General features: G+C 44.1%; 4 protein-coding genes across 8 annotated transcripts; 3 read left to right on the plus strand and 1 right to left on the minus strand.

Moving 5' to 3' along the window:
* The first annotated feature begins 10181 nt into the window (after positions 1 to 10181).
* On the plus strand, positions 10182 to 34455 carry LOC102565514 (SUN domain-containing protein 3). 2 transcript variants are annotated; one of them, XM_014596342.3, is made up of 13 exons: positions 10182 to 10513; positions 11628 to 11737; positions 12758 to 12853; positions 15700 to 15784; positions 16905 to 16975; positions 18017 to 18066; positions 19953 to 19993; positions 20678 to 20837; positions 24481 to 24565; positions 25088 to 25203; positions 26900 to 27067; positions 30304 to 30387; positions 31240 to 34455. In XM_014596342.3, the coding sequence occupies exons 1-13, from the start codon at positions 10386 to 10388 to the stop codon at positions 31357 to 31359; spliced, it is 1314 nt and encodes a 437-aa protein (XP_014451828.2). In that variant the 5' UTR covers positions 10182 to 10385; the 3' UTR covers positions 31360 to 34455. The 2 variants fall into 2 exon arrangements, with proteins under 2 accessions (XP_014451828.2, XP_059580618.1); XM_059724635.1 differs by having other exon boundaries at positions 11631 to 11737.
* Positions 34456 to 37834: 3379 nt separating this feature from the next.
* Positions 37835 to 42767, plus strand: NDUFB6 (NADH:ubiquinone oxidoreductase subunit B6). Its single transcript, XM_006265460.4, has 4 exons — positions 37835 to 38093; positions 39495 to 39587; positions 40603 to 40647; positions 42604 to 42767. The coding sequence occupies exons 1-4, from the start codon at positions 37914 to 37916 to the stop codon at positions 42670 to 42672; spliced, it is 387 nt and encodes a 128-aa protein (XP_006265522.1). The 5' UTR covers positions 37835 to 37913; the 3' UTR covers positions 42673 to 42767.
* Positions 42768 to 42890: 123 nt separating this feature from the next.
* Positions 42891 to 46216, minus strand: LOC106738082 (tigger transposable element-derived protein 4). 2 transcript variants are annotated; one of them, XM_059724639.1, is made up of 2 exons: positions 46133 to 46216; positions 42891 to 45815 (listed from the first exon to the last, which is right to left on the minus strand). In XM_059724639.1, exon 2 carries the CDS (start codon positions 44887 to 44889, stop codon positions 43345 to 43347), a length of 1545 nt encoding a protein of 514 aa, XP_059580622.1. In that variant the 5' UTR covers positions 44890 to 45815; positions 46133 to 46216; the 3' UTR covers positions 42891 to 43344. The 2 variants fall into 2 exon arrangements, with proteins under 2 accessions (XP_059580622.1, XP_014451818.1); XM_014596332.3 differs by lacking the exon at positions 46133 to 46216 and adding an exon at positions 45886 to 45985.
* Positions 46217 to 46238: 22 nt separating this feature from the next.
* On the plus strand, positions 46239 to 59409 carry TOPORS (TOP1 binding arginine/serine rich protein, E3 ubiquitin ligase). Of its 3 annotated transcripts, none has more exons than XM_019490793.2 (2): positions 46239 to 46397; positions 55920 to 59409. In XM_019490793.2, the coding sequence occupies exons 1-2, from the start codon at positions 46239 to 46241 to the stop codon at positions 58989 to 58991; spliced, it is 3231 nt and encodes a 1076-aa protein (XP_019346338.2). In that variant the 3' UTR covers positions 58992 to 59409. The 3 variants fall into 3 exon arrangements, with proteins under 3 accessions (XP_019346338.2, XP_019346339.1, XP_014451848.1); XM_019490794.2 differs by lacking the exon at positions 46239 to 46397 and adding an exon at positions 46414 to 46603; XM_014596362.3 differs by lacking the exon at positions 46239 to 46397 and adding an exon at positions 46679 to 46799.
* Positions 59410 to 61434: the final 2025 nt, after the last annotated feature.

Consider the following 61434-nt stretch of genomic DNA (forward strand, 5'->3'; position numbering starts at 1 on the left):
AATAAGCTATTTTTCTCTGTTTTCTCTTTACTTTTGGCTTTCTCTTCAGAGTGAAACTTTTTCTGCCTTCACAGCACTTCTCAGGACATACAATTCCTATTTGCCCATGCTCTCTAGGTTCAGCAACTGAACCTGTTCTGCAATTGCTCCAGTGCCAGGAGAGCAGGAAGAGGTGGAACGAAAGAGTTATATTCATTCTCTCTTTTTTATTATTCATTTCACATTTACTTCTTCCTCTCCAGTGGTGGAAACCCACAAGTTCTGAAACAATGGGCTAGATCCTTGAGTCTGGCTGAGCTGATCAGGAATCAAGGGAATAGGGAGAGATGTACCTCAAAGGCTTTTTTCTGCTTTCCTCAATGCTGGGATAGCCATGGACTAATTTGCCCTGGCATAAGTTATCGCAGCCTCAAGGTTGCTTGACTTAGTCTACCTGCAACTGTTGCATGGGGTAAAATGCTGCTGGCTAAAGATTCTTGACCTCCAGGCATGTTTCCTTCTACTCTTAACATTTTTCCTACTCTGGGTGGATGATGTGAAGCTGACTTAGACTTAGGGTTTGTCTGCACCACAGTGAAAAGTGTGGCAACCACTTGGATAGATATACATGACATAGCTTTAACCTTGTTAGCTCAGGCTTCGATAATTGTGCGCCCACCTAGCCCACCAAACTAATGCTGCCCAAGATAGCTAGCTTAAAGTTAGCCTAGATATGTCCACATGAGCTTGTCACACATTTGATTGGACCTTAGACTACAGCATCTTCAGAGTCACCGCAGCTTGTTTTATGTCAATTAGGAATTGCCCTCAAATGAAGGATATTTTAGAACACGTGACACAGTCACTTGGGGAAAGACATCTGGCTTGTTGAACTGTTGCAAGTTACCTCATTTCAACCTCTGCTGACTTATATAAGACAGACAAGTGGAAGGTGACCATACAGTTGTATTTCTTTTGCTACATGTTTCTGTCACTTTCATTGACCCATTCTGAGGCTTCTTTGATCCCAAACAGCATCTGCTTATTGCACTGAGCATTACAACATGGATGTAACAGGGACCATTTTATTCAGCTGGTATGTAGATGTGTATGTGTGCATGTGTAATACAGGTAGAAAAACCTGAGTATCTGTTAAAAAGCCTTATCATTAAGACTGATGCATCCTAATGCAAATTAAACTCATAATTACAGAAAAGAGAACACGTGGGCTTTTCAAAAAGTCTTGTCTCTTACCACACTACTGACAAAAATACACCAGATGAACCCAGGTACTCTTCAAAGCATCTGAATGAGAAACAAAGAATAAAAGGGAAATGCGTCAATGAAACAAAGAGGAATTTCAACAGCTGTAAACAGGAATCACAACAGTATTTGTACTATATGAGAGAAACTGGAGAGATACTAATTAATATCCTGGTTTACTTCCATGGTTTATTAACAGCACTCTGGTCTGCTTAACATCAGATAGAAGTATACAAGCTTAACTTTCAAAACAAAATGTACCAACCCCCTGTAAACACTGAAAAATTAACAAACTCCTAAGGGAAGGAAAGATAATCATTGATCAGAGAAATGAGAATTCATGTATTGTGTTCACCTTTAAAGAGGAAAAATGTGCTGTATATATAATTAAAACTTTTTAAAAGACTGACTGGGCCTGAACCATTCCTGACCTTTAGGCCGTAAATTTGCATGGATAAACTCATTGGAATTAATTTATTTTAAAAATGTATTGTACCACATACAAGAAAGTCAGATTAATCTGTCACTGTAAGGAGTTGAGTATTAATGACTAATTAGTCTTTGGTGACTAATTATCAAGAGTTAGCCATTTTGAAGCATTTTTGTGAGATATATTTTGCAGGCCATCTTAAGACACCGAGAAAAATGATTTTTGACAATATAAAAATGGATTACAGGAATTACTAGTGAAAATTGTATGCATTCTGACTTGCTATATAATTACATAATTGCATTATTTACAAGAAATAATGGCCACAAGCTAGCAGAGAGCAGATTTAGACTAGACATTAGGAAGAACTTCTTCACAGTTCGAGTGGCCAAGGTCTGGAACGGGCTCCCAAGGGAGGTGGTGCTCTCCCCTACCCTGGGGGTCTTCAAGAGGAGGTTAGATAGGCATCTAGCTGGGGTCATCTAGACCCAGCACTCTTTCCTGCCTATGCAGGGGGTCAGACGCGATGATGCATAATGAAACAGATAAATGCTTAATGTAACATTTCTTACTAAAAATTCAGAAATTTTGATAGATAAGAATTACATGATTATGATGGAATAAAATAATCAGAGAACTGTTGCTTTGAACTCTTACTTGCCTATAGAAGAGGCATCACCAAAATAAAGGGTAATTCTGCAAAATGAAATAGCTGATCATCTATGTCTTGTTGACCCAAGGAAAACTGAAAAATATCCAGTACTTTGTGAGTATCAGTTGGCTTGAGAGGTGCTATAGAGGACACTTTCTGGGTTGATTAATTATCGGGAGCAAATTCAAATTGTGATTTTGTATGCATCTTCACTTGAAAATTAATTGTCACATCTCAGCAGGTAATAAATTAGACAAAGTATTTGTGTACAAATCAGCAAGAATCTGACAGGGATTTTGTCCCTCGACTAATTAAGATCATAGTGATGAGTTATTCCTAAAACTAATTAATCCAAAGAATGATCTAAGGATAAGACCCATTCATTTTAATCACACATACTAAACAACTTTGTAGTCCATAGTAAGTTCATTAACTAACTTCTAAGGAGTGTTTCACCTGAAGATCTCACGGCACTTAAAAATTAATGAAAGTAAATGTAAAAACCCTATTTTACAGAATGTATGTATCCTATTTTACAGGTGGGAAAAGTGATCGAAATAGCTGTTAGTGTCAACATTTAAAAAAGTCTAAGTGCTAAATAAGCTCTAAATATGTGGCTTGACACTGAAAGCCCTTGTTCCCCTACTTTATCTGTGGCAGGTTAGGGTGGTATGTCTTATAGCTTTGTAAGGCAAGGATTTTTTAGGGGGGTTATCTTTTATTGGACCAACTGCATGTTTGACATAAGGTTAGGTGAGCTTTCAAATGCAAGGCTGGAGTTGAGTGACAGGGTTGATTGTGTAGTTTTAATAATAGGTTAGACATGGATTGGTATGGGATGATTTGGATAGGGATAATCCTACCTCAGGTCGGGTGTTGGACCATAAGACCTCCAGAGGTCCCTCCCAGCCCTACTTTTCTATGATTTTTTTCCCCCACAGATGTTGAGCAACTGTTACCCTCACTAATATCAGTGGAAGCTATATGTACTACTGTCTTTGAAAACCAGGCCACTTACATCATCCAGGGCCTGAATATGGATTTAAGTGCCTAATTTTAGACGCCCAAACTTGAAAATATATTTATCCAGTCACACGGAGAACACCAAGTGCAGTTCACTGGACAGATACTTAGTTTACCAGGACAACTATACTAGTTTAAACTAAGGTATGAATTTAAGCCAGTTTAAGCTGATGCAAACCTAGAGAGCACTTATAGTGACAAAAAAGCAAACATGCAAATGTGGACTACTTATTATCACAGGCAATAATTGTTTTCTGTCAAAATTGGCAAACTGGCAGTTTCGCAGAACTTGCTGTCCTATTACATCAAGTGATGCTTTCTAGGAGTTATTCATCCCTGGTTGTTCAGAAGTATGTTGATTAGTTTGTATTTGAATCCACACATAGGTGGTCAGCAGTCTTCAGTAGCAGTATATACCAGTAGTTCTCAATCTGAATGTCACAAGAACCTGCTAGGGGTGCTATGATGCCAGTACTACTGCCACCTTCAGGTAAAATTGCCCCCCACATCTCTGTTTTCAGAAAGGCACATCGAAGCCTATAAAATGTATACAGCATCCTTGAGAGTCATTTATGGTACGTACCTCTTTTCAAATGCTTGTATCCATCTTTATACATCTGTCGTCATGATCTAGATTTTACATGATATAAGGTTGTTGCTTTTACTGTTAATTTAAGGATATGGGTACTTGTTTTGATGGAAATATTACTGCCCTTAAAAATTCATTACAGATTTCCCAATGTTGCTGTTGCTGTTATAATTCTAGTCTTTGTCTGGTCTGATCTGCAGACTTCTATGATAATGGCTTTTATGGAATTTAAGTTCACTTTTACAAGATGCCATGCTTTAATGTATACATCTTTGTATTCCACATTGTTATGCACACTCAGGGATATGATCTTGTTTTTTTCTACACCAATCTCCATATCATAAAATGCTGCTGTAGTGTCTAGTTTCTGTTAAGTTGGACAGATCCCACCAATAAAACCATGTCATCTTCAGAGTTGAAGTTACAAAATCTTCAAGTGCATTTGAGAAAATTGGCTTAATAAACAGCTTGAAAAGAAAAAAAGAGAAGGGATGCTCTGGCTTCAACCAATGCTAACCTATATTCCACAATTCCCTGCCAAAACAGAATTGATGGTGCCACTGTAGAGTGACTAGATGTCATTAATAATCCCTGAACTGATATTATGTTTTGTCATAATAATCCATAAAATTTCATGCCAAACATGATCAAAAGCTTTTTTGAAATCTATAAAGTTGTGATGCAGCTCCATTTGGGGATCAATATACTTTTCAGTATTCTCAAATTACATATCTGTTTGGCTTTCTCATGATCTCCTCTGTTTAATCATTAGTATGTCTTCTATCTGGTTTCAGTTTACTCAACAAGATATGTCTCAGTATGTTATTCAGGTGACTGATCAAGCTTATTGTGCTGTAATTACTGAATTCTTACAAGTTTTCTGTAATAGGTATAGCTAACCCTACTGATTTGTCTGTGGCTCAGGCCTGCTTCCATTCTACCATAAAGTGTTACGTATCTTATACAGAACATCAACCATGATCTCTCTTGCCTAATTTAAAAATTCATTAGGGATGTCATGACCATTACTGGGGCAAAAATTTTCAAAATGAAGTTATTCAGATTTTTGGAAGCATGATCAAGATGAAAATTACTTATGCCTTGAAAGCTGCTGGGTATTTTACTGTTATCCCTGACTAGGTGCAAGGCATTAGTAAACAAGAGCAGTATAATAAGATGCACCTCCAGGAGCTTTGACAATTACCTTTTCCTTCCTTGTTTTTGCTTGGCCCAAGGGTCCTTTTCTTTCTTAACAGGGTCACTTTCTGTACACAGCCTTCCTAGCCAATGCACCAAGTTGTAATGAGTGCACCAGAGGCAGCAGTGGTGCCCCTAGTGGTCATACTACATCCATTCTCCTACTCCAGCTCACCAGTTTGGTCTTGCCCTCTCACCTGCCACACCTTGGTGTATGAGTTAGGATACTATTTTAGGAGGCTGCCCTCAGAGAACTGGAATTTAGCTGTCTGTGCCTTGTTCCACCTTTCTCATCATTAGGCTACCAGTCTGCCTAGTCCTCACATGCTAGCCTGAGCAGGGCTTTGTCTCTCCCTCCCTCTGCCTTCCTACTTCCCCTGGGCACCTTGCACTGTCTGGGCTTCCACCTGGCCCACTAACACTGAGCTCCCTGGCCCTGTGAGGGCTTCAGTCCCTCCCAAGATTCAACCCATCTTGCTTATACTGGGTCCCCTTGCTCATGCTAGGTCCCTAGCCCATCCAAAACTTCAGCCTCTCTCCCTAGGTTTTAACAGGCAGCCTATCAGGTCCAAAAAATCCTTGAAAAACTTTATTTGGGCTTTACCCCCCTGATAATATGGAGTACTTCCTGCCAAGCTCCTCACCCATGGCCTCATCTTTCTATTTAAGCCACCCTAAACCTCATAGTTAACATAAACCCAAAAAAGAACCAAAACATGTTACTTGTCACTCTCTCTATGTATACAACTGCCTGCACTTATGGGGATATGGGTCAAACTGCCCTCCTAGCTCTGTGCTTGAGCTTATATTGCCATGACTCCTTCCACTCTGGTCACCTGACCTGGCTCTCTGCAAAACAGGGCCCAGGTGCTGTCAATCTTAAATCTGCCTCAAAGGCTCTCAGTCCCGTCATTAGCTGCTCAGTCCTGCAACTCTGTTTTTTGCAGGCTGTATTTCCTAACCTTGTTTTCCGCCACACTGTTCCTACTTCCTTCTAGTAGCAGGGGTAAGGGTTTTCAGCTGCAAAAAATGATAGTGATGTTTAGATTTGCTTTCTACAGAAGAAGCAAGTGAGAATACAAGGTAGAGTTGCTATCAAAAAGCTTTGTTTGGCTTGTTGAACATTGTTTATTCTGTCAGCACTGGAATCACAGAAACTTTCCTTGAACTGTGAAAAGAAATGGGAATTGTATGTAGGCCCCTGGAACATGTTACATCTACAGCACAATTTATATGTTAAATTGTATAAATAATGGCATAAATTGCAATATGTTATATGCTCAGCCAATTTATGATGTCATAAAATGGAAAACCAGTAACAAAGATGTTATACACTTTAAACTAAAGGTGTGGCGTGTATCTCAGACCCAGGGCTGCCCCAGGCTGATGCCAACATTCATGTATTAAAACACGAGGCTGATTTTGTTATCGAACCCAGGGCAGCTCCAGATCCTGGGCTTACCCTCAGCCCAGGAATCAGCAGCACTGGATCCCAAAACAGTACCTGGGACTGCTTTGTGCCCCATCTGGACACTCAGCTGACACTTAGTAATGTGTTATTGTTATTCTTTGCTGGGCATCTTTAATCTTTCAGAGGTATCATATATATGTACCTATTATATACATATATATATATATATATATATACCCATTATGTAGACACACACACATACTCATACCCATTTTATATATTCTCTCTTCTTCCCCTACACATACTATATATCTCTCTCTATATATATATGGAGAGAGAGAGATGCCCATTTTATATGTGTGTGTGTGTGTATGTTTTTATTTTTATACACACACATATGCTACCCATTTTATACACCCCCCCCCCAAAGGAGCACCATTTTATATATAAAAGAATGTTCCTTCAGTTGCAAAATTATTTTCTCAAGTGATAATTGGGTAATATCCAAAACATAAGGGAAAACTTGGCTTTATAGTTCTTTTCTGGGTCAGTTAATAGTTCATCTCTGGCCCAGCTGAGCATCAGGATAGAACATGGGGCAACCCCAGAGTCTAGGCCACAGTTGCCCACTGCTCAGTCCATGCTATATATCAATCCATTGGATCAGGCTGGGGGCAGTGCTGGTTTGGCCTTGGTATTCATGTGTTTCAGATCTGAGGAATTTTATGTTCCGTCCCAAATATCAGACATCGTGCCCTATACAGTCTAGGTACTGATTGGCTGAACAGCAGCTCTGCAGAAAAGGACCTGTGGGTTACAGCGGACAATAAGATGGATCCATTGCCAAGAAAGCTAACAGTATACTGGGCTGCATTGGTAGGAGTGTTGCCAGCAGATTGAGGGAAGTGATTATTCTGCTCTATTCTACACTGGTGAGGCCACATCTGGAGTACTGTGTCCAGTTTTGGGCCCCCTAAGGATGTGAACAAGTTGGAGAGGGTCCAGCACAGGGAAATGAAAATGGTTAAGGGCTGAGGCATATGACTTCTGAGGAGAGGCTTAGGGAACTGGTCATATTTAGTGTGGAGAAAAGAAGACTGAGAGGGGATTTGATAGCAGCCTTCAACTACCTGGAGGGTGGTTCGAAAGAGGATGGAGCTAGACTGTTCTCAGTGGTGGCAGATGACAGAACAAGGAGCTATAGTTTCAAGTTGCAGCAAGTGACGTTTAAGTTGGATTTTAGAAAAAAAAATTCTCACTAAGAGGGTAGTGAAGCACTGGAACAGGTTAACTAGAGAAGTGGTGGAATCTCCATCCTTGGAGGTTTTTAAGGCCTGGCTGGAATCTAGTTGGGGATTGGACCTGAGGCCTCTTCCAATTTTAATTTTCTATGATTCTATGAGTCTATGTCATGGTAGTATGGAAGATTTTTGGGAAGGGGCATAAAATTCCTCTGATCTCAATTTCACCATTATCCTAATGTCTGCTAGGGGGAGAGAAAAAAGAACAATTAAAAGAAAAAAGAACTATTAGAAGAAAGAGAACAATTAAGAGCAGCAAGTGTTTATTTTTCAGGTTCTTTGTTTCAGACAAGCATTCTTATTAATAAACAAAAACAATAAATCAGATTATATTAGCATTTTATTGGGGATTTAGTAAATTAGAAAAGGGTGGCAAAAAGCACTCCTGCCTGCCCTGATCTATAAGCTACAGCTGCCACAGACTGTCATCGATCCATTTGCCTCTACCAGGCAGTTTGTCTCTCCACCCACACAGACAACCCACTCTTAGACCTCCCAGGGAAACACCCTTCCACTTAATACTGCCACATGCCCACACAGTCACAGGCAAAACACCCTGCACTCCCAGGCTGCCTCCTCAGTACACATACTCCTCCACCCATAAGCAGCACTCCCCACCCACATCCCCTCCTTTCCAGACCCTTCTAGAGTATTTGCCACCTATTCTCTGGCACTCAGGTACCCACCTTACCTGTCACCCACAGCAATCCAGAAGTCAGTGTTGAAGCACCCTGCTCACTATTGCCTCTAAGCAATGGTTACCCAGTGCTCACAGGCACTGAAATCCAGTGACCCTGGTGTCACTTTTCATGCAGCAGCTACCTAATTCCCCCTACAGCCCTCCATCCTGAATAAATATCAAATACAGCAGCTGGCCAGTCCTGATCAAGCAGTCCATCAGAACTTACAATACTTGCCATCCCAGGTAGCCCACTTATGGGAACTGACATCTGCATCAAAAAGGAGGTGTCAGTAATTTAGCATTAGATAAGTGCAAACGCTAGATCCCAAGGAGGTTCATTGTAGAAGCAATGTCTCAAAGACAAGTTGCAAATAACAGTAATTTTCCAGTCTTTCTCTGCAAGTGTTTAAGGCATAAGGGGTGGCTGCCCTCCAGTGGTAAGTTTCAGAACTAGGCTAACTTCTTTAAGTGCCAGAAGCTGTTGCACCTTGTGAGGTCTTTTGGAGGACTTGTACCTTTTCTAGCTAAGCACAGGGCTGGACACAGGCATGGGTGAACCAGGCAGCTGCTCAGTGCCTGGACAGAAAGGGGGCCCCAAAATGAAACAAAATGCAACAAAAAAATTATTATCTCTGGCAAAAGTGGGCCCAATACTAAAAGTTTGCCCTGGGCTGCCAGGAGTCTAGGTACGACCCTGGCTAAGCACCATACCATGTCCTGCTGTGGGCAGTAGCAAACAGGTGTGCCTCACCACGGGATCCCACAAATGCGCATATTTTTTTCCCAATGGCATTCAGCTCCCTGGAGGACCATTGGCCTTTCATCTCCCAGCTGAACTGAATGGTTTCTGAACCTACCCTGCCTCAGGGCCACCCACCCCTGTTGGGTGCAGCCCCTCTAGGATGCACCCAAGCCCTTCACTTTCCCCCTTACCCTGATTCCTAGTTTCCTTTGGTCTTGCCTGTGGCCTCTCTCTTTCCCCAGAGGCTGCCTGTTTCCCTGTTCTTTTCAAGGCTTCAGATTCCCTTTTTTCACCCCAGTTCCCAGCACAGACTCTACTCTGGGCTCCACTCTAGGCCCTGCCATTCCAGGACAGCCTCTCTCACATCTTCCTGGCTCCCTGCTCTTTTGGGTTTGCTAACTGCCCTTCACTTTTTTCACTAACTACTTACGTCCCTGTCCTTTCTTTCTTAGGCTGCTTTCTCCCAGCCCACACGTTAAGTTCATCCACTAGAATTCTCCAGCACTCTGTCAGGGAATTCAATTCCTTCAAGACTGCCAATTAGCCAAATCCACATTGCATTTTTGATCCTGAGTCCTCATTTGTGGGTGACTTCAGGCTAAGTCAAAGCCCCTGGCTCCTTGTGGAAGGTTGGTGCCCCTGGTTGGTTGGTGCCTGGTTGGTGCCCCTGGTTAAGTATACAATGTGGCATTTGGGAAAAAGTTTTTTTTATCCAACTCAGTGTCCAAGAGGTGGTTCTGTTCAGCTGCAGCCTGACCCCCAGGGGGGTCTCACTTTAAGGTTGCTCTTTCCTAATGGCAGCCAAGCAACTCAAATTATGTTTAGTCCATTATGATGTCACTGAAGCAATAGCCATAATAGCGAGGTGCACAGGAAATACTGTGCTGTCTCTGACTGGCTGGCGTACATAAACCTGCCCAGATCAGAAAAGCGTATTGGAAAACCAAAATGATTTTTCCTAGAGTGCTTGCCTTTTGAAGACAAGCTTCTCTCAGGTGTAGCTTTGTTGATTTATTTTAATCTTGATTGATTTTAATATTGATTTGCAGTGTCCAATGTATCAGTACTAGAGAGCAGCTGTATTACTTCACTCATCACTGCTTCATCTCCATTGTAATGGATGGAAAAAAGAACCTGCGGAGAAGTCCAAGGCTGTCATCAACAGCCCTTCATGGACTCGAAGCTGACAGTGACATGAGTGATAATCCAAAGGGACCGGCAATGTCAGGCCTCCCGACAAACAGGTACAGCAACATTTGGGGTTTTTTTGGCTTGGACTTTTTTTTTACTGGTGTAAGGCTGCTTAAAGAATGCCGTGTGCATGACTACAACTCGACTGAGGAGGTCATAGCAACAATTAGACAGAAATACCGCATTCCTCAGCTTTGAAAAATAGTTTGGGGGCTGAGAAGAGGATCCTTTCTGTTCCTAGGGAGAGGTTAAAGTGGGAATTGTACTTCCAAACTGGCCCAGCAAGGGGAGCTGTTCATTGAAGCTGTGGTCAGGCCTGTCTGGGATGCATGCCAGCGAGTGAGGGCTAGGAAGCTGATCTGGGGTAGAGGGGAAGGAAGGAGTGGGAGCCAGCAAGGGTGTGAGGAGGCTGCACAAGCCTTTGGCATAAAGTGCGGGGGGAACCCTTATTACTGAATAAGCTGTTGGACTGTCAGAGAAGCTCAACCCAATTCAGCTGCAGAGCAAGGACTTGGTGCGGAGAGCAGAGCCCTGCCCACTAAGTTAGCATCTTTCTCCCTGGATTGGAAATTGTCTCAGCTGCTCCAGAGGCTGTGGAATTCATTGAGTCCATACCTGGCAGCCAGATATACTGATGTGTTCAACCTCCTTCAGCCTGGTGAGGCTGGCTTAGCTATTTCCAATTGATAGCAAGGCTGTCTGGCTAATTCTCTAAAGAGAGTTTGTTGGGGGCTAGCTTGCCTTCACATCCAGCCAGCCCGGCTCCCTTCGGTGCTAGTGCACTGATCCAGCTGCTGCTGCAGCTCTTCCCTTTGATAAACATCTCTGCACTCCTGCCTGCAGGCAACCCGGTTAGCACTCTAAGGGCAGGGCAGGGCTGGGTAGGAGATACCAATAGCAAAATACAACTATGCTACCACTAAACAGGTCCTCATACAAATATGAAGAGAAGCTCTGCTTTGTAAAAGCCAGCTGCTCATTTTTTATCCACAACTGAAACCATAATTGCTGTGCCCACCTTGTGGCAGACTCTCTTACTTCCTAAGGCTTGTATAGCCACATACTTGCGACAGATGTTTCCTCAGTGACTTCACAGTCTGGATGTCCCGTCTTCCTTTGACTAATGTAACTCAAGTCACGGGTATCTTATGTTTATCTTTCTGCCAGCAGGTATTTATATTCACAGACGGTACTTGGTAGTCATTCTACTGAATCTACTCTTACTGGATCCAGCCAAGGGCTTACAAACCCAAGTGAGAAAGGCCAGACAAGTGATAGTAAGTTCAACCTGCAAACAATGCTTTGTGTCTTTTTGTAAAGGCTTTGGGGTTGAGAATGTAAATATTCCTCTCATTGCTTCCAGCTAAAGGGAAATGTTTATCTTCCCTTAGGAAAAAATGGGCAAAATGCAAGTTTTTCTAATCATATCAATAAAGACTATAATGTAAGGCAGAAGCAAGTGTACATTTGACAGCAGCCTAAAAATATTAACTCCCTTCCAAAAATGGATATAGACATAGTTCTGCCACCCTTATCCATACCTGTAGAAAGGCAGGAAGGTTTAGAAGATTGGACCCTATGTTTGCATTTTAGCACGCATCTTAGCATGATGTTGTTGTTTCCTGAAGGTACTGTACAAGCATATAGCACAACCATAGCAGATAGAATAAAGGGAATGTTCTACCAAGGCATATTTTTGGACAGATCAAAACTTCACTGGAGCACCTCCTGGCTTTGGTTTCCCTAATGGTTTCAATCACACTGTCTAAAATTTTTTTGCTGGGCTTTGCTTTCTCTTAGTATTCCTCCTCTAATGGCTGAAACAGCCCCTAAGTAAGCTGGCTACCAGACCTTTGTCTCCTCTTGTAGAGCTTCTTGTACATCTTCACAAGACCTTCAGTGAAGAGGAGCACCTAATACTAAATTACTAGCCCATGCACTTTGGACAAAAGCCCTATGCCACTGCTAGCAGCCTGTAAAATCTGGTACTATCAGAAAGCATTTTGTTTGTCAATCTACTTACCTGTAACAGTAGAAAAATAAAAAGAAGAAAACACATGAGATGCAAGTGCTTAAACTGAGGCAATTAAACTCATATTTTTGCTCCTAAATAAGTGGCCTAGTTTTCAGAAGGATTGGGCTCTAGCAGCTTTCATCAAACCACAAAGTATAGATGTAGCAATATTTTGGATACTGGCAGCATATGGACTCTGTTTGAATGTCTAGAGTTAAATTGAAATTGGGCATGAGGGGGAAGACAAATTGCCTGCCTAAATGATGTGATGTTTCTTTGACAGGTGAGGTGTTCACCAGAATGTCATACTTGGCAATGGAGAACAACCGCCATATTTCACCAGCAAATGAATCTCGGCCATCCCAAAAAAGCGTGCTAAGTATGTAGGGTAGACATCTGCTTCTTTTAATGTAGATTGCTGGTTCTTTATAGCCGTGACATGAGGGTGGTTGCCCACAAATCTACTTCAAAGATATTTGGCCTGACCTGCTGAACTGGAGTTGAAGCACTGCACATGATCGCATTGATGCAGCTGGCAGCATTGTATAATTTCACTGGCAAGAAATACTGATGTACTTCTTAAAATTTCATCTATTTGCTTATATATTTTCAAAAACCAATTTAAGTATATCTAGGGTGAAGGTCCTCATCCACAGCCTGCTGAAGGCAATGGGAGTCTCTTCCTATTGGTTTCTGTGGGCTTTGAATTGGATCTATAGTCTGGATACAGTAGCTCTTGTTCACATTCCTTCCATCATTTGCTAAACCTAGTTGTACATTATCTTAAATGAGCTTGTAAGTGATCCAGAGCAAGGACTGCCTATTGGTATATATTCATACAGTGTAGTGAGCATAACTGAGGCTCAACTCTACCACAGTCTCTGAGGCCTAATACAAGGTACATCAATGACAATGATGAATTACAGCAATGTGAATAGCAACATTATCCTATGGTTATGTCTGGATAGCCAGCTATTAGCATTGGGACTTTTTCATATCCATTTAGTTGTCAGAAGAGGTATGTTGAATTAAGGTCAAAACAGGTGCCAGTCCCAGAAAAAGACTGTTTCCTGGATTGGGTCAGGACTCACTTCCTTCCAGAGAATTGGCTCTGTGGACAAAGTAACCTACATGAACAATAGCATCTCCAGTCCTACCCTTCTCCTGAAGCATGGCTGTACCTATAGTTCCTTCCATTGGCTCCCTTAGAGTCCTGTTCATTCTCTTGAGAGTATTCCCACCTCCCTTCCCTCCAGGGTGGTTGTACACAGTAGCCACAGTGAGTAGGTGAGACTCAGCCAGCTTTTCCCTGAAGGCTGCTGAAGCTGCCAACATGGTGGCTCCATCGGAGTAGCACAGACTGCTTGTTACACAATTTCTCCCCCCGCAAATCTGAAATAAATAGAAATGACTCCACAGCTCTTGTAAAACACCCATAAAATCATATTTTTATTTGGGTGTTTTACAAACTTTTTCCCAGAAGTATTAACCAGCCACCATGTGCAGGTGCACATCAGCCACTTGACACAGACTGACTAGAAACAAAAGTGAAGCCATCTAGTTTGTTATCATTATTCAGGCTGAAGGAAATGTATGAAAGCAAATACATCACACATGTACCAAGAAGTGTTATGGGAGTTGCATATAAAAAGGAATGTTTTCATGTCTGTATTTAATACCCCTAAAGATCACTCTCTACTGGCATACAAGAATAATAGCTTCAATGACATTATTCATAGTGTGTAGGTTCAATAGAATTGCTTTTTAACCTGCCAGTGTTCTTTTGATGTAAAAGGTGGGTTTTTTACACATCTGGAACTGGTGTTTTCTATTCACAGATAAATGCAGGACAGGTTACTCTACCTTTTTAATACATTTTATTGAAAACAAAAAAGAAGGCCTTTATGAGCCTGAATATTACCACACATTGTGCACATTGTAGATAACAAGGAAAGCACAGAGACAAATGGCTTGTCATAAGCATGTGAATAGACAATAATAATGAAGTTAGCTCAGATGAATTCCAAGCAGTTTAAAAATAAGAATGAACAAAGTGAAAGGGAAACAATATGAAAATAAAATAAAAGCAAATATTATATAACCAGAATTGCTGAAGTCTGGTATCTAAAAAGCTTTACTTTGTAGCTTGATCAGAACTGCCAGTGTACAACCCTTCTAAAAAAACAGACCTATATTTAGGATCTCAAATGTGAATCTAGATGCCTTACTTTAGGCACTGATAATTGAAAATTTGGACTTCAGTGCTTGAGAGAGTAGTACCAGAGAGAAAAACGTGAGTCCCATGTGCACAAGGCCAGTTTGTTAGCTAGCATAAAACTGGCATACCTACATTTAAGTCAGCCCAACTCAGCTGATTTACATCCGCAGAGGAACTAAGCACGAGCCTTCAATGAAAGCAGGAAACCATGAGCTTCTCTGTCATCAGGGATCAGAAATGAGCATGCTGGCCCAGGTGGTACTGATTCCAAGACTGTACAGACTCTTCATAAATAAAAGCAAATACTTAGTATCAGAGATGAGCCTTAATCAAAGCTCTGGATCTGAGTACCTGTTTGTGATGTTTATAGTCTTGATCCAGGTCAGCATCTTTGGGTTATGTGTACTTTTACACCTTTTAACTGCTGTATGAACAAAACTAATATATGATTTGTTAAACAAATGGCAATGGCAACTATAGTGTTTGTTGCATATGGGGGGAAGGATTCATATTCCCTCTACTCTATAACATATTCTCCCTATAAGTCCTTGAGATAATATACAATCTGGTAAATTCTGTACACCTAGTTCATTTTGCATGTTACATTGGGAAGGTTAATATTCTCATTCTCTTTTGGGCAGGTATTGTATCTTCACATTTTCTGTAAAGAGTGTGGCACATATTTGGCATTATTTTAATACTTATGATAGTAATAATAATAACAATAGCAATAATAACAACAGTTTACTTTTTAATATAAAAAGTTGTAAAACCCACCTACCCACCATATATGCCTATGTGACCCTGAGACTGGAACCTTTGTTGCAGCCAAAATAATAGTGTAGGAAGTCCTAGGTATGCATTTCTGTGACGTTCCATTTATAGAATTAGGAAGTCGTGTCTGTAGGGAGGTCTCTGCATCAAGAGTCTTATCCAGAGCCTCCATAAGTCAATGGAATGACTCCCACAGATTTGGAAGGCTCTAAGAGCTGTGCTTGCTTTCACAGGAATGATATTGAACATCCCATGCCTCCTGCTAATGGCCTTCGTCTCCCTCCCAAGATATTTGGTAAAGGCTTGCATCTCCTCAGTGTAAGTGAGCAGATAAAATTCTTCGCAAGAGTATATTGGGAATGAAACTGGATCTTTGTGAGTCAAAACTGGAAACAGGGCAAGAATGACTGGGAACAGCACCTTAATCAGTGGTTGAGCTGGGTTAGAGATCAGTAGCCCCTGGTTCACATTTGGCACATGCTCATATTGGTGCTGTGATAGAATCTGTGCAGTTCTTTCATTGCTACTTATGAAAGCCAGCAGTTACAAAGTCTTCTGCAGTCTTGCTACCCAGAACCTGCCACTGGCTTAAATCCCAGCTCCTGCCCACATCCTGAGTAAATGAGCTCTACATGCAAGAGGGCTATCAGGCCAGGGATACAGCATCCATGGTTACTGTCACAGCCTCTGGACCATGGGAAGTGGTGCTTCTATGCAGTTTGATCAGTGGCTTCACTTCATCACAGATCCAGCAACCACCTTCCCCTCTTTTGTCTCTCTCCTGTTCATCCTATTCCTAATAAATTCCCTGCGCTGTGAGTGAGGGCACCCAGCACCTTCCATGGAACACAACACATGGGGACCCCTCTGTATGTTCCCTGAAACTCATTCCCCCTAATTTGGGGCAAAACCTAATCCAGTACCAGTGCATGTTGGATAGTATAAATATAAGCCTTCAGTGATGAGGGGGAAAGGATATTTCCCAAGCTAAGTAAACATCTTGTTAGAACAAAATTGCATGGAGGCATATGAATACTCTGATTAGATCTATGTGAGTCACTGATTTTTTTCAGCTCGCTGATTGAACTGGGAAAAGAAATTCAATTTGTGCTGCCCTAAAGTAAAAATATGTTTTTCTCCTCAGTGAAATGGGAAACAAAGAAAAATGCTCAGTTAACTGAAATGTTTCATTTAGTTTTCTCAGGTTTTTTTTTTTAAACCCCTTTTAAAAAAATTAAACTTAGACAAATGTCAAAATAAAACATTGAAGAGTTTTGTTTAAAACAATGTTGAAACAAAAGGCTCTCTTCAGATTTTTGTTTTTTCTGCTGAAGGAATTCATTAATAGTTTTGGTGGATGCAAGCCCATGTTTTTCACCAAATAAATGAATTGCCCAAAATTGCTACCCTGCTCTACCTGTGTTTTTTTCTTAATTAGAGAACTAATCACCCTGCAGAATGTCAAGATGATTTTCAAGATACTGTTATTGCTGATCCCAATGATTTCAGGTGTGTATTCATAGAAAAGCATCTTGGGTAAGGTCTGGGCATACTTGATTCTGCCCCAGTGCAAGAGGTTGGACTAAATGATCCCTTATCCAGCCCTTCATTGCTATGAGCCTGTCAGTTCAGGGGACATGCAAAGGGCTGAACTCTGGCACACTGAATTATATTCAAGTTAAGGACCCTTAGGGTTAGAAGCCACTTTACTATTTTGTTTATTCCTTTTTGACAAATTGCTTAGAGCAGCACCTTAGTATCCAAGTGTCTCCCAAACTTTTCCATGCACAAATAATGATGACTATCACCCTTTCTCTTTGCCCTACCAGCTTGTTGCAATAAATAGCTTGATTACTTTACAGGTTTGGGAGGGTCAATTGGGTGTTTTTGTGAGCGTGGCATATTCTTTTTGTCTGCATAGGTGTATGTGGGTGAGAAGAACTCCTTTACAGAGAGCTAAGTTTGGTGCTGAATGCTATGAGGTCTGGGGACTTTCTTATCACCTGTAGGAGAGAGTTCAACAGCCAAGAGCCAGCTCCTATGCTAGTTCTGCCTCTTGCAATCAGGGACTTCCCATTGAGCTGTTCAGCAGTTGCATTGCTTGGGAGGAATGTTGTGGGAGGTTTATGCATGAAAATGGACACAATCAGACATAATTAAGGCTGGTCCTGTAGCCAGCTTTGCATATCAGGAAAGAGACCTTGAACTGAACTCTGTATTTTAAGAAAGCCAATGCAGGGAGTGGGGAATGCAGATGGTATGCTCCCAGCAACAGGTGTTGACTAACATACTGGCTGCTGCATTCTGTGGCAACCAGAGCTGTCAAAGTATGGGGCATCATTCCTAGATTTCATGAGTTGCAGTCATCCCTGAAGTTCATGAATGTGTGGATCAGGGGACCCTGGTCAAAGTCAGATAGGCTGTGGATGTGGTTTTTGGGCAGCAGTGTGCACCCTAGGCTTCCCAACTTTATGGATAATGTTCTTATTTGGGCCAAGGTGATGGCTAGACATGCTAGTAAAGTATTTCTCTTGTGTGTATCTTCTGCAGCAGGGTTCTACTGCATTGACTGGTTCTCATCCTGGAGACTAAGAGAAGAGGTAAGTGCCCTTTGGCCAGGAAAACAAACTCATAGGGCCTCAAATGAGAAGCAGTTATAGCAGCTGCCTTCTGAGAGACAGTTGTGACCTGCAGCCCCAGTAGCACCCTCATGCAGTCATCAAACCTCAGACTGCCCACCAGCTCCAGGGAGATTTTCACCTGTAGATGGACAAATCATGGCATGAAGGTTTGGCCTCTTATGTGCAATAGGAACAACTTGTGTCAGTCCAGGCCACAAGTGAAGCCTGATCACATCACAGGGGAGAAAGAAAAATATCATGGCAGCTCTCCATTAAATTAAACCTTATTTTCAGGCCTGAATGATTTTAATAAAGAAGCAAAGATTTTATTGGAGCATTTCCTGTTGGCTGTTGAGGCCATTTACTGAGCCTCTGTTGAAGAATGTTATGGCTGCCGTAAATCATATATTTAGGCAAAATACCCTTAACTGGCCCTCAGATGGTATAAACCAATGTAACTCCACAATGGAGCCGTGTCAGTGTACACCAGTAGATGTTTTGCAAGCAATGATCCTGTTTGTGGGACCAGATCCTGAGGTCCTTAGGTACATATCTTACTGAGGTCAGCAGGAACTTTGATGGATTAAGGCTGTCTCTGTTAAATCTGTCTCCCTGCTGGCAGCAACCTCAGGCATACCATGGTACTCCAAGCAGATTGCCTGTTCAACCAGGAACACTCTAGCCACCTCTATACAAACTAATTAGCATTGCTGATGATGTACCCAAGTAGCTTGTCAGTGCAGCTACACAACCACAGTAATAGTGCTCCCCATTTTGGAGGCAGCCTGCTCAGAGCAGTGAAGAGTGCTCGAGGGCAAGTAGACCTAGCTTAAATCCCTGTTTGTGCAAGCTGTTCCATGAAGACTGGCTCTTTTGTGATTTAAAGCTCCCCTGACTTAATGGGAGCCTGAGTAAACAGAAACAATCACTACTACTGTCCTCCACTCCTTGTCTTTCTTCCTGAGGGGTTTAGAGTAGTCACAATGACCACTGCTTGGGTTAAAAGCCTTCAACTCATCCAGCCTATAACTAGCTACAGAAAATGCACAGCCTGCAGGTTGTGACTACTTAGACAAAATTCCTGCAAACAAGATTTTATTTCATTTTAAAAATGACTCAGTGGAAAACCTTTGGGTCCTCAGTGTTGAAAGCTTGAATGAAAAGCAGAATACTCAGCTGGAAAGCCAGAGCTTCATTCTCATCTTTCTAGTAGGTTTCAAATGAGGTAGAGCATATTGCTAGTGGTAGTTCAGTGTCTTTAATGAACCTCTGCATTGCTGCTTTTTTTTATTAAAGTACTCAGCTCTTAACTCAGAAGGCATGACTGGCAGCTCCTTAATCAGACCAGATTTAAGGAGTTCAATCTAATATGAACCCAGAGGGATTGCTCAGTATCTTTAGCACATCACAAGCCCTCAGTGAACTGATGGAGGTCAGCTGGGAGAGCCTTATGGGTTATTACTTTCAGAAAGGTTTTAAACTTGAAACAGCTTTTTGCCTGTCCCCACAGTCCTCTGAGTTGGTGCAGACATCTAGTTAAGTAGTCTGTATCTTAGGTTTGACATGCCACTGTTCCAAAAAGTTTCTAATCATAGTTTGGGAGGAAATAGCAAAGACAAAAACTAATGTTGTGAGTGTCTGTTACCTTTGGGTTTGACTTTCTTCTAGGGAATGTCTTTTTCTTTGTTCCCAACCCAATTCAGGCAGCTGGGGTCTGAAAACAGATAAATAAAATTGGCCCATCACACAGTTTATATCACTGCCAATCCTGTTGGGCCACAGTCTTGCTTTTCCTACCTTGAGTTTCTGAGGCACCCCATAAGCTCTGCTAGTGGCAGATGTACTTTGCTGCTTTTCCCTTACAGGAGATGTCACAGCTGCATGGAGTAGAAATGAAGTCATATTGGTAAGAGAGATGATTTTAGGATGAATTGATTCACTGCCTCAGTGGAGTTGTCATCATACCTGGGCCTACTGTAATGTATTGGCTCAATGAATGCTAGCATATCTCCCTCTAGTAGCTAACCCTGCTTGAGAGATACAGCTGACTTAACAGATATACTCCTTTAACTCAACTTGCCCAGCTGCAGGTCCTGAGACACATCCCTACTGGTGACAGAAGTGTCCCCACACAGCTTCAGGTTCATGGCTGCACTCCTGTGCAAATGACAGCAGAGCTTCTGCACCAGAGAGGGAGCATTACAGCTGCTACACACAAAAGCTCACTCAGCTAAAAGTACTGGAGATGGGGAGAGTTTGCCCATCCAAATAAATGAGAGATACATGGGTGTAAGTGTTGGCTGACATCATAGGACAAGTCTGCCCTGCCTGCATGCCAAGCCTGTCCATGGCAGGCTCTGGGCCCATGATCAGAACCACATTAACCTATCTATACTGCCTAGTTTCCAATCTCTGGCCCAGGCTGAGTGGGGTGAGGGGGGATAGAGAGTGCTTCCCAGCTTCTGGGTTTACCACAGAAGCCGTGTAGACATGTGCCCTTATTTTTACTGAGCTGTGAGTGCTGCAGCCTGGCACCAGGGACTAAGCAGCTGGACAGACCTAATAATGTTTGCTCATCTACTGTTTCAAGGAAGTCCTACATCTTATTAAAGCAGCAATTCAATGAAATTGAAGACCTTAAGAAGGAGATGGATCTTCTGCGTGCAGAGCTAGACAATGTGAAGAATGGCATTCTGCATTCAGTTAAACAAACCCTGGAGGAGAATGGAATCCCAGTGGATAATAAAGATGTAAGAGGATAGAATGTTATCATTAGAATTTTCTATAGCTTTTCTCATTCTCTCCACTGCTTTCTATTAGACTCTTCATATTATGCTCTGTTAATGGTCCCTAGGGGCCTGAATATTAGAAATGGGATTTTCAAAACACTCATCATTAACCTAATACTGTGTCCACTGCTATCAATGGGAGGTTTACTGTTAACTGTTTTCTCAGTACTGTGCCCTGATAGTATCTATTATGACTTTGACACTTTGGGCATTTGTCTATATCAAAATGTTTCCTGGTGTGTAGTGTTTTGATGTTACTATGTGGGTAGCACCAGACAAAAGAAATAGGATTGAGTCTTCTTTTTCCTGAAAAAGTATCATCTTCTGGAGCCCCACAGGCCTTCTGGTGCTGCTGGAGAAGCCTCCAAAGCTGCAATTGAAGGAGTGGTGTGTCCCTTACACAATAGCTGGGAGACACTGTAGGGGAGTCATTAAGGTACTGGTTTAAGAGGGAAGAAAGCTGGGTTAAGTCCCTCAACCTGCCTGTGACCTATGTTCTTAAGCAAGTTACTTCATTTGTCTATGCATTTAATGTCTCACCTGTAAAACTGGAATGATAATATCTAACCTTCTTTACCAAGATTACTTTTTACCAAGTGATTTCAGTGTCTCAAGTGGAGATGCTATACAAGAGCCTATTAAAATGTTAAAGGACTTGGTTTGGGTTTTTTTGTTAATATGATCCTTCCTTTATTAACACATTTTTAACAGGGGTGGATGGGTGAAAAAAACTTAAATGGACTCTTGGGTCATTCTATCAACATGAGAAGTTTATTGATGAATTGACAAAGCAAGATTAATTGCTGAGGAAAAACATAGTCTTACGGGATGTGTCTTGACTGCCATGAAGCAAAGCTGGCCGGGCTCATGGTTTCCACAGAAGGGGTCCTCCAAACAGTTCAGCAGGCAAACAGTCCATCAGGTGTCACATAGAATTTGACAAATTCCCCTGCAGTCTACACCTACTTTTTATAGATGGCTGGTAAATCTTAATATTCTAATAAATGATCCCTGATTGGTTTTATTTAAATGTCTTTGGTTCACTGACATACAAAAAACTAGAACTCTTGGTTCCAAAATGATATCTTTTACAGACCAACTGGAAAATCACAAGAAAACTGTCCTTTTCTGCAAGCTTTTGGGATTAAAGTCCCTTTGTTGGGCTCTGGGAAAAGCATAGATGGTACAAGATGATAACAAGTCCTCATAGGTAGGAAATAAATTAATTTTTGCACAGAGGGAGCTGGAGATGGAAGGTTGTCCCTCTGGGTCCATGAGAGTGTTTTTGTGACCTGTGCTGGGTAGCTCTTTGATGTGTACATCAGGTAGAATTCCATCCCTGGAGGTGTCAGATGGCAGGGAAGGAATAAAATCATCCTTCTTGTTCTGCAATGAAGTTTAAAATCCAAAATCAGCTAAAATTTGGCATCTTCCATGTTTCAGGGGTGTACTTGGTAGCCATGCTGGTCTTAGACAAAAAGACATACAAAAAACTAGAACTCTTGGTTCCAAAATGATACCTTTTATTAGACCAACTAGAAAATCACAAGCAAATTATCCTTTTTTTCCTTTAATTCACTGAAACGTTCAGAACTGGATTAAACCGGATCTTTTGTGGACCAGAAAAATGCCAATTAGTTAAAATTTATATCCTTGAGAAAGCAAAAAGGACCAAAAGAGAAACTTTCTTATTTCCTTTTCCTTCCCGTTTACACTAATTTGCTACCTCTGTACATTAGTTTATGGTCTGATAAGTCTGGTTTATTCTTGCAACTTATTTAACCATTTTAACAAAATACATTTATTATAGCAAAGTACATACATACATTTGGCTACATCAGTCACTACTTATAGGCCTTTCTTATAGTACCTAATGTTCACACATGTTAACAAAGTAGCTGCTGCTCATTTTGAAATATAAATGTAGCTCTCTGCTTTTTTATGTCACATCAGCCTGTTTAAGCAGTTTGGCATCCTTTGCCTGCTACAGCTCTGTCGTGTAGCTCCAGAATCAGTTAAAGGGCTCACATGTGTGATGACTGTGCTAGGTCTTTGCCAAAACCTTCCCTTTGGGTTGCTTAGACTTAAAAGCCATTTTCAAAGCCACCTTTGCATGATGAGGAATTAATGAGATTACTTTCAGCAGACAAGGTTCTTTGGGTAGATGGGGTGTCTTTTATTAGACCAACTAAGTACTTGGAACAAGTGTTCTTTGCAAGCTTTCGGGCACAAACACCCTTCTTCAGCCATAGGGAGAGTCTGCTGGTGTTTTGTGTGCTCTCCTGGGTGGAATAGAAGCCAATATGCAAAATGCAGGTCTGTGAAAATACAAACGGTTGGCAGTGAGGAAGCTGATCAGATGCAATGGGAGACAATAGGAGTGAGATGGGTAGGTGTGGGGGGAAAGGAGGAATGTTGACCTGGTGTTAGAATGTAGCTGGTAAAATGTAGAGAGGTTACCTGGGTGTAGGTTGTAGCTGTGTTGACCTAAGGACATAGGCAGACAAGGTTCTCTGGGAGAATCTGATATCTTTTATTAGACCAACTTAAGTAGTTGGAAAACAATTATTAAGCAAGCTTTCAGGTTCAAAAACCCTTTGTCAGGCTAAGGAAGTTTCAGCAGTTGGTGTGTGCTCTTCCTGGATGGAATGAAAAGTAAAGAAGCCAGCGGCTGGGCTGGTATGCATACAAGACAGGTAGTCAGTGAAGATGTAGGTTGAGGAGTCAGTGGGTGAGAGACAGGCTGGGGAGGGGGGAAGAGAGAGAAAGGGGATGAATAATGGAGAGATACCTGGAGAGTCAGGTGTCAGGCATTATAATGTGTCATAAATCCAATGTCTATATTTAGTCCATGTTTTTGTGTCCAGGAGGTTGATGAAGTGGAGTACATAGGCTCATCTCTGGGAAGTGTTTTGTAAGTTTCCTTTGAGGATTAGAACTGAGAGATTGGAGAGAGAGTGGTTTTCTTGTGAGAAATGTGCCCCCACCGGTAATTGGGTGTTCCTGTCTTTGATAGGTTTCCGGTGTGCGTTCTGAGAGGTTACCTGGGGCTGTCAGATGTCAGACAGGTTATAATGTGCCATAAATCCAATGTCTATATTTATTCCATGATTTTTTGTATCCAGTAAACTTATGAAGTGAAGTTTGTAGGCTCATCTATGAAAGGTGTTATAGAGAGGACAGATATTTCAGCTTTGGTAAGTGTGTGCCTGGAGAGATTATCTTTGGAACATGTTGGTGCCTCTTCTAAGTTGCCTATCTGTATCATGGCTGAGCAGTGAGAAATGCTTCTCCCCATTTCCAGACGGTGCTGCCTAGGTATTGCTCTGGTTGGCTGGAGAATGGGTCAGTGATGTGGAAACCAAGGTCAGGTCTCTGGGGTAGCAGTGCAGGGCTTTACAGTTAGGTCCCTCAGCTCAGCCTCTGAAGTCTGTGACAGTTTCTGGGAATTTACCAGCATGCAATTTAGCTTCATTTTCTGATTGATACCTCATATTTCACTTTCTCTATGTTATGACACATTACATATTAAATTGCTCACATGTGAATGTGGTTTGTAAATATCTTTCCTTTCATTAACTTATGCTTTCTTTTTTTTCCCCAGCATGTGCTAGAGATGATAAATTCACAATTTAAGAAGATTTATGAGGATGATGTTCAGATGCCTGACTGGGCCCAGAAAACAATAGGTAAAGCTGGACCAAGTCAATGCTAATGGCATTCTGGTGTTATATAGCACTTTTACAAAAGTGTTAATACCCTTGTTTTGCCAATCAGAGAAGCTAAGCACAGAGAGGTTACATGACCTGCATTTGATCAAACAGGAAGTCAGAGGTGGAGTCAGCCTCTGGTACCAGTGGTGTAAACTTTTACAAATACAGTATTAGGGACATTTGTTTCCTGTGCAGCAGCTTTCCTGAAGCTATCCTGTGCACTTAGCTAAAGGTTCATGGAGAGATCTTGGTTTTCTTTACAAGTATGACATAATAGATATCTATCTGTCATTTATCCCATGTTATGTCAGAGTGCCATGGGATGTCCTCCCCATCCCACTGTTACAGGGACGTAGCCAGAAGATATTGTATCTACTGTTTTCTTCAGGTACTTAAATGGCAAACAAGGGATGGATAAATGGATGGTCTCCAGGTAGCATTAGACAGACCTTGTAACCCATTGCTTAACACTGTCTGAGGTCTCTATTTTAATTTCAGGTGCTACCATTGATGCAAGCAGAACATCTAAGAGTTATGAACCCAGGAACGAAGAAGACAGTTGGTTTAGTTTATCATTCTTGTCTTCTGCAAATCCTCCAGATACTATTTTACAGGTATAGCCCTCATCTGCTTTGTGGATTGTCTTGTACTGCTTTAGATTTAGAGATCTTCCTTCAGCTCTCTTCTCAAGACCTGCTTCAGTGAAGGACCTACGCTTACTTTAGCAAGTTAATTAAGGTTAAGTTGAGGGACAGTCATGGAATAGAAGAGATGAATTTAGAGTCCAGTCCAAAGCCCACAGAAGGCAATGGGATTCTTCTCCTGCTTGTTAATTTCACATACAAAAGGAAGCCCTGTGTTTAAGACATGTAAACAAACACATATCTCAATGTTTCTCCCTCCTTACCCTTCATATACTACTTGCCTTACTAAAATAAATTGCTGGCTTTTGTGGGTATTGGTCTGGCTCTTAAAACAGTAAGATATGATAGTAATGGCTGCATTTCCCTGGATTCCTGTAATTGATGAGCACAATGAGATCCTGATTTAGTATTAAGGTGTCTTGGTATCACTGGAATAGAAATAGTAACATTGAAAAAGAAAAGCCTTCCTGAGACCACAAGTAGATTCCCCCATGTTTACAGACACTCCTTAACTGAAGGATTCCCCCATATTGCCACTTTGAAACCTCACCTACAACTAGAGGAGATGTTGTTTGGGGGGGGGGGGGGGGGGGGGGGGGGGGCTTTCTGTTTTATCTTAATGTTCTAGTTCCCTTTCATGTTGCTGTTCTTCTCTTGTTGCTCTTCTGTTTTTAAGTTATTCTGTTTGTAAGCTGCTTAGAGCCTTTGATAGGAAGGGCAGCATGTATATCAGATAAAATAAATTAAAAGGAGCAAAACCTGAAATACTAAAAAAAAACCCTCCCTATAAAATGCCCTATTAAAGCAGCAGTGACACTAGCACTATCATGAAAATAATCAATTACAATAATTCTGCTTCTTCCTCTAGGCTGGGGGAGAAATCAAGTAATTGCCTTTAAGCTCTATAGATTGTCTGGGTGGGGAAGGGAAATCAGGACTATCAGGAGTGACCTTCTGCTTACACTACCCTGAAGACTTCACAGTGACCTTCACCAGTTCCCTATGTCCACTTAATCTAGTAGCAGGACTGTAGTTAGTAGAAATTGTTTGCTCCCACTATGCAGAGAGTCAAACAAAACTATCACATGCTCAAAGGAAACCTTTCATTGTGGATATTCTTTCTTTGCCTTCACATCCTGAGAGTATTTGTATTTAGCTGATTCACTTAAAATTACATCCCCTTCCATTGATTCAGATCATTGCTTTTAAAAGTTATGTTTTGAAGGACTTCTGATCCGATTTAAAAATAAGTCTTGGTTCCTCAATTCAGATGTAGGGAGAAAAGTGGGAAATGTATTTATTGTGATGGAGTCACCTTTTGTTACAGAAGGGCTGATTTTGGCTTGGGGTTTCTCAAAAAAAATATTTGAACAATAATGGAACAAGATACCAGTAGGTAAGGGTAAGAAGTAGAAGGTGTGAGTGAAAAAATCAATTTTCCCTTGATCTGTAATAAAGCCTTTTCAGGTTTGATCTACGTTTAGTGTTGTTGCAAAGTATCAATGTCTTCCTTACAGAAAACAGGCAGATAGAATTGAATAGAATCATTAACCAGAGAAATACTCAAAGAACAGACCATCTTAATGTTTGTGCCTCCCACTGTCTGCATGTGTATGTTCGGTGTGTTGCCTTGGTACCATTAATTTGGATTGATTTCTGGTTCCAGCCAGATGTGAGCCCTGGAAGCTGCTGGGCTTTCCCAGGATCTCAGGGCCAGGTGGTAATTAAGCTGCCTGAGAAAATCCAACCAACTGCTGTGACAATTCAGCACATCTCCAAGGCCATCTCTCCTTCTGGGGAAGTAACAAGTGCCCCCAAGGATTTTGCTGTCTACGTGAGTATTTACTTTAGAATTTTATGGATAGCAGGGTCCAGACAGGATACTTGCTTTGGATGGTCTGGATGCAAAGTTTTCAGGCCTGTTTGCTACACAGCAGGACACCTGTTTAGGGGAATTCTTCACACAAGAGGTGGAATGTTAGCACTACTAACACTGTACAAAGAATCTAGTGATTTGTAAGAATATAGGACTAGAAGAGATCTCCTTGGCCATCACATTTAGCTCCCTGAAGTGCCCAAAGTGCATCACAAGTCTTGTCCAAGTAAGATTTACAACAGCCTTCTGCCGTAGATGAAGGATTTAAAACAGCAGTGCTGAACCTTTTGGTACTGCAGGCCGGATAAGTGGCACAGAGCCAGTCCATGGGATGGATCAGGCCCTGAGCCACCTCTGCCTGGCCCCACACCACCCAGATTGGGCCCTGCACCACTGTGGTTAGTCCTGTATGCAGAATCTAGCATGCAGGGCCATGCTATCCAGCCCACGGAGTTCCCTGCGGGCATAGGAGCTGACTTGGGTTTTTGCTGGTATGTTCTGTTTTTTGTGGGGCCTGGGTTGTGAGTGCTGAGCATCCACTAATTTTTTTCAGTGGGTGCTGGAGCCCTGGATTACCCATGGAGGTAGTGCCAATGACCATGAGTCTGGAGATTTGGCAACGGGAGCAGCAGTTAACTGCCACCACTCTGCTGCAAAATTTTGGGACTCATGGGGATCCCTGCAGGCTGGATGACATGGCTCTGCAGGCCAGATGTGGCCCATGAGCCAGGATTTGAACACCCCTCATTTAAAAGAATAACTACATCCATCTGGATGTGAAAGCAACAGCTGTTTAGCTTCACACAGCAGCACTATCCAGCAGTTTTAGGACAGTTCAGCTGAAACTGCAGAATCCCTTTAGTAGGAAGGATATAATTACTCTAGCTGTAGTTTTGTCAGGATGCTGGAGTAAGGATAAGTATGTATTCAAGAAGCATCTTCAAAGACCACAAATGGTGAAGACTTTTAATGTAATGTTTTATTCACAAGACAGCACCATGCAATGAGACAGATCAGCACTAGGAGCTCAGGGAGGTGCCCTACTAAACAAGTTACACATTCTACAGGTTATGCTTAGAAATCTCTCACTCCCGTATTTTGCCCTATCCCAACTTTGCTTAGCTTATGAGGTTTTAGGAACATTAATTAAAAAATGATAATATAATTTAAGAAATAAACCTAAATTATTACATAAACTGGCTATTCTTGTTGACAGGGTTATGTCACACAGAACTTGACAATGATGTAAGGCAAGAGAGACCCTTTATTTGCAGTCTCATGTTTCCCGTTCCTTGCCTCTTGTTTCATTAGTGATCAGATAAAGGACCAGATACCATAGGACAGATATTATATAAAATTTGGATCTTAAGTGAGATATTGTCAAGTTCCATCCCTTTATAAGTAAACCTCCTCCTGTTCTTACTAGGGCTGTGCGAGGCTTTGGACAGAGCTTTGGATCCGGAGAAGCTTTGGATGCTTTGGGGTCCGAAGCAGCACATCCGGGTCAAAGCGCTGGCCTCGTTCGGCTTCCCAAAGTGGTTTGGAGCTTCCGAAGAGCTTCGGAGCCGCCTTGGAAATCTGGCCATAGGGTATAATGGGGAATTAATGAAATAACTATAACTTTGTTTTTTGTCCGATTTGGATGAAATTTTCAGGGGTGGTAGACTCTGCAGACAGCATGAAGCCTGCCAGGTTTCAAGAAGATCGGTGCAGGGGTTTGGGGGGAACGGCACCCCAAACTCTTGAAAGCAAAACTGTCATGTCTATGTGTTATAACACAGCCGGGGGGGGTGGGGATCAAAACTGCAGGGGTGGTAGCTCTTGCTGAGGCCACAAAGCCTGCCAAGTTTCAAGAAGATCACTGCAGGGGCTTGGGGGGAACTGCCCTTCCAACTGCGGACAAACAAAACTGGTGCTGTGGGTGCTTGTGGGACTGACTGTGTCTGTCTTGGGATGGGGAGGGGAGACCCTGCTGCAGGCCTGACTGCTAAGCTGCCTTGTTCCCAGTTACCAATCAATCAACCATGATTCACTCCGGGACCAGGGACTCGGAGACCAGCTCAATACACAGGACCTAGCTGCTACATAACAACTTAACGAGCATCAATTAGCACCTACAAAACCAGGCTAAGGAGAGGAAAGAATCAATACAGACAATCAACTGCCCCAAAACAGACACAGTCTTGGCACCAGTTTTGTCTGTCAGCAGCCAGGGGTGCAGGGCCCCAGAACCCCTGCACCGATCTCCTCTACAGCTGGCAGGCTTCGTGGCTGCAGCAGAGGCCACCATCCCTGCAGCTGTCACCCCGCTGCGCCTTAACACACAAAGTGCCACCCATGGCACAAGTTTTGCTTGTCTGCAGCTTGGGATGCAGTTCTCCCCAAGCCCCTGCACCGATCTCCTTGAAACTTGGCAGGCTTTGTGGCCTCAGTAAGAGCTACTGCCCCTGCAGTTTCGACCCCCTGTGGTGTAACACACAGCCGTGACAGGAGTTTGGCTTTCAAGAATTTGGGGTACAGTTCCCCCCAAACCCCTGCATGAAACTTGGCAGGTTTCATGCTCTCAGCAGAGGCTATCATCCCTGCAAGTTTCATCCAAATTGGACAAAAAACAACAAAGTTATAGATATTTCATTGATTCCCCATTATACCCAATGGCCGGATCTCCTAGGTGGCTCCAAAGCTTCGGAGCCTCTTAGACCGGATTGAGGCGGAAACCCGGTCCAGAGCTCCAAATCGTATCGCGGCCATCCAAAATGGCCAGATCCGAAGTGGGATTGGATCGCTGCCGACTCGCACAGGCCTAGTTCTTGCCACAAAATTTACATTTATATCATCATCATCACAATTCTGCTTGGGAGGGCACACTCAGATTTGAGAAGTCAGGACCATTATTCTGGCCTTGCCTTGCACACTGCTGAATATGGGATGGCATATCACATTTGCAATTCATCCATCTGCAAGATTAACTCAAAGGTGGGCCTTCCTTCATAGGACAGAGCTTTCATCCTGGGTCAACGCCAGTTTCCTCTTAACTTCTGGAGATGTCTGTGTGGCTTCCAGAAGTCACAATTCTTTCCTCTTAACTACAGTTACATGTTTAAGGGACCCATGGAATCACTGTGCACTCTAGTGTTACCCAGCACCCACTGTGACATCTCTTTCCCGTAAACCTCTCCCTACTCTGATTTTAGGGACTGGATGAAAAAACAGAAATTCTGCTTGGAAAATTCATGTATGATTTGGAGAAAGAAGTCATTCAAACTTTCCAGCTGCAGGTACACCAACAGGGGTGTGAAAACAGGGTGGATACCACTGGTGTGGACCTGGGTTTGACTACAGTAGAGAGGAGAGACTGAAATCTTTCCCTGGGCAGGGAAGTAGGGAAAGCATAACATCCTATTGGTTTTGAAGAACAGCAACTGTCTTACTGGTGTGGGGAGGGATAGGTGATTCCTTCAGTTCCCGTGTAAACAGAAACTTCAAAAGAGGCTACTGGCTGAGTTGACTGCTTCTGACAAAGCCTTACTCCCTACCCTACAAAAGCGAGTATGTAGACATGGAGCCAAGAGATTCATAAGGCATAGGTCTGAACTTATGTCAGTGACACCAGTTTACACCAGAAGCCAGGAAGGGTCTGCCTTCTCATACTAGTCAGCTTCCCTCCCCAGCCATCCCTTCATGTAATTTATATCAGGAGCAAGAAGGAGAAATGTTTAAGGACCCTGGTTTTTAGAATGCTTTGGTTTAATTACAACTAACTCAAGCAAAGCAACAGCATGAAGGGGACTGGGAAGAAAGAGCACAAGGTGGTGTGTGCTGTGTCCTCTCAGTAGTAGGAATCTATAACCTACTGCTGCAGGCCAGTGTTGCAGGTTACCTTGCAGACAGCATCATCTTGCCATAGCTGCTACCAACCAGAGAGCTCTGGGGGTTGATTTTTACTTGCCAGGGGTCACATTCAGTCTTGACATAAGCAGTTTCAAGTGCTTTAAATGGGAACTTTTCCATGCTTTTGTTATGGTTGAATGTAGTCCATCAGTAGGATTTAATTTAGAAAGGAAATGGGACTGACAGAAAGTAAAGATCATGCAAATGATGATTTCTCAGAACTTTTTATTACATTTTAGATGGAACTTCCCGCATCTTTCATCTATATAAAATTCTCCATGCTGAGCAACTGGGGCCACTCAGATTACACTTGTATCTATCGCGTAAGGGTGCACGGGAAGATGGTAAGCAAGAGCTAAACCCCTGAGCAGCAAGACATGGAGTGAGGATTCAGAAGAAGAACAGCAACCCCAGCCATCCTGCCAGTTTGTCAACAGCACCTAGGGCTCACTCCACTTTTCCGGGGCGGGGGGGATATGCCAGAAAAATAGAAAGGCAACTAAAGATGACAGATATTATCAGCTAACCACTCTTGTCTGTTCTGTCAAAAATATAGCATATATGCAACATAGAATAAATGAAATTTAACATGGGATAAACGAAAGGTCACAAATATTTGCAGAAGCAGTCTAAATTGCTTTTATACATTGCCAAGATATCAATGTGCAAACTGCTGGAGAAACAGACCTGGAAGATGCAGACAGGCAAGTTGCAGTATAAAGCAAGTTGCTCCCTTCCTCACTGCTCCCCAGAGCACTGCTGAGAAACATTCCTTAGCACTCCACCTGCCATATGCTGTGTCCACCAGACCTGGAAACAAGAGGCTGAGGCTGCCCTTGGGATGACCATGTCTGTCACCAACATGCTTTGGAACAGCAGCCAGGGGCACACTCAGGATGGTTTCACCATGACTTGTAGGTTTGGAATAGGTAGGAGGGCTGTGCTTTGTGGGAGAGCTCTCAGGACCACCATAGAAACTCCATCAGTAATCTACTTACTGTGCACTGCTTTGGGGGGAGAGAGAGACAAGAGGGATCAAGTGGTAAATGTATCTTTTGGATACCTTAGGGTTGCTTTACTTTCTCCTTTTCCAAGCCCCATTGCTCTGTCCCACGTGGGACTCTTGGCCAATTCCCAGTGTTGTCACTGGAATTGGACCCAGCCCCTATACCTTTGTTCTGGGCGAGCACAAACCTTAAACCAACCGCAACACCTGCCAGTTGATAATAGGTGAATTTATTGATGGTGATAACAAAAAAGCAACAATACAAACAATCCTATATCTACCAATCCTAGGGCTGTCATCAGAGTCAAAGTACATCTGGTCAGGATTCAGGCTCTACTCTGAGGCTCTTTCTCTTGGGTGTCAGATGTCAGCAGTTTGTAGGTGGGATGCCGAGGACCATAGCCCCCCTCTGGTGGGGTGGATGAGACGGGCTGCTGGTGTGTGCCCTCTGTCCACGGAGGCCTCAGGGACCCTTTCTGGTGGACGGGTATGGGGATCTCTTTCAGGGAGCAAGATGGGGAGGGACAGAGAGGAAGAGAAGGATGGATGAGAAAGAACAGGGAGGGACAGGAGAGACCTTTTGTTAATATCAAGTCTCTGCTTTTGTATTCTCCTTTCCCCTTGATGACTCCTGATGATTCTTCATTCGTGGCTATCTCTGGTTGGCTGTCTCTCTGTGGTCACACATCCACGTAGCCTTCTGGGCCTTTTCCTAATTTGGTCTGTTACCCCAAAACTGGGACTCAGCCCCCCTGCTGCTCTGGGGCCTTGTAGCTGGTGTTACTTATCTTGTATTATGGGACAGTATGGTACATACTTCCTTGGTTCCTAGGCTGTCTGTCCTTGTTGTGTTAGACAACCTGTCTGACTTGGAGGCTGTGATCTCGCATTATGGCATGTCCCTCTTAATTCTCAGGTTGTGTCCATCTGTTGGACTTGTCGTGCTAGACAGCCTGTCTGCTTTCAGGGCTGTGAGATGCATTGTGTGTGAAACCCAGGCTCTTTAGACATCCAGTTAACCCCTGATGCCCATCTTGACCCCTTATAATGCATAAATCTGTATCCATAAGCTAATTCTCAAAAAACGGACCTTTAAATGCCATTTCCAAGCCAACACCTAGCATCCGTGTTGGACCTGGCTGGGCTGCAAGGTGGAACTGTATTTTAACCAGGGTGATGACAAGAACTGATAATAAGGTCTGATTGTGCACTGAGCTAAAGACCATTCCTTGTGCTCTGTGGGGAGAGTATAATAGCACGTGCTCATGAGTAACACATGCTAAACCCCATTTATTATTGCTCTGTTTAAAATGAAAAACCTGTGCTTCTGGCAGGAAGGAACAGGAGCTGGTGAACAGCCCACTTCACACTCTAAGGATCCATCTCTTCAGCGAGGGGCTCTGCCCTGACCCTGAGGTCTTGGCATCTTCACCGTAGGATTAAACTTTCTGTGTAACAGCCAACCTAATGTGGATGAGATTCCTCCTTTGAAGACTGTGGATGGGTGCATACCAGAGTAGTCGGTTTCTTCTATTTAAGAATTTTTCCATCAGCTACTTTTATGAGACTTAGGCTTAATTCATTTCCAGGCTCTCTTGGGCTTTCGTTTTTTTGCTTCATTGATACTTTCTGGGTAGTTTCTCATTTCAGTGTTTTCAGCAATATCCTGATTAGTACTTAGAAACTCTGTTGTCAGGATATTTGTTTTGTCATTTTTTTACTCTGATTAACACTCTGCTTTTATGAAAAGCCTTTGGCAGGTGCCTCCCACGTTTGATTTAGATACATCCAGAGCTTCTTAGCCTTTCATATTGTGAGTTGTGATCCTAAGAAAGGCAGAGAGCTCTCTGATCCAGTTGACATCCATGAACACCTGCCTGGCAGAACTGGGCCCCATGTCTGAAGATGGTTCAGCTGCCTTCTAAATCTCTACCTGATGCCACTCTTGTTCTGTTGCAGCTTTCTGAGCTTATTCCATCTGGTTTTCATCTCCTCTGCCTGTCTATTACAGCTGGCCAACAAATTGCTTTCTGGGCAACACAGCTCCAAATATTTGTCTACAGGGAATTAGTGTAGCTAAATATTAAACTTTCTGATTATTTTGTAAGTCTCTGTTAGTTGCATTAATCTTCATTGGCTTTTGGATCACAGGCTAAATACAAACCATTAAAAAGCCCAAGGCTGAATCATTTCAATCTTTGCAAGTTAGTCTAAGCTGCGTAGATTGAACGGATAAGCAAGGGAATAGACATGCACTTGATTCTGGAAATGCAGCCACAGTGGTCCAGGCCAGAAGCCAGGGGGTGCTGAAGCATGCTTCCCTGGTTGGCTGCAGCAGACAGGTTGGCCCAAGGCTAGCCTGCCCACCCTGTGGAGAGTTTGTGCGGGAGGTGCAATGCATCCTAGGATGGTGGGGGACTGTGAGTTAACTTGAATCTAGGGGATTTGGGACAGAAGTTTAATAAACCAATTTAACTTAAATCAATTAAGTCTGATACTACATCCATTCAGGTTTACCTTAAACCGGTTTCAGTCATTTTGAAAGCAGTTTATGTACACTAAACTTCTATTGTGTTATAGATATGAAACAGTTTCTGACATACCAGTTTATGTGTAATTTCTATCCCTAGCCCCTATGAGGCCTTCAAAAAGACAAATCAAAGATTGAGTTCAGTAATGAGGAACACAAAGCAGGTGTGATCAGTAAGAACAAGCCAGATCACCTCTTGTAACTATATGTGATCTCAAGTGAAGCTCTCTTTTGGACCCCCATATATAGTGTATGTGCAATGCAAGGCCATTATTTTGTCATAGAGATCCAAATTTTGAGTGCTTGACTTCACAATCTCGGTGTTTTTTCGATACACTTGTGTATCTAGTATGAAAGCCACCTTAGTGAATGGTCCCAGTGATCACATCTGTAAGTTGCCTGTGTTAGTTGCTTTTATTCAGCTCCTGAACATGCTGCTTCCAGAGTAGTTTGTGTAGCCATAAAACTACAGCAGGAATTATGACAGAGTCCAATTCAGCAAATGGAACCAAAAATGAGGAGATAAAGAGAGGGAAAAACACTGAAATATATGAAATTCGAAAAGAAATCACAGAGCCCCAAGGAGGAGTCTGTTTACCAGGGCTGATTTATGCTGTCATTATAACATCTTTATACATGTCGCTATGACTGGTGCCTATGGCTGTGGAGCAGGTGTGGATCCACAGGGTGTAGTAGTGCAGGTGCACCACACTTTGAAACCTACTCCAGCTAAACTAACTGCCTGGGAGGGGGAGTGGCATTCCTATTCAGACAGGGCTGAGAAAGTCAAATGAATTGGTGGCTTATCATCAACTCCCTGATTCCTGCTAATCTCTCTCCACTCCACAGGTATTAATGACTTTCTGTCCTTTTGGATGGTCTTTATGTTTCACTATTCTACCCTTTCTTCTGTAGTCGTGCTCTCTGTTACCCATTCCTAGTGATGTCACTCTTCTTTTTCACAGCCCTGCAGACTGTCTAGCTCTAGCTAGAAACCTTAACAGTTTGGTGTAGAATTACTGACAGTAAAGTATTGGAGGCACTGTCAGAATATTTAAGATTTTGTTTATGAATCTGAATGAATGAGATGCATATTTAATTATGACTACAGGACTAATGACAAGATATCTTCTGACTATTTCTTGCCTAGTTTGTCGTGGTTTTTTTAAACAGTCGCAGATAGCTAGCAAATTAGTGTGCATTCCAATAGTTCTATTTGTTTTTGCTTTGATCTTAAAGTGAATAATATAACGCTAGTTCCCTAGCACATGGGTAAAGCATCTAGTTTCTCCTGAACTTGACAAATAGGTGTTGTTATATGTGATGATGTGCCTGCACCTCCCTTTTCAAAATCCTAGATCCATCTGTGCTGGGGAAAGGCACCTCCCTACCAGTCAGCAAGAGACAAAATCAGCCTGCTTCTTAAAAGCACTGCCAAGGCCCAATGTTTCCCTCAGAGGGGCCTGGGAAACAGGATTTCCTTTCCATGAGACTGTGTGACATGTCTAAATTAGGTTTGGTTCTGAAGGGAGTAAGAAAAATCTTTTTACATATTTATTTAAGTTGAAATCTCCAAAGCTTGGGACTTAGAAACAGCAAGAGGCACCACAGTGTTGCTCCTGCCCCATGACTGGGTAGCATCAACTGTATGATGCATCAAAGGCCCCCTCTACACCAGTGGCTCTCAACATTTTTTGTACCAGGACCCATTTGTAAACACTGATGGCCAGTCCTGACCCAGTGCCCCTCACTCCTGCCCCCTGCCCCCCAGTGTGTGGGCAGGGGGTGGGTGTGTGGGGTATGGAGGGGTGTGTGAGGCGGGGAGCGAAGGAGGCGAGAGGGGCAAGCAGCCCCTCCCAGGCTTAAACTCTCACAGTCTGCTAGGGAAAAGCCACAATTTCCCACATTTTTCTCCTCTAAAGAAGAATCCATGTTTAAAGTTTGTTTGTGACCCTTTCATATATTCCTGGGACCCACTTTTCGGTTATGACCCATGGGTTGAGAAATGTTCCTCTACACATTACAGCAATTAACAGCTAGCAAATTAGTGTGCATTCAAATAGTTCTTTTTGTTTTTGCTTTGATCTTAAAGTGAATACTATAACCCTAGCTCCCTAGAATACTGGGAGAGAGCATATTGGGCAATTAACAGATTAACTGTGCAGTTAAACTGAGACAAGCTACACGTGCAAAGTAGCTATCACACCATAAAAGGGTCCAACCAAGTTAGATCTCAGAAACGTGCACTAATTTTATAGGTGGTTGCTACCCAGCTTTTAGCATGTGTAGCAGGGTCTCCCCAGTGGATAGGAGCCCAGTTAACTGCTTGGCCTGCCAGCTGCACCTTGCCCAGCTGGGACTGGGAGGCCTGCAGCTGACAGGTCTCTTGGCACCCACAGTGCCCAGGAGGTACAGACCTCTGGGTCCTGGCAGCGGCAGGTTGCAGCTGTGATTTCCCAGCCCTGGGGGTGCCTTGTGCACCCCCACAGCAGCTGTGATATCACAGCTGGGGGGGCACTCCACGGACCCCCAGAGCTGGAAGACTGCAGTGGCTGCAACTTCCCAGCTGTGGGGTGCCTACCACACTCTCCATGACTGGGAGTTCACAGTCCTGCAGCTGACAGACCACGCAGTTGTGCCCTATGTGCAGCAGGAGTCCTGTCGGCTGTGGGGACTTGCAATCCCAGCTGCATGTGCAGGGCAGCGTCCCCTACTCGCTGGCACAAGAGGAGCACAGGACTGATCCTGAGCACCCCCTGTTCCAGCAACAAGGCGTGATCGGAGCTGACGCGGGATCCCAGTCATGCAGCCTGGCGTGGTCAGAGGCCACAAGGGCGTGGATCCTGCGTTGGCTCCTTTGCCAGGGCGTGCAGAGGGGGCCAAGCCATGTGCACTAGGAAGGCCAAGGCGCTGCCCTGGGGTCCTGCCACTCCTAGGAGGATCCCAGTATGAAAGGCATCAACTAAAGGACCTAGAAAGGCCTCAGTTAAAAGGTCCAGTATTAAAGGCATCAATTACAGGCCGCCGTAGGGAAGGCGGGCACACGAGGAAGCCAGGAGGCCCCAGCCCAGCATCTTCCTCACCAGCAGCAGCAGGCCGCCCCACCTCCTTCTCCCTCCGGGCACTCTGCACGGCCTCGGCTGCGCGCCCGCCTCCGGGCACCAGGGGGAGCGCTCACGCCAGCCTGTGGGACGGCGACGCAGCTCTGCGCATGCGCCACCTCCCAGGCTCAGAGGGCGCCGGTGGCCCAAGCCAACTTCCGCTTCTGGCTCCTGCCGGCGGGCGCGTGCTTGTGGCGTCATTGTGGCGCGCCCGCCTTCGGCGCCTAGTACTCGGCAAGGTCGCGCTTCCGGTAGGGGGGTGGCGGTGGCGACGCCATGTCCGAGTACACCCCCGACGAGCGGCTGCGGCTGCAGCAGCTCCGCTCTCTGCGGCGCCGCTGGCTCAAGGACCAGGAGCTGAGCCCGCGCGAGCCAGTGCTGCCGCCGCGGCGGCTGGGGCCCGTGGAGGCCTTCTGGCATCGCTTCCTGCAGCCCGGCGGCGTCTGGCGGTACCAGGTGGGTCCCCCTGGCGCAGGGTGCCGCTCCCACCGCCCACCATTGAGAACAGTCTAGCTCCAACCTCTCTGGAACCCCCCTTCAGGTAGTTGAAGGCTGCTACTAAATCTTCTCTCACTTTTCTCTTTGGCAGACTAAATAATCCCAGTTCCCTCAGCCTCTCCTCATAAGCCCCATGCTCCCTGTTAAGACAGCAGCAGGAGCAGCCCTGGGTCCTGCCTCTGCACAAGCCACCAAGGTCACAGGGAAGGTGGAGGGCCCAGTGCCAGACATGGGATGAAGAGGGTGGTGTGGGCCTGTCCATCTGCACTCAGGAAGGAAGGTGATGATAGCCCACCTGTGCCTTGGCTGTGGCCTGCATCCCAGGCCTGTGAACACTGCAGTAGAAAGGGAAAGATGGGACTGAACCTCCTCCCCCAACACTGAAGAAGACAGGGATGTGTTGCCACCCTCTGACAGCCATGTTGGTGTCAGGTCATTGCACAGTAGACATCAGGGGATGCAAGGGGGCAGGGAAAGACAGATTATGTTCAATTTGCACTCATCCCATGTTGCCCCGGGGGATGAAAACAGAACTGCCTCTTCATCTGAAGTGGTTCTGTCCATTCTTGGTTGAAGTGGATGGATGATTGCACCTCTGCAGGCAGGGGACTGAATGGCAAAGGAGCAGCTCTGCAGAAAGGGACCTGGGGGTTACAGTAGACAGTAAGCTTACTAAGCCAAGAGTGCACCCTTGTTGCAAAGACAGCTAATGGCATACTGGGCTGTATTACTAGGAGTGTTGCTTGCAAATTGAGGGAAGTGATTATTCCCCTCCATTCAGCACTGATGAAGCCACATCTGAAGTACTGTGTTCAGTTTTGGGCTCTCCACTACAGACAGGATGTGAACAAATGGGAGAGAGTCCAGCAGAGGTCATAAAAAATGGTTTAAGGCCTGGGGACCATGACTTGTGAGGAAAGGTTGAGGGAATTGGGGTTATTTAGCCTGGAGAAGGGAAGACAGGTGGGGATTTAATAGCAGCCTTCAACTCTCTGAAGGGGGGTTCCAAACAGGATGGAGCTGGACTGTTCTCAGTGGTAACAGATGACAGAACAAGGAGCAATGGTATCAAGCTGCAGCAAGGCAAATTTAGGTTAGATATTAGGAAAACCTTTCTCATCAGGACGGTAGTAAAGCACTAGATGGCCTCCTGAAGTCCCATCCAACCCTGATTTTCTATGATGTCTAGTGAGACTTCACTTCCTAGGCATGTGAGGCTGGTTTCCCCAAAGTTTAAAGTTCTGTTAGAACTACAGAAGTGTCAAGATGCAGCTGGTCTGGGTGGATGACTTCAGCATTGGATGTTACATATGGTAAGATTTTAAAGTAAAGTGGATTATCATTTATTTTTGTTCCCAGGTTTTCAGAGCGTACCGTGGTGGTGTATTTGCCGTATGCTTCTTGCTTATACCTACCTGGGTTATTTACTACCATGTCAAATACCAAGTAATGGTAAGTAAAGAATTTGGGGGTAGTGTTTTAATAACGGGGTATTTTATGAGTTTTTTATAGTTGGAATGAAAACAACCACCTTTCAAATTTAGGCCTCGGGACTGAAAACTGAGCTAGTTCAGCTTATAGCCACATTATCAGATGCACTGCCTGATTTTCAATAATTGCAAAATTCTGGAACATGAAGCTCCCAACCATTTGCTTTTGTCCCCATCCAGTGACTGCTGATTCCACAGAGTCTGATTATTCTACCATTTTCTTTCCCTTTTATTGTAACTTCTGCCTTCTAGGTGTCTGTGACAGTCCCAAAACAAGCTACTTTCCATGTAATTTTCTAGAATAGTTTTAGAAGATTGAAATCAGAATGTATTATTTTTAGTGTCAGAAAACTTTTAAATATGTAAGTAATTTACAGGGCTTGTTTAGAATGGGAAAATACATTAGATGGGATTTATTTTGTCCTGGAGAAAACCAGTTTTTTATCACACTGGTAGAAATACTTGCACGTAGTCATGAGTGTCTGCACAAAAAACAATTTAATTATCTGGCAGTATTTAATGTGAAGTTAGCTTGAACTTAATAAATATCAGTCAGAGACAGTTCATGATTTACTTATATTTGTAGCAGGCCTGTAAACCATGGTCTCATACCTTATTACTTTCCTGAAGAAGCTGTAACATTGATAGCCAGGACTCAAGAAATCCTCTTGTAAGGCCTAGTTGCTGTTGGAGAAACAGAGGAGGGGAATGATAGCAAAATATACATTTTTCTCCTAGAAAAGTTTATTTTTGCTCTCACTTAAAAGTTTTGAAATTCTTACCTGTCTGAAGTGTGTTTTTATTGTTTGTAACTCTTGTCCTGAAGAACTATAAAGAAGTTATTAGAGAAGCTAGTGCTGCATAACATAAATTGTATTAAATCCTGTATTTTAGAGATGTGTATTTGTCTTCCGTATTTCAAAATCATCCTGCAAAATCTTTTATTCTGACCATTCTGTCCTTTTTTTTTATTACAGAATAAGCCATGTGGTCTTGTTTGCTCGAAGCCCAGAATATTCCCAGTGAGTCTATTTAAACTATTCTCTTATAATATGTTGGCTTCAAAAATAAAGGAATAGGGGGAAAGTGTGGAAAATGATTGGCAGAAGCAGAGTGAATGTGTGAGGATAATGGTTGTTTGGGAAATAAAATTAAAATGATTCCTTTTGATAAAGTGTGCAGATTACCAAAGGAATGTAATATGCTGTCTAAAGAAGCCTTAGAAACATTAATGATCCCCTCAGAATGGACAGTATAATCCTACTTTACTACTGCTACAGTGACTGGGACTTGAAATCAGAGTAAGCAGCTGATTTGTTGTTATCACCAGGGATCTGGGTTTTCCATTTTCCATGAAAAAAATGTGGATTTTCCCTCAACTGAGAAAAACACAGATTTTTCATTTTAATGGAAAAACATGTGGCTTTTCCATTTTCGCCAAGAGCTCTCTGCAGGCTGGCAGAGTTGCAGCCTGCAAGGGGCTGGGGGGAGTGGGAGAAGGATGGTCAGGCAGAGGATGCCATATGAATGTACATGCTCACACATGCATCTGGCAGCCTGGAGAGCAGCTCCTGCAGGTAAATCTGGCAGGGGAGGAAGGGTATAGCATCCCCATAAGGAGTGAGAGGGAGTTGGGCAGGCTGAGGCTACACATGCCCCCCAGATCTGTGTGTGGGGTGGGGGTGGGCTGCCTGCTGCTGCTGCCGCCTTTCCCCTGAGGCCTCCGCAGCCCAGTGGGTAGGACCTGGTGCAGCAGGGCAGAGCGGAACTGGGTAACTCCTTGCTGCTGCAAGCTCCGCACCACCCTGGCAAGGTGCCCCCTGCCCACCCAGCAGCAGGCGTAGTGGTGCAGAGTTGTGCCCCTCGCTGCTGCCAGGTGGGCATTTCATTTTAATCATGGATTTGGGGTTTTTCAATCAGAGAGTGCATTTTTATCAGAGAATTTGTGATTTTTAAACAGAAAACCAGGATCCTTGCTTATCACTGACTGTTCCTATGAGCACCATGTTGACTGCTTCTTGGATTTCTCCACAAAGCTTTACATTATGAAGGTTTTCCTTTCTATTCAAGGCAAACAAATCACGGTAGCTGGAGCATTTTCACTCTTTTTATAAGCACAAGCTCCCACTTCACTTCCTGTTACCCATTCTTTAGGATACAGATGAGCTTGGTATGGAATCATAGAGTACTGATTCCGTAGCACCCTTTGGAATGTGTAAAAGCCATGAAACCTGAAAAAAATACTATGAAAAGGTTTTGCTAAGGGGCACTTAGAGAGTTTGAGAGGCTGTCATCTGATATGGGGGCACACCTGGGGCTGTAGAGTGCTTTTGGTCACGTTTAGAGAATATATTGAAATCTAATAGATCAATGAAGTGTAAGCAGGACTTACTCAAGACTGTGTAGTCCCAGGGCCTAGAATGAGTTCCATTTCTAAAAAGATGCCCTTTTTAATGTGTGGTTAGGTTAGCGTGCTTGCACAGCAAAAGGGAAGAACGGCAGAAGGCAGGGTAGATTTTCACTTTATAGACTAGCTAAATCAGAGCTGCGTAACAAGCTTTCACAAGCAGCAGGATCAGTTCATCAGATACTCCATTGTAGCATCTGGTGAAGTAAGTCTGCTGCTTATGAAAGAGTATGCTATGCATCTCTGATTTAGTCTGTCTATAAAGTGCAACTTACTTATCTTCTGCCTGACTTCAAACTAATAACAAAACGACTTTCCTCTGCAAAGGGGAAGAGTGTCTGCGTGTGATATGGAGGGAAATGCACAATATTGTTTGCATGTAAAGTCATGAGAAACTACTTGTCGATGTTTAGTTAAAGAAAATGTGGGCAAAGGATTCAAATTTATTTGAAGAGAATCCATCTAGAACTGACCCAGTATAATGTTTACTTTTTTTCTAGTGTTTGTAATTTAGAAATGCGTGATCAGACCCTTGACAAATATTCATCGTGATCTTTTTTCATTTCATTAGGGTGACACAATTCTAGAGACAGGAGAAGTAGTCCCACCACTGGCAGAAGAAATTAGTGGTCATCACTGAAAGAATGAATGTGATATGATAAGCACTGGCTTTGTCCTTATGCAAGTGCGTTACATATATGTGGATGAACTGTACAATAAAGTCCACTTCCGTGAGATTAACGTGTCATCTTATTTCTTTCTAGGTATGTTTATTATAGAAAAGGCTGTTGTTCTCTCAACTCACCAGTGCATATAGTAGATAGTAATTTCAGGAACCTGCTTATAGGGACAAACTGGTAAAGTAAGATAATGAAAAACTTTTAATAGGAATCTTTGTTCGGAGTTCTTGTCGGGCTAACAAAAAAGTTGAACTTTTTATGTTTTGAGTTAAAAAATACTAAGTGTTTTCAGCTTTTCTGCTAAACAATCTACGTGGTAAAGCTTTGACACAATTATGGTAGTTTTAATAGTTTGAATTGGCAGCAAAACACATGCACCAGACAAACACTTAATCACTTCAAGAGGAGTGACTTAACAATAATGACTAGTTATCCATGAATGACAATCACAGCAAGTGAAACAGTAACTACTGATAATTAGTCACCATTACCTACTGCATTTTGCATGCCATAGTGACATAATAAAAGACTAACTTCAGACATAGTGAAGGAAAAAAATGATACAGAAATGCTTAATGTACAAATGTCTTATTACAAAAATTCAGCGTGTTTGCTATATAATAATCAAATGATTACAGTGGAGTAAAATCAGTCAAACACTTTTGCTTTGTGCTTTTACATGCACTCATTGCCAAAATAGAAGATAATTCTGCAAAGTGGAACAGTTGATCATCTATGTCTTGTTGAGCCAAGAAAAGCTGAAGAGTATCCAATGCTTTGCGAGCATCAGCTGGCTTGACAAGTGGTATAGAGGGCATCTGGATTTCTTCATCACTCACTTCACTGTCATCACTTGCATCATCTCTTTTGCTCTGCACTGCTGCAACAATATCCTCATCAGAGCACTGTTCTGCCACACAGAGAGAGGAATCAAAATTGATATAATCATCTGCTGTGAGAGTTGATGGCCAGATGCCTAAACTCTGAAGCTGTGAGCGCAGTTCATTCATGTTAGATGAGTAGAGTGCTTCAAAGTTAGCTGCTTCTGGTGGTACATGATGCTCTTTGACAAATCCGGCATGACAAAAACAGCTGGCAATTGTGCTTTGCTGCACCAAATTCCAAGCTTGTTTTATGAGCTGAACTGCCATCAAAACATCTGGCTTAAAGCACTCCTTAGCATCCATGGCTAACAAGATCTTGCTCATCAGCAAACGACGATAGTGAGCCTTGAAGGTTTTAATCACACCACTATCCATGGGTTGGCTGTGTGACGTGGTATTAGGAGGTAAGAAGACAACCTGAACAGCCTTCAAGCCACTAATGCTTGCTGGATGAGCTGGACAGTTATCCACAATGAGTGCCACTCTTCTTTTCTGAGTGTGCATCTCTGCATCAAAATCTCGCACAAACTCTTCGAAGACAGCACCAACCATCCAAGCCTTCTTATTTGCAGTGTAATACACAGGGAGACTCTTCACATTTTTGAAACAACATGGGTTCTTTGATTTACCAATCACCAATGGTTTCCTTTTATCACTTCCATCCATATTTGCCATCAGCAGTATGGTTAGGCGCTGTTTGCTATGCTCACCATCAATGCACCTCTTGTCTCTAAAAGCCAGAGTTTTATTTGGTAGCATTTTGTAAAACAGGCCCGTCTCGTCAGCATTGTAAATGTTCTTAGCATCATATTCACGAAGGATAGAAAGCAAGGTTGTGTTTTTCCACAATTGGATGCCCCCAACAGGGATTGTCTTGCCCTCGCCGCAGGCTCGCTTCAGTGAAATAGCATGGCGTGCCTTGAATCTTTCCACCCATCCTTCATTGCAATTAAAATCGGAGATGCCCAGCTGACTGGCAAACTGAACAGCCTTGCAGGCTAGCAAGGGCCCGTTAATAGGAACGTTGTTTGCACAGGCTTGTCGTAACCACTGCACCAGGCAAGCCTCTACATCGCCATTTAACGCTGTACGCATTCTCTTTCGATCTGGACGAAACATTGCTTGGTCAACGGCATCCAAAATCTTTTCCTGGTTTTGCAGCCAGCCATTCAGTGTGGTACGTGGCACACCAAATTCTTTACATACTTGGGCTTTTGATTTACCTTTAGCTATTTCTCGTATGGCGTCTGCTTTCCTGCTCAATGTGGTGCTTCGATATGCCTTACCGCTCATTGTTTCTCTATTCAAATGCTTGGCATCAAGCTGGAATTAGGCCTGGCTGCTGCTTGTCACATGCCTTAAGCTGGTTCCCTCACGAGAGCACTTCAGTTAAATCTGCAATGTGTTCGCAAGGTGGCGGTCAGTTTGATACGCCAAAGATTTATGGAGAGCAAACTACATTGCACCTCTGTATGTGGTGACTGTGGGAAATTCACGGCTTATAGTTTGCACCAGTGACAAAGTAGCTGAAATGCTTTGTGAATAGGAATGGTGAAATGCACTGAAGAACACAAGAGGGACAAGTTTACCTAATGACTAAACTGAACCCAATTCTGCTGCATTAACTTTTCCCCTTAATTTTGATGAACCGTTAGGAAACTATCCCGTTTTCAGAGTACTTTGCTGTTCAGGAGCACATGTCTTGGATCCCTCAGCCGCCCCAGCACCCGATCCGCTCTGGCTGTCATCCTGCCGGCTGCTCTGGGTGCAGCCAAAGTCCAGGCCTGGCCTTTCAAACCTGCTTCTCCCCAAAGGGCAGCTTTTGACTGTGTCTCAGGCCCCCAGGGAAGAACTGACGCGACGGCTGGTTTGAACGGGGGAAAGCTGCCGCAGGCGGGCTGCCTCGCACACGGGTGGGAAACAGCTGCCACCGTCGAGTCGCCTGCCTACCGCGGGGCAGCGCTTGCTCACGGTGGCATCAGTGCAGGGCTGTGCTCTCCCGGGCGGCCTGGGAGGGAGGCTGCAGGTCTCCGCGGGGAGGCGCGGGGCATCCGTCTGCAGCTGCCCCTCCCTCCTGCCCACGGGTCACGGCTGGGCGCGGGCCCGGCGCCCGGCCATGCTCAGGGCAGAGAGGAGTCGCGCTGCAGGCGGCCCTGCGCTGCGCGGCGCGTGGCGTAGATGACGAAGCCCCAGGACAGCAGCACCAGCACCGCCAGCACCTGCGGGAGGACCACACGCGTCAGGCCGCGCCCCGGGGCCCGCCCCCCACGCCGCCCTCCCGGCCCGTACCACGGTGTAGACGCGCTCCAGCTGCCGCGGGCCGAGCGGGGCCATGGTCCCAGCGCTCGGGCGGCGCCTTCCCGCGGGCGGGGCGACACGGGGTCACTATGGCGACCGTCAAGCCCGGGGGGGGGGAGAGCTATAGCGCCGCCATATTTAGTGCGGGCACAGACTAAGTCGAGGTTGGGGTGGCATTGTTCTGCCCGCAGTCAAGATGGCTGCCGCGCGGCGTCACCGGCGCAGCGTGCCCCCTCACCTCCTCCCTGGGGGCGGGGGAGGAGAGCGCGGCTCTCCCCTTCCGTTCCCGGCAGTCCCCGCACCGCTGTCCCGGGCCGGCCCGGGCGGCGGGGGGGGCATCATCCATGTGCGACCCACTGCGCTGCGGCTGCGACGCGCGACGCTGCCTGGGCCGCCGCCGCCTGCGGGTCGGGCCGGGCGCCACGAACCGCGCGCGGGCGGCGCCTGAGGGCGGCGACGGGCGCGGGGCTGCCCCGGGTGGGGCGCGGGGCGGCGGCGGCGCGGTGAGTGCCTGGGCCTGGCGCGGGGTGGCGGCCTCGTCCTTTGTCTGCGCACGGGGCAGGGCGGGGCAGGCCGCGTTGTTCCTTCCTCCTTCCCTCCCCACCCGGCGCCCCCGGGAGGAGCCCGGCTTCGGCGGTTCGGGCCCTACTGCCCGCCCCGCTCCGTGGGGGCCCCTGGTGGTGCCGCCTTCCGTACACCAGCCTCCCAGGTGCGGGTGGAAGTTTCCAGCAGGCGGGTGGGGGCGGGGAGTATCAGGGAGAGTCACAGCAGTGGTCAGGTCCTTCCTGCTTTAGGCTGATGATCAGGGAGGGAGGGAGAAGTCTGGGCTTGGAATCTCCCGACCCTTCCCCCACAGCCTGTGCTTGGGTGAGTTGCAGCCCTGGATCTCGTGCATGCAGGAGAAGGTCAGTCTGAGCCCCTGTTTACAATAGGCTGCTTCTGCACCCAATACTTCTGCCAGCGTTAAACGTCCTTGGTTTTCTGGCGGCTTGCGTGGCTCCATGTAGTAGCTCTGCTGTGTGAGCCTAAAGTGTAACCTGGGCGGCACCAGCTGTAGGAAATTTGCTGGTGGAGGGGTCCCCGTGTACCTGATGGCATCAGAAGCCTTAGCGTGCCCAGCAGAGGTGGGCTCATTCTGCTGGTTCTGCTGCTGCAGAGGAGGTTTGGGTGTGGACATCTGCCTGTAAAGCTTTGTAGCATAGACTAGGCTAGTGGTTTCCAATCTGTGATATGCTAACAGCCTGTCAGTGGTACGCGTTAACAGATCTATTATAATTACTTTATGTGACAAAAAATTGCTGGTGGTACTTAAGGTTGTATCATTTTAAATGGGTGATGCGCAACCTGTCAGAGTTTGGGAACCGCTGGACTAGGCTTCAAGTCATTCCTTTACGTGGGAGTATTTGTGCTCTTTAAGACATGGGGGAAGGAGGACATGGAAGTGGTCACACTTTGTGTTTCATGTAATAGTCTAGTAGGTAAAGAATATGCCTGGAAAATGCTTTCTGTGTCCTCTTCTGGCTGAGGGGGCTCCTAACATTCTCCATATGAGTGGGGGTTAGCAGCCTTTTCTGGTGCCAGGGTGAAATGACCCAGCTCTGATTGAAGTGTTACAACCCAGCTGCCACTTCTCTCTGCTGCCTCACCTTGGCATAGTATGTGCAAAGTGCCTGGCCAGCCAACACAGCACCACCAAAGCTTCCCTGCCCCCAGTGCCCCACTCCATGGGCCAGATTCAGCTTGTGGGCTGTAGGTTGCTTATCTTTGCTAGTGTTTCACAGTGATCAGACAGAGCTAAGCAGGGTAGGAGTAATCTTGCTGAAGATGTATAGCAAGGAATGAAAGACTAAGAACAGGGAGCAAGAGCCAGCATGCTCTGCACTTAGTAATTAGGGTGCACTTCTGAATGTCTTGGCTTACACTGTCTGTTTTTAGGTTTGTTTGTGTATTGGGAAGTGGGAGGCATGGTTTTGAATCTGATCAGGCTGATGAGAGCACAGATTTTCCATATCCCAGGTGGTGGCACCACCACTACCACCTCTTCCCCTGGCAGCCACATTTTTTAAATGTCTGATGTAATGCTCCCAGCTTGTTAGATGTGGTGCTTGGAGCATGCCTCCTCCAGTAAACCTAATTTGTGAATCCAGGCTGGACTTAGGCATGAATCTTACTCAGCCTTGTCCATAGGATGTCAGCTTTAGACTTAGAAGGCATCTGGGCAGCATGGGGGGTGTTGCTGGCAAAGGCTAGCAAAGAATTTAGGCGCTTATGGACTTCTAGATGTCTAAGCAGTTAGGCAAGGGGCTTAACTAGATTGTAGTTTGTTTATTTATTTGCTATGATTTATAGCCTACTGTATCCAAAAGGTTTAGGACTAGGGTACCAGAATTAGTCTCTGTCCCTTTCTGTATCTAGATATATTCATCCCCAACTGAAAATTGGACAGAGGGAGTTGCCTTTGTAGCAGGAATGTGATGTTTGCTGTGCTAGGAGAGGTGTCTGTGGAACAGGATACAAATCTCAGTTTTCATTCAGTTAGCAGAGACTTGGTATCATGTGGCAGCTGAATTGCCTGAGAGACCATGTGTACTGTGTGTGCTACGGCCCAGGGCTGCAACGGTTTAACAGGACTTTCCCTGCAGTTACTGCTCTTAGTTGCTCTGGCACCAGTGCAGGAACTGAAAACAGAGCAGCTGTATTTCTGTGCTGCTCTTGGTGTGTCTAGCTAGTGTGGAGGAGCTGTTGACTGACTCAAATGCAGAGGCTTCAAAGAAATGGACATGGGTCAGCAGTGTGGGAGGGATGGTTTTAAAGATGTGATTGTGGGGTGGGGGCTGGAGTGGAGCTGCAGCCAGTGGCAGGGAAGGGAAGAACGAGGATTGAGATCAGAGTAGCCCTTACACTATGGAGTGCTGACTTCTCTGAAAACTCACTAGGTTGAGGGTCAGCAACCTATGGCCTATGTACTGGATACAGCCTGCAAAGAGACTTTATATGGCTGCCAAGCATGCTGCTGCTTCCCCAGAGCCACAGCAGAATAGGACAGGCAGGACTACTGTGCCTCCCAGCAGTAAGTGGGGTCTTTCTGGAGATCCTTTCCGGATTCCAGCCAGTCCAATTCTGTTCCACAAGAGCTGACGCAGAAAGTTGCTGAGCTCCAGTTGCAGCTTGTTGGGATCAATGAATCCAGTTTAAGAATCAGCAGAACTGTGTGGTGGCAGTATTTGACTTCCTTCCACCTCCTTTCTGCCTGCTACCATCAGCTGCTTGGCCCCTATGTACAGAAGCTGGGTCAGAGGTAGCTGATTGGGCTGTTTTGGGGGACAGCGATTCATTTAGGTGTTTTGGATCACTGTTCTGTTTTGATTTGGCCAAATCTGTTTCAGAGATTTGGATTGGCCGGGGAGAGGCAGGCACAGTGAGGTGACTGCTGGTTCTCCCGTGGCTCCTCTGGCTGTGCCTGCCTCTGCCTCTGTGGGGGAGCTGCAGGAGAAAAAAAAAAAAGCCAATGACACTTTATCGTGCATCAGCAGATGGATGACGAAATAGGTCCAAGGAGGTGATACTTCCCCTCTATCGGCTGCTGGTCAGACCGCAGTTGGAGTACTGCGTGCAGTTCTGGGCGCCACACTTCAAGAAGGATGCGGATAACCTGGAGAGAGTCCAGAGAAGGGCCACTCGTATGGTTAAGGGCCTGCAGACCAAGCCCTACGAGGAGAGACTAGAGAAACTGGACCTTTTCAGCCTCCGCAAGAGAAGGTTGAGAGGCAACCTTGTGGCTGCCTATAAGTTCATCACGGGGGCACAGAAGGGAATTGGTGAGTATTTATTCACCAAGGCGCCCCCGGGGGTTACAAGAAACAATGGCCACAAGCTAGCAGAGAGCAGATTTAGACTGGACATTAGGAAGAACTTCTTCACAGTTCGAGTGGCCAAGGTCTGGAACGGGCTCCCAAGGGAGGTGGTGCTCTCCCCTACCCTGGGGGTCTTCAAGAGGAGGTTAGATGAGTATCTAGCTGGGGTCATCTAGACCCAGCACTCTTTCCTGCTTATGCAGGGGGTCGGACTCGATGATCTATTGAGGTCCCTTCCGGCCCTAACATCTATGAATCTATAAGCCCCCATGGCTGCCCTGCCCAGCCCAGCCCAGCCCCAGCCTCAGCCTCCTGGCACTTTAAGAGGAGGGCTGTAGGGCTGTGCTAGACTCTCCCGGGAGGCACCTCCGAAACATCCGAAACATTTCCAAAATGTTTTGGATGGTTTTATTTCAGAGATGTTTCAGAGCCTTCTGTTTCATTTTGGATTCGGTGTTTTGGGCGCCAAAGCACCTCTGAAATGAAATGGCTGCTGCAATTTTGCATAGCCCTAATGCCTAGTCCCTGACACTTGGGTCCTCCAATTTTGACTCTAGCTCCCCCTGGATTGAATGGTTCTTTTGAGTGCAGCCATAACTGCAATGCCAGTGGAGTGGGAGTTTGCTGGTATCTGCCTGTTCCAGGTGTATCCATAAGGCAATGTGCTGGGTGGCTGTGCATTGTCCCTGGCAGAGGAATACAAAGGGGAGTCTTCTTACTTTCTTCTCTAAGCCAATTGTAGCTTGCTTTGGCTCCTTGGCTGCCTAAGTTTACAGGGAGTTGGGCCCTGTTTTCCTGTTAACACAGCATAACAAGTAGACACGGGGCTTGAAGGGACAGTGCTTCATCCAGTAAGTAGGGCTTCTTACCATGGGAAAGAAGAGAGAAAGGGCACTGCTAGTCAGCACTCGGTATGGGGAAGTTCTACTGATGTTCTCTTTGAGCTTGCTCTAAGTAAGGGTTTGGGTGGCAAAGGCACTGAGGGGAGTGTTAAATGGCTTTATTTAGACTCCTGGTTTAGACATTGTGGAGCTTGGTGGAAATGCCTGTGCTATTCAGCTGCCAGCTATTGCTCGATTGTTCCATGGCAGCGTGGCTGGGTACGTGACTCCCACAATGCAGAAGACCCTGTTTTCTTTACTTAAATGTTGGCCTGGACATCCCAAATTTTACTATCAAAATAAAAGAACGAGTCTAATCACTCTGATACTGCAAATCCAGGTACCAGCACATCCCAGAGTACAAGAAAGCACGCCAAAAATGTTATTGTCACAGAAGTATATATATCCTGTTCTTCCTAAGTTTTGAGTGGGAGTGCACCATCATTTGGCCTACTGTCCAGTGAAAGCTTGTTGACCCTTGGACTGGGTTATTCATTCCCATCCAGTTTCCACAGTAACATGTATATTTGGCAAGAGGACTAGTACAAAATCTGGGGTGTGGTAAGGGGAAGTGGAGTTAAATTGAGATCAAGTGGGGGCCATGAGGTATAGCAAACTGAGAGAAGGAGCAGGGACTGCATATGTAGAGACCTTAGGTTAGTAATTTAAAATTGTATTATGCAGATGTATGAGAGGGTAGAAATAAGGCTTGGTGGAATGGAAATCCAGGAAGGATGGTCATTCCTCAAGGGAATGATCCTTTGGGCAACAAAGGGAACAATCCCATTGCACATAAACGGGGGCAGAGGAGTCAAGAAACTCTCTTTGCTGAAGAGGGAAATCCAGGAAAGCCTAGGGGTGAAAAGAGGCATACAAGCTGTGGAAAAAGGGGGTAGCCACCAAGGAGGAATATACCTACTTGGCTCTCACATGCAGGGAGTCAGTTAGGAAAGCCAAAGCAGCAAAGGAACTCAGGCTGGCATAAAAAATTAAAGACATAAAGACTTTAATATAGGCTGGCAGCTGAACAGCACAGGCATTTCCACCAAGCTCCGCACTGTATAGACCAGGAGTCTAAAAAGTCCTCCTTCAGGTATATAGGAAGCAAAAAGAAGGCGCATGGCAGCATAGGCCCCTACAGGACAGACTAGGGCTATTGGTGACAGATAAGAGCGACAAAACTAAGCTCTTCAATGAGTTTTTCACATCTATATTCCTGAACCATAGATAAAGACATATCTCCCAGTTGGATTATAGACAGGCACAAGAGGGACACCAGCCCGCCAACAGTTAGTGCTGACCTAGTGAAGGGACGCTTGGAGGGGCTGGATGTGTTTAAGTCAGCAGGCCCGGACAATCTTCATCCAAGCGTGCTGAGGGAATTAGCCAGTGTCATAGCAGAACCATTGGCAAGACTGTCTGAGCACTCATGGCACTCGGGGCAAATCCCAGATGACTGGAAAAGGGCCAATGTGGTCCCTATTTTCAAGAAAGGGAGGAAAGAGGATCCGGGTAACTAAAGGCTGGTTAGTTTCACCTCTGTCCTTGGGAAAACCTTTAAAAAAATTATTAAGAAATACATTTGTGGGAGTCCAGCAGGAAAAATAATGCTGAAGGGCAATCAGTACAGATTAATAGCAGGTAGATCCTGCCTGACTAACCTTGTTTCATTTTATGATCAGGTCACAAAATGCTTAGATGCAGGAGTCGATGTAGATGTCATTTACTTGGATTTTAAAAAGGTCTTCAATATGGTGTCTCATCCCATTCTTACAATTAAACTAAGCAGCTGTGATGTAGATGATTACACAATCAGGTGGGTGGCTAATTGACTTACAGGACACACCCACAGAGTGGTGATGGACGGGTCAGTATCAACCTGGAAAGATGTGGGCAGTACGGTTCCCCAAGGTTTGTTCCTTGGACCAGTGCTGTTTAATATCTTCATCAGTGACTTGGATGAGGGTGTGGAGAGCACTCTGCCCAAATTTGTGGATGACACCAAATTATGGGGCAAAGTAAACACACGGGTGGGCAGGGAATGGACTCAGGTGGATTTGGACAGGTTGGAAAAGTGGGCAGAACAGAGTAGGATGTAATTTAACAAAGCAGTGCAAAGTGCTGCACTTAGGGAGAGAGAATCCCCAGCACACTTACAGACTGGGAGATGACCTAAGTAGCACAGTGGCAGAAAGGGATCTCAGAGTCATAGTTGACTCCAAGATGAGCACCCCAGTGTTCTTTCCTGCCCAGGGCAGGGGGTCAGACTTGATGATCTAGTGAGGTCCCTTCCAACCCTAAAAATATATGAAATCTATCTAAGGTTGTACAGATTGCCTTAATTTTAGCCTTCCCAAACATTTCAAGTCCTTGACTCAGTAGTCTTGATAGTCTTTTAATACAAAATTTGTGTGCAGTATTGACAGCACCAATTATTTATTTTCAGTGAATCATGATTACTGGTGATAATGTAGAAACCTAAACAGTAGGCTTGATAGGAAGTCTTTCTTCTCTTGATGCTGGCTGTGAATGTGTTGCCTTGGATTTGATTCTGTAGCAAATTGACTCCATAGTAAGAGGCTGAGAGATGACCAGCTCTTCCAAGGTAGGTTCTATCACAGCATTTTGCCACTAAGAAGTCAGTGAGCTGGTATCTATTGAGCAAAGTGCCACACCCAAGATGCAAGTGACTATGGGTGTAGACTCAAGATGCCTTCCATGTAATAACGTTACCCTACATTTGAGTGATTTACTCTGTAACGGGGCTGTAGGTCGAGAGTCCACTTTTAATGTGGGAAAGAACATCTTGGGAGAGTGAAAATATTTTTTTAATTCTTAGAGAAAGTGTGAAATCATCTTCATGGTTGGTACCGGTAATCTCAACATGTTGGTGAAGGTTGTCTTGGCACGTTTGACACTTACTCTTTACTTTTGCTTTTTAAAAAGTCCCCGAGCGTATAGTTTCCTTTAAAATTTATTATTTGGTTTATATGCAATAGGAGATGCACAGCATATTAAACATACTTATTTTATAGGAGATTAACATTTGTATACCTAGACTTCCAAAAGGCCTTTGATCTGGTATCCCATGATGTTCTCACAGGAAAATTGGAGGATTGTGGGCTTAACTGCTCGACAGTCAAGTGGGTAGGAAGCTGGCTGCGGGGTAGGACCCAGAGAGTTCTAATGAACGGATTTGTGTGTCCTGGTGAGAAGTGGTCAGTGGTGTCCCTCAGGAGTCAGTGTTTGGTCCAGTGCTTTTCAACATCTTTATCATGGAGGTGGGGGTTTTAAAGCTCACTGGCCGAGTTTGTGGACAACAAGTTATGGGGAAGCGTGGTCACACTTGAAAATAGGCTGCAGATAAAGGCAGACCTAGACAGGCTAGCAAGTTGAGCAGATCGGAACCAGATGAAGTTCAACATTGAAAAGTATACAGTGCTTCATCTGGGGATGAACAGTCCCCAACATACTTACAGGCTCGGTGGTGCCAACCTGACTAGTATTATGACTGAAAAGGACCCAGGGGTAACAATAGACTGTGAGCCCATAGTGCGATGCTGTAGTCAGCAGGGCAAGCAATACTTTGGCATGCATCAACCAATGTATCTCAAGCAAAACCAAGGAAGTGATTCTTCCGCTCCACTCGGCACTGGTGAGTGCAGCTGGAGTATTGCATCCAGTTCTGGGTGCTGCACTTCGACAAGGACATGGTAAAGCTTGAGAGAGTCCAGAGGAGAGCCACCCATATGATCAGAGACTTGCAAGGCAAGCCATACGAGGAAAGGCTGAGGGATGTGGGCCTCTTCAGCCTGAAAAAAAGAAGGCTGAGAGGAGACTTGGTAGCAGCTTACCCTTACATCAGGGGAATACATCAAGGGCTTGGCGAACAACTGTTCACCAGCGCACCCTTGGGGAGAACCAGGAGTAATGGCCACAAACTCCTGGAAGACTGTTTCAGGCTTAACACTAGGAAACATTTCTTCATAGTTGGGGTGCCCAAACTGTGGAATATACTCCTTCCAGAGGTGGTGCAATCACCTACCCTGGAAATCTTCAAGAGGAGACTGGACGATCACCTCTCTGGGGTCACCTGACCCCAGTTGTCTTTCCTGCCTGGTGCAGGGGGGCTGGACCCAGTGATCTTATGAGGTCCCTTCCAGCCCCTAACAATCTATGAATCTATACTGACTGCCAAAAACTCACTTACCTTGCTATTGATGTCAGCTGACGTCATTATCTGGCATTGCTGAAACAGCAGTGTCCTCTCAATACACAGGTAAGTATTTTTGAGGGAATGTAGTCTGACCGCCAGACTTGTGTTTCTTTATGCTTCCCCACCATATTTTTCCCATGCGTCCTGATATACATTGACTTCTCTACAACTGGCTGACAGTCCAAATAGCACACAAGCTAAGCTATCAGTTTTGCACAGCAGCATTGAACAGAGGAGTCTGACTCACTGGTTAAATTTAATCTGCTTTATGATTTGAATGGCTCTGAGAATGGAAGTCTTGCAGTGGGGCAGAAGCTGCTGACCTTATAAAAAGCAAGATGGAGGAAGAATAACCACAGCAAAGTAATAACAAGAGAAAAAATAAGACACTTTAAAGTTGAGAGAAAATAAGGTTTAAGGAAGAGGTAAAGGCAGAAGGAATGGAAGTAAACATGAATGCTAGTGACTTAACTGTTTAGTTGTTGAGAATGATGGCATTTCAGAGTTTAGGGGTAAACAATCGATATGTGTATATAGTGCACTTCTCTGTAAGCCACATTTATTAATCTGAAATATCTGGGATGTAGCTCAGGAACAGCACTTGAAAATAAAGACCATAGAAAAATGCTGCACTTAATGGGCAATCTTGAGAGCTGGATAAATCGCAGTAGCATTGCTGGTTTCAGTACTGAAAACCTGATTTGCTTACCTTGAGCAATTGGTTGCATTCATCTTTTTTTTAAGTATTGCTTTGTGCATGGGGGTGATAGTTACTCATGACTGGTTTTTAAAATTCTGTAGGAAAAACAGTGTGTGTGTGGGGGGGGGTTGTAAAATAAAGCTGGTGGAGTTAAATAAATAAAAATACTTAAATAATAGTTAAATAAAGCAGGGGGGAGATAAATAAAACCTATCTGTGTCTTCTGGTCTAGTGAGTTAGCAACATTTTATTTTCAAATTTTGGGAAGATTCTTATTAAAGTATTTGTTTGCTTAGTATGCTCCCAAGTACCATTTTTTTACAGGAAAAGTTTAGCAACACCCATTGATCTTCGCATTTATTTTTCTTTTCAAGGATATGACCCCTGCAACTGAGGAACGTGCTGTGGATAGCAGCTTCTCACCGAGAGCTGGAACAAGCAGACTGCATCAGACAGTGCCCACAGATGCATCTCCAGACTCAAAGTGTCCAATCTGTTTGGACAGATTTGACAATGTAGCCTATTTAGATCGTTGTCTGCATAGGTTTTGCTTCCGCTGTGTTCAAGAGTGGTCAAAAAACAAAGCTGAATGCCCACTCTGTAAACAGCCGTTCCATTCTATTATCCACACTGTGAGAGCTGAAGATGATTTTAAAGAGTATATACTAAAGCCTTCAGAGAATGGCTCTTTTGCTAGCCCTAATGGACGGAGATTTCGTTACCGCACTACCGTTACAAGGGAACATCGTACAACTTCTTCTCAAAGGAGTTCCTCTTCTCGAAGGACGCTGTCACCCCCAGACAATGGAATATTGTTTGAAGCGTTCTCAAGTCAGCCCGTGCAACAGAGAGACGTTGGGATTCAACAGATGATAAGAAGGCTTGCCTCAAGGAGGCAGGCTAGTGCAGAGGGCAGGTCTCTGCGACAAATTCAAGAACAAGAAATAATTAACTTCCGAAGAGCTCTCTATCGCTCTGGTGTGCGCATTAGAAGTGTTCAAGATGGTGGTCGCTATAGAGAAATTTCAGCAGAGTTTTTCCGCAGGAACCCTGCTTGTCTTCACAGGTTAGTTCCGTGGTTGAAGCGGGAACTAACTGTCCTTTTTGGTGCCCATGGTTCTTTAGTCAACATTGTTCAGCACATCATCATGAGTAATGTGACTAGATATGATCTGGGAAGTAAGGCCTTTGCTGATGACTTAAAGCCTTTTTTACTCCGTCGCACTGACCACTTTTTACATGAATTTATCAGTTTTGCCCGATGCCCTTTTAACATAGAAGCATATGACCAGCATGCCAATTATGATTGTCCTGCTCCTTCATATGATGAAGGAAGCCACTCGGAATCATCAATTATTACAATATCTCCAGATGAGGCAGATTCCCAAGAACCAGATCATAACGCATCCACAACTGGTACTGATCAGGCCCCTTGGGATGATGAAACCCCAGGACCATCATATTCAAGTTCAGAACAAGTTCATGCTGCTGTGGCTTCTCCTTCTGATACTTCAGAAAGTTCTGATGAGGAACCTGCTCGAAATGGATCAGATGCACAAGGGCAGTCACAAGCTAATACAGAGCCAAATGATATCAGTGATGCTTCTTCAGAAAATTGTGTCATTGTTGGTTATGTTAAGCCATTAGCTGAGAGAACACCAGAACTTGTTGAGCTGTCCTCTGATTCTGAGGAGTCAGTTGCTGAGGAGAAAAGTGAGAATGTGAAGAAACCACAGCCTATCCAGTTTCACAGTTTCAGTGACAGTGAAGCTAGTGGGTGCTCATTACTGCACTCCCCAGTATCTAAAGATAATAAAAGTATCTGTAAAGGCAGCATGTCACCCTTGATTAAGACAGCAGAAGCGGAAAAGAGTGAGGAAGATAAAATAAGAGATGCATCTACTTGGGACTCTTTGCAGGGTTCCTCTACCAGGAAAAACAGTGTGTGCTCTCCATGTAACCATAGATTATCCAGAAAGAGGAGGTCAAGGAGTTCCGAGTCGTCTTCCCAGCACTCTCATAGCAGAGACCGTCACAGCCATAGATCCAAAAGGAAACATCGTAGCAAGGAAAGCTTAAAAAACCGATTACCAAGAAGCAGGGATAGTAGCGGGCATAGAAGTAAAAGAAACAGAAGGAGATCAAGAACTCGAGACACAAGTTTATCCAGAAAAAGCCTGACTCTCTCTCTAAGTAGCGAGAGCACTATATCTAGAGGTGTTAGCAGGTCACGATCCCGCAGTAATGGCCATAGTAAAAGAAGATCCAGGAGTAGAGAGAGTGATCACTATTATATAAGAGAAAATTACCAAAATAGGTATCAGTGGGGATACACTTTCTACAGTAGACGCATGGACAGAGATGGCTATGAGTCCTCATATAGAAGAAGGGCTCAGGCCAGAGCTCATTATTCAAGGCAGTCAGCAAGTCCAGAATATAGAATACAGTCTTTTTCGGAAAGGACAAATACACGAAATCAAAGAGGACACAATGAAAGCCAGTATTACTGCTATGAAAGACGCAGGTCAAGGAGTCGATCTAGTAATAGATCTAGGACCACATCTGGAGGGGCTGATAGAATGCGGTGTGAAAAGCCTGGTGGAAAAAGGAAATACAAGACGCGCCACTTGGAGAGTGTGCACAAGGAGAAGGCACCAAGCCCTTCTAAAGGAGAAGGAAATGGCCACCAGAAACCTATGTCAAAGTACAGTGGTTGCTACCAAAATGAGAACAGCCCTCAAGAAAACCAAGCAAGCAATGAAACGAAGCATAGAAAGAGAAAGAAAAAAATCAGAAGCCCGAGTGTGGAGATTGTATATGAAGGAAAGGCTACTGACACAACTAGGCATCATAAAAAGAAAAAGAAAAAGCACAAAAAACACAGAAGACACCATACAGGTAATTCAGCACCTCCTTCTCCAGTCGTGATTACAGTTGACAGTGATAGTGATAAAGAGATTGGAATATGTGAAACTGTGGAATGTGACAGTAGTGTTTCTTGGACAACCATAACTCAGTTAAACGAGCGAGAAAACGAATCTCCATCATCTCTCCTGGACACAAGCAATCATAAGGATGTATATGCAGTAACTGGTGAAACTGCAATATCGAACAAGGATCGTATTACTAACAGTAGGAAAGACCTGGCTGATGACATTGGAAATGTAGATCTCCGGCTCCAAAAAATATCAGATGAGCAGACTCCTGCTGTGGCTGTTAGCAGCAGCAGTAGTTGTAGTAGTAGCAGTAGTAGTAGTAGTAGTACATTGGGAATTGAAACTCTGCCTATCAATGTTGAAACTGCACAGATGGAAGCATCCAGCCATTTGCCTTCTCCCAGGACATCATTTGTAGATAACTCGGGGAGGCCACCATTAATATTAAGACTGCCAAAGAAACTTATTGACAGATCATACTGGCTTGACACTGCAGAAAAAAAGATGTAGCTTTTTTCACTGAGCTCTTCTTAAAATCATTCTTAAAATTATTAATTTGCTTAGACATATTTTTCCCTGGAAACAAAACCCTGGTTGTGATTTCTGTGCGATAAGACTGTTTAGAACATATCTGGGACATGTGTGAGATCCTTGAATGTATGCACTTTTAAGTACAAGAAAGTAGAATATTGTTAGTAACTTAAAAGTTTTTCAAAATAAACTTGTAAATTTTAGGAGGTGTAATTTCCTAAAGCCATACTGTATTCTCATATTATGTAAGATATAGCCACAAAATCTTTCAATATTGTGTCTTTTAAAAAAAAACAACCCTAAAGCCAGAACATACATTTTCTGCTGGTTTGTTCTTTTTATTTTATAAAAGAGAAATTGTATAATTCACAAAATAAATTCAGGTTTGGTTCTGCTATCCTCTTTGATCTGCATTGTTTCAGCTTGACTTCTGCCAAAAAAGTGCCAGCAATTTCTGTACAAACCTTGAACCAGACTACCATTATAGTAAACATGAATTCTGTTGGCGTCCCAATAAAGCAATAAGATAACAGATTTTAAATCCAGTGTAATGATCTTCCGCATGCCTGCCTCTTGTGGGCTAAGATCATGTGTCTCTTATCTTCAGACTGCTGTGTTGTCTCAGTGTAGGTGGAAAATAGTATATCTGAGACACAAATGTTTTCATTAAAAGTAAGTTGGCAAGGTAGAGGCCACACATCAAACGTTTCTTGTTTTCTAATGTAACTGAATGGAAGAATCGGAGCCTTTCACGTCTTTTTGGTTTTGTTCCTTTGTTTCTACCTACACTGTCAAAAGCTTCAGGATTATTACATTTAACTGTAGCCATTGCCTTTCCAAAATAACCAAAATATAGTGTGGGTATGTAGTTGGTTGCTACTTGACTTAACAGTTACTCAGTTTTTCTCTGCACCATGTCCTGAGTGGTTAAAAATAAATAAATAAAAGGCTTCTGGCTTTTCTGGCACATCAAGCACTGAAAGGCATAAATGTGCTTAATGTTTCATTGAAAGACAAGAACTTTATCATTAAATTCATCTGATCCAGAGTTGTTTAATTTTTTTGCCCCATTTTTCCTGTTGATTATGTAGGTCCTCTGGAATTGTGTGAAGGATGACACAAAAGTGAAGGATGAATTGACAGTAGCTAAGATGCTAGCAAGTGAACAAAATAGTTGCCCCTCACCCCCCAGTTCTAGTAATGTTGGGTTCCTGTGATAGCAGGTACAGACTTTTCATTTGTAAAATGGTTATTTAATGTAATGACTCATAGATTTGAGGCATCCTCTTGGAAAATGCCAGCTCTTAGTTTTCACTCAAAATTTTACTAAAGAAAAATAATAGAGCAATTCTGTTCCAAAGAACTCTGACCACAACAGGTCAGAATGTTTTTAGTGTTTTGAATTCTATTTAAAATCTCTGGGTTTATCTTGTGAATCAAGGTTGCACACCTAAGACTGCTAACATTGCGTGGCACTTGGTGACACCCTTGAAAGGGTTTCAAGGTATCCCAGTATGCTGCAGTTCCCTGGCTAAGAATTACTGGCGTAACATTTTAAGAAACGTTGAAACAGTAAATATAGGGTCGTCTTACAAAGTTCTTCATGTTCCTTCTGTAATTTTCTCTCTCTCTCTTTTTGTAAAAGTCACAGCAAACTTTTAGATTTCCAGCAAGAATAATTCAATTTCATTTGTCAATATCTTTATTATTTGGTTTTCAGTTGTTTTTAACTGTGGCCTTGTAAGCAGTTTGCTAACCTGTCCTTATTTCCATGGCCTTCTGGATGCATTATATACACTAAAATATCAATGAAGATGGCTCAGTTGCCATTATTACTGAACCATTAGGCTATTGCCTTTTGTGTTGTCAGAGCTCCCAGAAGGTCTCATTAATCATTCCGTGGCTGGATATTCATGCATGCACAATACTTCATAAAATATATTATCATATATTTTAATTCATGCAGTAGGTTCCTAGTGCCTAACAGAGGTGCCTTTGCACAATTTTATAAATAAATCTAGAGTATAACATCTAGACCTGTGAATTACAATGTAACTTGCTGCAGACAATAGAGTTTATGATCATAGGGCAAGACAAAGGAAGGATGTTGAGAGGTAACCGATTTTAAAAAGGGATAATTATTGCTAAAAAAAAATCTACAAAAGGAGGGGAAGGCATGGTTGGCAACATAAGGATAGTACATAAAATGGAGAAGGGGACAACGAGGAATAAATGCAGTCATGCAAGTGAGGGATTAGGTGTTTGTATATGGGATTAAATGGCTGGAATGTGATTCAGTTAGAGAAGGAAGGAAGATAGGAGAAAGATATTTGTAGTGGCAGTGATTTCTATGGATTCAGACTAGGATGGGTGAGGAGCAGATAGAAATGCCTGAGGGGTTGAAACCTATTCCAGACTAATG

The sequence above is a fragment of the Alligator mississippiensis genome, chromosome 3 (genome assembly GCF_030867095.1).
Source record: "Alligator mississippiensis isolate rAllMis1 chromosome 3, rAllMis1, whole genome shotgun sequence".
Lineage (NCBI taxonomy): Eukaryota > Metazoa > Chordata > Crocodylia > Alligatoridae > Alligator > Alligator mississippiensis.

Bases quoted from the DNA above. Each gene is read 5' to 3' on its own strand.
- LOC106738082 (XM_059724639.1), bottom strand. From the start codon at position 44,889: ATGAGCGGTAAGGCATATCGAAGCACCACATTGAGCAGGAAAGCAGAC.
- TOPORS (XM_019490793.2), top strand. From the start codon at position 46,239: ATGTGCGACCCACTGCGCTGCGGCTGCGACGCGCGACGCTGCCTGGGC. The intron at 46,398-55,919 runs GTGAGTGCCTGG...TTTCTTTTCAAG, and splicing joins CGCGGGGCGGCGGCGGCGCG to GATATGACCCCTGCAACTGA.
- NDUFB6 (XM_006265460.4), top strand. From the start codon at position 37,914: ATGTCCGAGTACACCCCCGACGAGCGGCTGCGGCTGCAGCAGCTCCGC. The intron at 38,094-39,494 runs GTGGGTCCCCCT...TTTTGTTCCCAG, and splicing joins GCGGCGTCTGGCGGTACCAG to GTTTTCAGAGCGTACCGTGG. The intron at 39,588-40,602 runs GTAAGTAAAGAA...TTTTTATTACAG, and splicing joins ATGTCAAATACCAAGTAATG to AATAAGCCATGTGGTCTTGT.
- LOC102565514 (XM_014596342.3), top strand. From the start codon at position 10,386: ATGGATGGAAAAAAGAACCTGCGGAGAAGTCCAAGGCTGTCATCAACA. The intron at 12,854-15,699 runs GTATGTAGGGTA...TTGCTTTCACAG, and splicing joins ATCCCAAAAAAGCGTGCTAA to GAATGATATTGAACATCCCA. The intron at 15,785-16,904 runs GTAAGTGAGCAG...TTTCTTAATTAG, and splicing joins AAGGCTTGCATCTCCTCAGT to AGAACTAATCACCCTGCAGA.